Source organism: Topomyia yanbarensis, chromosome 3, assembly GCF_030247195.1.
Source record: "Topomyia yanbarensis strain Yona2022 chromosome 3, ASM3024719v1, whole genome shotgun sequence".
NCBI classification, from domain to species: domain Eukaryota; kingdom Metazoa; phylum Arthropoda; class Insecta; order Diptera; family Culicidae; genus Topomyia; species Topomyia yanbarensis.
In genome coordinates this window covers 395,847,597-395,911,540 of record NC_080672.1, presented here as the reverse complement: position 1 = coordinate 395,911,540, position 63,944 = coordinate 395,847,597, and the positions used below count along the sequence as shown (strand labels likewise).

General features: G+C 36.9%; 1 protein-coding gene across 4 annotated transcripts; it reads left to right on the top strand.

The window, feature by feature from the left end:
* Positions 1-7,819: 7,819 nt before the first annotated feature.
* LOC131689591 (dnaJ homolog subfamily C member 5 homolog) lies at positions 7,820-62,597 on the top strand. Of its 4 annotated transcripts, XM_058974790.1 has the most exons (8): positions 7,829-8,217; positions 15,508-15,646; positions 15,713-15,865; positions 15,946-16,077; positions 42,100-42,165; positions 59,768-59,969; positions 60,156-60,210; positions 60,380-62,415. In XM_058974790.1, the coding sequence occupies exons 1-7, from the start codon at positions 8,198-8,200 to the stop codon at positions 60,161-60,163; spliced, it is 720 nt and encodes a 239-aa protein (XP_058830773.1). In that variant the 5' UTR covers positions 7,829-8,197; the 3' UTR covers positions 60,164-60,210; positions 60,380-62,415. The 4 variants fall into 4 exon arrangements, with proteins under 4 accessions (XP_058830771.1, XP_058830772.1, XP_058830773.1 ...); XM_058974788.1 differs by lacking the exons at positions 60,156-60,210; positions 60,380-62,415 and adding an exon at positions 62,499-62,597 and having other exon boundaries at positions 7,820-8,217; XM_058974789.1 differs by lacking the exon at positions 60,156-60,210 and having other exon boundaries at positions 7,825-8,217.
* The last annotated feature ends 1,347 nt before the right edge of the window (positions 62,598-63,944 follow it).

Sequence of the window (63,944 nt, the reverse complement as noted above, 5' to 3'; positions counted from 1 at the left end):
CTTACAAATCTAACAGAAGATTCCTGATCATATTTCTGAATCATTAGTGCGAACATTGTGTAATTTGGTTAAGTACAATGAAAGTTACAAACTTTCCAAACTCGGCCTTCTGTTCATTCAGAAATATTGAAATGGGGTGTCGTGGTCACAATAAAAAAAGATGGGTGGGTAATGTCTGTCACATAACCGGAGCGTCGTGATTTCAATTCGAGACGTTAATTTAAATCTAATAATATTCAACAGAATCACGTTTGAATGGGAAATTTTCAAATAATTCTCTATGGTAATAATGGTGGTTCTGAAAAGAACCTTTGGTATCGGCGTTGGTGTTGATGGTGATGCGCTGGATCGTTGGATATTTTTGGCATGATAGTTACGTGCCTGGCGAACTGTTTTGTAGCCTCGAACAAAACGACAAGACTGGCTTCTTCGGGTACCATTACGGCTGAACTTTATAAGCTTAGCTCGACTTTGAAATCCTGCACAATCTCACGAATCAGACACTGGTAGGGCCATTTTGTTTGCTACTAGCACGGAGCTGCACAAAAAATCATTTAAGGTTCAAGTTACCTTTTTTAAGCATGTGTTAGAATTGAACGCTTGGTAGTGTGCGTAGGAAAATTTGTGTTCAGCTTTGCCACCGGATTATCCATTTAAACCTTTTTAAAACTCTAAAAGAAGAATATCAGTCGATTTTTTAGATCACCATGATTCAAATCATGCAAAATACCTGCTGGAAAAACCATTGGCTTAACTGGATGGTGCTTTTGAAAAAGTGGCTGTGGTTTTTTCATTGCGCAGTTGTGCTGCGTACCCAAGCTCGGTGTGGTAGTGTGACAAAAAATCACAGCCACTTTTTCAAAAGCACCATCCAGCTAAGCGAATGGTTTTTCCAGCAGGTATTTTACATGATTTGAATCGTGATGATCTAATAAATCGACTGATATTCTTCTTTTAGAGTTTTGAAAAGGTTTAAATGGATAATCTGGTGGCAAAGCTGAACACATTTTTTTCTTACGCATACTACCAAGCCTTGAGGTAACTTGAGCCTTAATGCAGTTAGTTCACGGGGGCTGCCAAAAAGCTTGAAAAGAAGCATGCGACTTCAACGTTTCTCTTAAACACATGCAACAACACATTCGTTTTGGTAATACTGATAATAACAGTAGAAAGGAATGGAAAAGCAGTGCACGAAACGAGCGAGAGGATAATTTAAATTTTTGTTCCGTGTGCAAGCTACTTCTTTCCACCCAACGTATTATGTTGCTTGTTGAAAATTTGCTACACACCTTAAAATAAAAGTTTCAGTTTAACTCTCACTAGAACACAATTGATTGGTCCTGAAAAGAACCGTTGCTTTTATTGTAATTTACGCCCACTCCCACAAACCGACCAAGTAGGCATCAGTGGCTTCATTACGGCTGAGTTTTGTAAGCGTAGCTCGACTTTGAAGTAATACACAACCTTACGAACCAGACGCTGGAATGTTAGCCAGCGGATTAGTTGCTCCGTTGCCCTTTAGTTGGGGCGAAATACTAGCATGGCGACAGTTCCTGATCGGTAGTTGGTTGCGATGGGCCACCAGTAGCTGGGGCACTTTTGCGGACCGTCATCATCGCCAACTGCTTTCCTCCGGTGGACTGGCTGCTTGCTAGTGCTTGAACGAATACGAATGATGAGAAAAACCGACCGACCAATATTCATATATGAAAACACGAGAAAGCACTACTATCGCTCTCCCGCTCGTTTTTGTGCCATTCCTGTGCCTTTCCTTTCCGTTCGGCTACCAATACTAGCATAACCAAAACGAATATTCTGTCTTTTCATCGCCTTCAATCTAGTGGCCAGTGCTAGCAAACTTGCATGTTCAGTTTTTCAATAACAACATTCCAACAATATTTTCAAAGAATGTTGCAGATTTGAAAAGAAGGAAGGAGAAGATTTTCACAAATTTAAATTCTTTTGTTTTATTTGTTAGCGCTGATAAAGGCTATTTAGTTTGCTACTAGCAAGGAGCTGCACAAACAAATCGATTTATGCAGTTAATCAACGGAGGCTGCCAAAAAGTTCGAATAAAAGCATGCGACTAGTGTACTTTGCATGTTCTATATTTTATCAATACTAGAGAGGATCAATAAAATAATTCAAATTGTTATAGCGACATGCAATTGTGGCAACACTGGCCATGAGATGGTGGGGGAACACGCACATTCGTTTTAGTTATGATGGTAGTAGCAGCAGAAAGGAATGGAAAAGCAGTGCACGAAAACGAGCGAGAGAAGATAATTTAAATTCTCTTTCTTTCTTTCCACACATCGTATCTCTTATATTGCTTTCTGAAAATTATTTGTTATACACCATAAAATGTAAATTTCAGTTTAACTCTTATTAGAACACAATTAATTGGTCCTGTAAAGAACCGTTTATTGTTTTATTGCGGGAGCATAATTCAGACGCACTCCCCGCGGACACGGTGAGCTAGAAAGCACTATTTTGCATTCTCGAACAAACCGACCAAGTAGGCATCGTTGGCTTCTCGGGGCATCATTACGACTGAGCTTTGTAAGCGTAGCTCGACTTTGCAGTCCTGCACAATCTCACGACCCAGACGCTGGAACGATAGCCTACTCTGTTGCCCTTTAGTTGGGGCGAAATTCTTGCAGGGCGACAGTTCCTGATCGGGTTGCGATGAGTCACCAGTAGCTGGGGCACTTTTTCCGCCGTCGTCATCGCCGACTGCTTTTCTTCGGTGGACTGGCTGCTTGCTAGTGCTTGAACGAATACGAATGATGAGAAAAACCGACCGACAGATATTTATATAATCGCGCTAATATGCACTACTATCGCTTTCTCGCTCGTTCTCGTGCCGTGCATGAGCCTTTCCTTTCCGTCCGGCTTCTAATGGCCTAACCAAAGGAATATGCCGTCTTTCCCCCACCAAGTGCTCTCGTCAAGCAACCCAATGCGAATAACCATACGAACAAACATGTAATGGACCTATATATAAACTTTTCATTATTTTATTGTTCGGTTGGTCTACCATAACGACGGCTCTGTGCGGGATGGGCTGAAAATTTTCACTTTTCCGAGTCGTTTTCGAAAGATTTTTCAAAACACATTTTTTTTGTTATTAGTACATGTTATACATACTTCAAATTTTAATACAGCATAGAGGAACATATTTGCAACAAATTGGTCTAAAAATCAAATAATTCTGTTAAGTATGATAAAAGTTATTAACGTTCAAAATCTGACGCGGCGCCGCAGCCGATATTTTGAAACGGGACCCCTATATTGAAACCTTAAATGTATTCTACATTAAAATCGATTTTTTTAATATTAAGATACATAACCACCCCTCTTTTTTACTGTAAAAGTCAATTTTACATTGAAATTTACTGTCGATACGTTAGAGTTTATTGTTTTTGTATTGTAGCATAACACTAGAATTAACTGTAAATTATTGTAAAATTACTGTACTGTCACTGTGAGAATTATGGTTTTGTTACTGTACATTTCTATTCGGTTGCCCCTCGCCATGAAATACCCAGTCAGATTAGCGTCGTGAGATTTTGCACAACTTCGTTTTTGGGTCTTTTGTCTATTAATGTCTCGGCCACTATATATTTTTTCCTCTCCCTGGTATAATGTTTCACTGTTGTCTGAAAACTATGGAACCTTTGCATATTGTTTCAAAATATTTTGAAAAACAAAAATTGTTCAGAATTCATCAACCTTTACTGAGGGATGGTTCTGGGAAAGTTGACTGACAATCGTCTGTGGAGCGGGCGACTGGCAATTGGAAACCGTTAGTTTCATAAAAAGCATTGTTAGTTCCATAAAAAGCAGTTTTACAATTAACTTCTTTACGCTCCGTAAACAACAAGCAGGAAAAACTAAAACACGTAGCAAAGAAAAGCAAAGCATCCTCGATGATCAACGCGTTTTCTGTTTGACACTTCGAGGGACCGTCTAGTACTACCTGAGTTAGTACCTCTTCAGCCAAGGGAAACTCGTGAGTCCGCCGTCTAAATTAGTCTCCGGCCGTATTATTGGAAGACGAGGATTTTTGACCATGTTAAACTACAGATTTTTGGAGTAGCGTAAACAGATATACGAATAACAAAGACCACCCAGAGAAATATTAACCTCTAGCACAAAAGTACAATGTAGTACAGCGCAAATTCGTTAGTTGGGTCACGACTGCGCCCCAACTAGCGAATCGTATCCGTTAATTGGGGAAACTGACAGCTGACAAAAAAATACCCAAGGGAAACGCTGATTTTTTGTTTTCTTTCATAAATAATAAACAGAAATATTTTACAATTCACAAAAGTTGGCTTTTTCCTTCCAGTTTAAAGTTGTTTTTTTTGTGACAAAGTATGTCATTAGTATTCTTTTTGCCATCAATTATTTTTTGATAAATTCAGGAAATGGATACACCGTCGGGAAAAAGCCGATAAAGCACAAACATACTACGTTGTTACTAGCTAAAAAAGATTGGATAATGTGATTGAATACATCAGAGATGACCTTCAAACTAATTGATGTTGAATGGAAGAAGTGAAATATTTAACACATTTATTTCACTAAAATCATTCCGAAATATGAATTCAAAAAATAAAATTCCATTGAATTTCAAAGTATGATTTTTTCTGGATCGCCACAGAAATCATCCAATGAACCCCTTGAAATCAATGACATTCAAACGTCAATCAGTTTTTGACTTTCAGTTTTGACATAAGAGTGTCTTTTAGTTGGGGCATGCTCCAACTAGCGAACACCCAACTAACGAACAGCCCAACTAGCGAACACCCAACTAACGAATTTGCCCTGTATACAAAATTTAATCTCCAATAATCTCCAATATAGTATACATGGAAAGTATTGGAAACGAGTGTCTGCCCTAGGGGCAGATCACTCTAGAAATGTATAACAAATTTGCATCAAATTAAAAAAAAATGCATTTAATTTCTATTTTTGCATCAACTTTGCACTCCCTCGCAGAAAAGTTTGTTCAACAAACTAGAGATGGGCCATTCGTTCGCGAACGGTTCAAGTGAACTGGTTCTTCGAAGAGAATGAGCGAACGGAAGTTCTTTTTAAAAGAACGGTAGTTCACAATTCTCTTCAAAGCGAATGAACTGAACCTGACCCAAAGCCGTTTGGCGAATTTCTCGGACCGATTTTTAGGTGAACGAATGAAAATGAACCGACTTGCCGTCCCACAAACCGCTCTCTGTGCTCTCCGAGAATGGAACCGGCGAAGAACGACTCATCACATTCTCTATTTCTCTAGTTATACATCATGAAGAAATCGCTACCCTTGATGAACTTGTTAAGCATACAGGGGTATAATAGTTTGGGCACCATCTGTTTGGTTCCTCTCCAAGAATCGAATGTTTTGAGAGACATTCGCTAGATACAAGTAAAATATCAGCTGAACGGAAGAACGGTTCATCTGAACTAGTTCTTTTTACAGAACTGTTCAGTCGGGAATGGTTCTTCGAAGTGAACTGTTTCGCCCATCTCTACAACAAACGTCCTACGCTGATTCATTTTGTTCCACGTTTTGTTGAATGTAGGGCTAATTTTTTGTAGGGTTTTGACGTCTTACACGCAACGCAAAATACATTGCACGCAACGCAAAATACATTACGAATTTCTATTTTGATGGAAATAAATGCATTTAATTTAGCTGATTTTTAAAAAATGCATCACAAGTGATCTGCCCCTAGGGCCTGCCCCAAAGGGAAGAAGAGTGTGTCCGGATAAGAATAAGAAGAGTGGCAGATATGACAAGCGCAAAACAGATTCAAGATAATCTGCATGCATGTGTGTACAATAATATTATTGGTGGCAAACGCCTTGAGAACCTCAAAAAGGCTGAAAGCACTAGTTTCTATATTCAAAACATTGTTTTAATTAATTTCGATTTTAACGATTTAATTTTGTGAATCTGGTTCCAGTTTTAAACTAGCAACTAATCGATCGATTTAATTGGTTGAAATAGACCGATTTGAACAGATTTCTTCGGTCATATTGAATCGGTTGTCGCGTCGGCAGACGCCCATGTTAAACCCCCATAAGAGTCGGTGCATCAATCGACCGATTAATTGGTGGCATCGACCGATTAATTGGTGGCACATACAACCTGGCCGACAGGAACGCTCCGCTAGTTTCATTGTCCCCAACCATACACTGAAAAAAATCCAAACGTTAATTCTATTTGCTTCAAACCGCTTAAAATTCATATGAAGAAGAAATGCTACTGTTATCACGCGCACACATACCTTCTATGTGTCAACTGTATAAACTATGTATGCATACACATAAGTTATATGTGCATATTGTTATAGAATGGGGTCTTATGTGCCTAATAGTTATGAAATGTGAATGTAAGATTAATATTTCTTGTAAATACACACATTAGGTTTATGTGCCAGCAAATAGTGTCTATATGCCTCCGTTAATTGCAAAAATCTATGTGTAAAATCAATAGGCATAACCTTTACTTTGAGTGTACGACATCCCATGGCAAAAGTGTGCTAGTGCACGGGGTATCAAGCTGGAATGCACTTCCATTAGCCATCAAACAAGAGCATCGACAGGGCGCGTTTAAACATGCTATAATTAGGCTAAACTAAGCTTATTCTACATTGTAACTCAAATTTTATCTGCTCTAATCAAGTAACTTGTATCCAAAGCATTTTTCCTTGTCCTGATACTAGGTGTAAACCAACAGAATACCGTATGCAATAAAATTACAATTACAATTACAATAGTCTGCCGATTGTTCCGAAGCAAGCCGATTTAGTCGGTGGAAAAATCGCGAGAATTTTCTATGGGGATATTTTCGTGTGACAAAATTATTTTGGGGCCGTGCATAAATGACGTAGCATTTTGGGGGGTAGGGAGGGTATACCAAATTTGTGACGAAGTGTGACGAGGGGGAGGGTAGGGTCTGAAGTTGTGCGACGTAGCATTAAGTTTAAAACCCATTGTTTAGAGAAAACAATTTAATGATCCTCCATTCCCAAGAGAAATAAATTTAAATTCAAACATACTTTTGATGCGGTTTTTCATGTTGTAAATTTTACGTTTCGCGGAATTACAAGTTCGTAAAAATAAGAAAATATTTTGTATGCGGATTTAACTTGCTACATTAGTTAGCTAATGTTGCTAACTAGTAGACTTAGTTTGGAAGCTGAATTAAATTTTCGCTTCGGATTCAGCCAAACAAAATTTAGTAATTTAGATGAACGTATGCTTCTTAGAATCATTGGCAGCTGTAGGATTGTGATCTGAGAGAACTTCCCTTCATGCTCCCCTTGACATATAAAATTCAAAACAAAACTATCAACACTATATTTGTCATGAAATGGGCTTATTTTGCACGCAATTTTCTGGTATAATGAAAATGTTGATAAAAGTCGTCAAACATTTCGAAAGGATACAGGATACAAAATAATTGAAAAACATATGTATTTTTTTCATCGCCCGGCCGCTTTGCATGGTACGAGGGGGGTGGGGGGTAGGTAAATGCTACGTTATTTTCGAAGGGGAGGTTAGAATTTTGTGACCAAATGCTACGAGGGGGGAGGGAGGGGTCAAAAATCGCCGAAAAAAAGCTACGTCATTTGTGTACTGCCCCTTTGCTGTGAGTCTATCTAGGGGTAAAATTTGCAACACATACCGTGAAAATTTTATCTCCCCTCAAGTTAATTCACTATACGAGAAGCCCTTTTTGAAAACAGTTTCTTTAATCCATCTGGCAACTCTGCATGGTTTTCAGCCGTGACGTTGACAGCTGCTGCCGTAAAACAGGAGGAGAAAATTTGCTTCGCCCTCTTCTTAGCACCAGACCAGTAGCCCAGTACAGTTGCAGATTAGTGTAAGCGTGTAGCAGATGTGAAAACGCGAAAATCGCAGTAAATTGAGGAAAATTTGCCAGCATCTTGCTGAAAAGCCCCGTCTGGAAGCGTCGAACAGTCTACAAGTGAAAAGGTGAACTGAATATCCGTACGGGGTAAGAAAGTTCTTCCCTGTGAACCCCCGGCTGGATTTTCAAACTTTTCTACGAAGAAGCAGCCAAAAGGACAACGAAGACGGATATTTTCTGCTTCACACACACCCGAACCGTTTCTCATATCGTAGCAATAAGAAATTTATACCTGGCCGCAACTAACAAACCATCATGGATAAAAGGAAATTGTCGTAAGTATTCGAAATGGGCTCTGAAGAGGTGGATTGAGCGGAAGAAAAGCTCAAGCTGAAGTTTTGATAGCTGTTCTAATGAATTTGTTCAATGAGCTGCGGAGGGAGGTGAAAAATCGATTTCCCACAGTACTACGAGAGGGCTGGGAAATGAAGTCGAAAAATGTCGAATGATTCATTCACCGCTTGACATGTTTGTTGTGGTTTATTTAGCTGCGTCAGCAAAATTACAGTAGAATTTTCGATAATATTGATAGAAGGTTCCTAGGAGTGGCAGTAGTTTTGAAGCCTTGAGACATTAAACATGACTCGGTTTGAACTACAAAACCGTTCCAAGTCCTTCGAGATTTATCGAGAGAGAAACAGGAAACAAGAGAGGAGTGCGTCCTTGCCTTTAATAAGCGTTTATGTTGTGATACGGAAATCAATCATGTCCTAAAACTAGTTTGTTCTTTGAAGCTGGGAATTTATTATATCAAAATAATTAAGGTACTCTAGATAACGTTTCTAATGATTACCTATTCATTCATGATGAACTGTGCGTAAAGAGAGCACGATACCTTCACGCTCTCTCTGTACTCATCCAGTGTTTAGCGTAAATTTAACGCTAGCGTATTTTAATCCTTTTCTTCGAGTTCTCGTGACCTATAAAGCTATGTCACAAGTGGTCAACAACAGCTGCAGCAGCAGTGTGGCAGGAAGGTTGATTAATTTCTCTTACGCCGCTGCTGGCTGTAATTTTCAACTGACTGGTATCGATCGGTATTGAGCATGAAATTCGGCACCAACGAACGACCTTCAAACTGATAAGAGGCTAACGGGAGAATTTGGTACCTATATACTTACTACGTACTTTATTACACTTTCGCGCTCTTATCTCGTTCTACTTCGTGTGACGAAATGTTTCAAACTTGATTATGTTGCTTGGACTTATTTTCCCGATAAGCACGATCAAGTGACTATAAATCTCATCTCAGCTCAGCTCTCATTTTAATGCTTAAAACTACAGGTCGGACTCGATTATCCGGGGATTCGATTATCCGGGGATTCGATCATCCGTGATTCGATTATCCGGGGAAAATGATTCGATTATCCGGGTGTTTTGAAAAAAATCAAATTTCAACTATAATGTCTAATTATAGTGCTAATTCCATCATTGCCGTCAATAGAACGTTTTTTTCGGGCAATTGGGGGGTCTAGGGTTAACCTCCTCTCAAATTTTAACCTACCTCAAAAATAGCTTATATATGGGTTATTCCGCGCAAAGTGACCTAAAAAAACAAAACTTGGAATCATGGATTGGAACCAGTTTGGAAGAAATTGTTCATTTAGAGATAATATATAATAACCTAAATTGTTGTGTCGTTTAAACAGCCCCTCAGTCCATGGGAACACTCTTAACTGTTATGTGTCCGACGCGGTACCCGGATACCTTTTTAGGTTACAAATAATGAAATTCCGATGTTTTATCCTTAGCTGGAAATTGAAACTTTGTGACATCTTAGAATTTCACTAAGTCAAGCTTTTGGGATATTAATGTTTTTGATATAGTAAGAAGGGAGTGAGGAGGGTCTCCTGAATGTTTTACTATGTCACAGGCCGACGTGGATACCCGGGTATCCCCAAAACTGAAATGCCAATGACTAAGGTAATTTCCAACCGATTTTGATGATTTTGGGTGTTTTGGATTCAAGAACTCATCCACTTTTAAACTTGGTAAAAATGAATCGAGTTATTCCAACCGGTTCCCAGAAATCCGGATTTCCGGAAGCATGTTCCAGTGCTTGGATACTATTTGTGAATTTCAATGGAATACTAGCAATATGGGTATCAAAATTCTTGGCATAGCATCAATAGGCTGTACCTCGTGGTATTGGAACCATTTGGTGATTTCACCCCGAAACAGACATTCCGGAGCAGGCTCCCGTAGGGCCGTGAATGGCCATTCCATTCCAATTCCATTTTTCAAACTACCATAGGATCCCGCAACAATAAATAACAGACTTCCGAGACAATTTGAAGAGTTTTGATACTCATTTTGCTAGGGCATTATTTAAATTTACAAATCATACCCTAGTACTGGAACATTACTCCGGAAAATCCGGATTACCAAGAACCAGATCCATTCATTGGGTTCAATGTTACAGAATCCAAAAGTGGACGAGTTCCTGAATCTAAAACATCAAGTGTCAAAATCGGTTAAAGGAAGCCATAGTTATGAGCATTTTAATTTGTGGGTACCCTGGTACCCTCGTTGGCCTGTTATAGGTGTTTTTTTTTGTTGGACACATAACAGTTAATTTCAACAAATTGTTTAAAAAAATGTTTTTTCTTCGGATTATATCTTTGGTACTGTTTGCACTAGAATCAATCAGCGAGATATTTTTTTTAAGATTTGCTTAGGGATTTCAAAAAAAATGAAAAGTTTTTAATGCCAATATTGCCAAATATGCAACTTTTTTCTGGCTATCTCTTGGGATTATGATGACATGCTTCTCAGGATTCTGTTTGGGATACTTTTCAAGATTCTGATCGAAGTTTTCTTAGCATCCCAATGGAATCTATTTCACAACTTCGATTCAATATTTATCCGTATTTCTACGGTTTTTTCTCTAAATTTTGATGCAGGGTTCTAGAGAAAAACTTCTTAAATGTCTAGTGGAATCTTTCTCAAGATAGAATTCCGCTGAAGATTTTGCTTTATTCCAGATACTGATAGAATCATGGTCCTATTATCATTGGAATCCGGTGTAATGTCCTGATGAATATCCTGCTTTGAGTTCCAGTCGACTTTGACACAAACAATATTGCTCTTCTCCCATTATCCCCTTCAATAAGTGATTTCTGCTCAGAATTCCAATAGAATCTTTAACCCGTTCGTGCCCTTCTGGTTGATGAACAACCATGTTTCTATATGACTATAACTTTTGGTTTACACAACGTCAAGTAAGGCTAATAACTGCGACTAAGATCTTTCATTTGAGCACTAAAAGTTATAAATATTAGCATTAGAACAGAAGTTATTACAATTAATCTGATTGGGTTCCGCTGAAGCAGTGCTGCCAGGGATAGTTTCTGTTAATGGCGAAATGAAATTTTGGAATATTTTCTTAGCCTGGGAATATTATTGAAAACTGCTGAAACTTTCTAATTTAGATTGCCCTCAATTACCTTTTTTATGCAATTGCACTAGATCGGAAGGTAAATATTGAGCAGCTGCAAAAGAAGCACCTATCTTTCTTAAACCAGGTTTTTCGTGTTTCTTGACGCCAACAGTTTTAATGAAAAATAGTTTTGGGACCCTATTGGCGGTAGAAAAAAGTTGGTCAAGAAACGGTTAACGAGATTCTGAAAAGAGACCCGGCCGTCACTGGAGGTGATTTCAATTCTAGGGTAGCTCAAGCAAAGATGGATGATAGGCTATGTAAAGAGGGCGCAGGAGTACTTCTCGCTGAGGCGCCCGGGAACCTGGTAGTCCTTCGCTAGTGACAAGTATGAGTGGGACAGTTTGCGAAGACTACACGCGTAGTTATTACCTGACAATCCAGTATTGGTCAACTAAATGATGCTACAAGGACAAGGACAAGGATCTCTTCGTGGGTGCGCAACACGCACTCTTCTAATTAGACTTACTAGACATGTTAGCTGTGCTATGTGACACTCCACGTAAATTAAACTGGAGTCGAGAAACAGACGACCCCCAGTTTACTTACTAACTTTATTTTTTTCTGGTATTAGAGTAATCGAATCAGTTACCACGGAAAATCTAAGCCCTGGGTAATCGAGTTTGACTTGTATTGCAAAAGACACACCTTATTAAAAAGTTTATCTTAGAATTCTTGTACAAATAGCTATAAACAACTGATACATATCGTTAACTCGTTACCAATATGAATAATAAATGAAAACCAACTGAAAATGCGATTGTATAACATTCCCTCGAAAACCATTCCCCAGAAGAAAAAATACCGAAGCTTTTTCCCTAGAAACACATATTCCAGAAAGTACTAATTCCCAGAAAACTAATCCCCAGAAAGTACCAAAGCCCAGAAAACTTTCACCCAGAAAGAACCATAACCCAGAAAACTGTTCCGCAGAAAGTACCAAAACCCAGAAAATTATTTTACCGAAATTTTTTCTTCTATTTTCTCAAGAAACAATTCGTTACATTTAGATCATGTGTACTTAAATACTTGTTATAAGTTTGCTATTCACATTTTTTCTAATATTTACGCATCGCGCTTAAATTTAAACGCATTAAAAAAGATGGAATGGGTGATGATTATATGTTAAATGAAAGCTTTCGATTCCTATTTGATAGAAAAAATATAATTGGTTTTGAACCAATTTTTGCATTTAAAACCGCTTGCTCCGCATGTAGCAATAGTGGCCCAATTGCTAATTCCGGTTCCTATAGATGCAAAACCCATTGATTACTTTTGAAGCATGCAACTCTAGGTACATTTGGCCCACTATAGCTGCATAGGAGCTCAAAAATCAAGGAAAACTCATTATTTCAGTTGTTTTTTGAGCAAACTTCTATGATAAAACTTGTGTTGCCATGCGAGTTTAGTGCAAACCACAAAGCAAGAAATAATTAACGGCGTTTGGCATTTTAATCAAGTGTTTAGCCTATTACTGCGACTAGTAGTACACCGCGGCTATTGGAGCACCCACCCTATTGTTTGTTAAATATTCAACAATCGTCGATTTTCAATATTTGCGGCATCGTGCCGCGGAAATATCCCAAAACTCTATAATACATTTGAGTTGCAAAGACATGTAATATTACCTGAAGATTTAGAAACATAAAAAGAGCTCCATTAGGCTAAATACCTAGTAGGACACCTCAAATCTCTATCGCTTTGCGTGCTATTGACGGTTAATGATTGAGCACAAAGCTTTGGTTGCCTAGAGCCAAACTAAATTTTTTTCTCGATTTCTTGGTACAATAGCAAGCAACGTAGGATTTTGTGAAATCGTGCACTTGTTAATGAAAAAGCGCTGTAAACGTCATTAAAATCGACGCAAATTTGCATACGGACAGTTTTTAGAAGAAATGAAACATTTTTATGGTAATGGCTTTCGAATTTCACTTTTGAAGACGAGAACCCCATTAGCCGAAACTTTACTTAAGCGGGGCCCATGTAATTTAAACATCAATGTCACAAATGACGTTTCAAGGGTGCAGAGATGTTTGTTTTTGTCGTTTAAAGTTAAATTGAAAAGCCGAAACAAAATAAAAATAAAAAAATCAAGATCCATTCAGTAGATCTTTCGCAAATTATTCCCAAAAAAATTCAATTTAGGCCTCGAGAGTAGAGGAACCCCTTGAAATTTCGATGGTACGTGGTGCAACAAACATCGAAGAATGTTATAAAAATCTTTAATGTGATAGTTCGAATATGTTTTTCCTATTTTAGCCAACTTTTTGCTCCAGCTATTCCATAGTGTGCTGGAAAGAATGAATCAATCCTATGTTTGAGAAAACCGGTCAGACGAGTAGATAACAAGTTTCATTCCGAGGGCCATTTGGCATACATATTCAAAGAATTGCTCATGTTTAAAAGAAGGAGTCAACTCCTATGTTTGAATAAACCGAGCATACGAGTTGATCACAGGTCATGTCCTTATTGATTCATCTGCTACATAAATTGACATCCGCGGGTCAATCGGAACATTGAGCATTGAACGAACGTTCCTACCCTTAGTACACATGCTCCTTCCAGATAAATCAGAATCCAACTACAAAAAAGCTCTAGAACTAATGAAAACCATAGCAGCCAACAACAATATTGTAATTAATCCGTCGATTGCATTAACAGATTTCGAAACAGCTGAGATAAACGCTATCGCAAGGATTATTCCCAATTCTGTGCGATATGGTTGCTTTTTCCACCTAACGAAAAATTGGTGGAAACGGATCCAAAAATTGGGATTATCTGGAATTTATTTGAAAGGCGTGCAAATGCAGATCTCTTTCAGACAAACCCAGGCCTTGGACTTTTTGAAGCCTCAAGATGTGCCTGAAGGCTTGGGTATTGGGGAAGCGAAGGGTTGGAAAACACTGCGCACAGGCACAGGCCAGATTTTCCCCTGAATTTCACATGCGATGCAACACCATGGACCATGCGATACAACACCCTCAATGACATACCTCAAACGCAATAGAAGGGTATCACAACCAATTAAATGCACTCTTAAAAGGTACCAGTGCCCTTAAACTTTATGCGGTTGTGAAAGCATTCAAAGAGGAAGAGCAGTCCACGTCGGCGGAATATATGCGATATCTGCAAGGAGATATGATAAACCGGCGTCGCTGTAAAAAACATGCAGGAGACAAAAAATAAAAATAAGTTTTAATTGCCGACCAGGACGATGGTACAACATTAAAAGATACCATTTTATCAATAGCTCTTATAATACAAAACCAAACCAGAATATTAATACTAATAAAAAATAAGTCATCTTCAGTTAAAATACCTCAATTTCTGGGAAATGGGTTTTTCTGGGGTATGAACTTCTGGGTATTTGTTCATTCTGGGTAACGGTTTTCTGGGCAAAAATACTTTCTGGGAAAAGGTTTTCTGGTAATTGGTACTTTCGACGGAATGGTTTTCTGGAGAATGGTTCTTTCTGGGGAAAAAACTTCGGTGTTTTAGTTTCTGGGGAATGGTTTTCGGGGGAAAGTCGTACAACCGAAAATGCAAATCACACCCTGAAAGTCTGAAAAATCGACTAGGGCCAAAATAGGTACATTTACCATAATAGGAAAATTTGCCCTGGTCATTTTATTTCCAATTTCTCCACGAATGAAGCTTAAATTCATGAAATAACGCAAAAAAAAAGTTTGATTCGATTATCCGGGTGATTCGATTATCCGGGGTGAGATTTTTTTCAAACCCCCGGATAATCGAGTCCGACCTGTATTGGGTTATTGTTAGGAATGGGTCCTATTCTCACAGTTGTGTCACTTATCATGGCATATTCGTTTTTGACTGTGCACTACATCGGTGTAGTCGGTACTACACTCATTCAAACTTGGGTGTAATCAGTCTATCTCTTTCTTTGCACTACACCGGTGTAGCACCAAGGAAAAACGAAAACGCCATTATAGTGACTAGAATGATATTTTTTCAGGTTACTAGGTGACAACTGTGAAAATACTTCCCCAATTATTCATCGGTGTTGAACATAATTTTTTCCATCTAGAGAATTGAGGCTTCCTTATGTATAGAAACATATTCCATAATTTTTATGCAAATGTAATTAACACTGAATTCTTTATAGAACATCGGGTGACACGCTTTACGTAACCCTTGGAATACCAAAGACAGCTACAGCAGATGAAATCAAGAAGACATACCGGAAGTTGGCTCTCAAATATCATCCGGATAAGAACCCAAACAATCCAGAAGCATCGGAAAAGGTACCCAACAGCGCTCCCACATAATATCGCATCATTGGTCTACTAATTTTGTCCCAACAATTACAGTTCAAAGAGGTGAACCGAGCGCATTCCATCCTCAGTGACCTGACCAAACGGAACATCTACGACAACTACGGTTCACTTGGGCTGTATATCGCAGAACAGTTTGGTGAGGAGAATGTTAACGCGTACTTCATGGTGACGTCTCCGACCTGCAAGGTAATAAATGTTTAAAAATCTATCGTTACTGTATGGGAAACCGTTTCTCAATAATCCTTCTAATTCTAATCCCCTTGCAGGCCATCTTCCTCATTTGTGGCATCATATCGGGCTGCTATTGCTGCTGCTGTTGTTGCTGTTGCTGTAATTTCTGCTGCGGCAAGTACAAACCTCCATCGAACGACGCCACTGGAGACTACCACCATTTGCACGTGAGTATGCAAGCTTTTGTTTGTTTATAGTATAGGTGTCAAATGATGGTGCTGAGCTGAAGGAAAGGGCAATTTAATCGCTTGTTTCGACGTTGGATATGGCGTGGCTTAGGCTTAAGCGCTCTCGTATTGCCTATCAGAAACTATAGACTTCCCGGCTACGGTTTCGTTAGTTAAAATAAATGCTTCGATTGCTTTCTTTTCCTCTGTGAAGTGCTGCCCAGCCCTTTGTTCTCGCTGATGCAACTTAGGCGACTCAGGCTATGTTTATAAAGCGTGTTTTTTGTTTTCATCTGGCTGTTTGTGTGTGGTTTCTGATTCGATATGGTTTAAGGGAAAACAAGATGTAAACAAACATATTGTCGAGGTCAGATTTCGGTTCAATTCAAAATTTGTGATTAGGGAATCTGGTGCCGGAAACATAGGGAGAAAGCGATAAGTTAGCTATTTTATTATTTCAGTTATTTTTATTATTGTGTCCTGGGGAAACATGTTCTTGAGCGGTGTTTGCAGGTTCTTGTTTCTTTTGAATTTGCGATTCCGAAGAAATTATCAGGGAAACCGTAAACTCAGACTTGGGTCGGATTTAAAACCAAAATAATCAGACTAATGAAAGTTGCGGATGCGTGTCCTCAATTTTAATTCCTGCTGGAAACTGTGTTTGATTCAATGCAATGTTGTCCTAAATTGTTGGTTTCGATCGTTCCTGTTATTTTTAATATTTGTTTTGTGGAGGTTTTAATCATTGTGTTTCGCACTAATTAGTGCGGAATTATTTCCTTACCGTTGAAAAGTGGTATTTCATAGTGTTTTATTGTAGTTTTTGAGTTGTAAAAAAATAACGCAAGACGCAATTCAACGCATATACCTGATGGCAGCGCCATCTATATCTGGATTGTGGCATTCTCAGACTTGCATGTACCATTTGCAAGTGTATTGCTCTGCCGAAACCGTTAATATGTGGTGCGGGAATCATCTATATATGGGAGGAGGATTTGTAAACCCAAAGAATTAGATCTGTTAATCCAAAGGGTGTAATTTTGTTCAACCGTTTATTGACCCGACACTTCTTTTCGTGCATGATTTGTAGGTAGATTTCAATGTGATTTTTTGGACAATTTGTTTTAACTGACTCGATACTGTTTTGCTTATAGCTAATGCTTAGTTATGGCAATTCATTACAATGTAGTTCGGCAAAAATCCATCCCCAGATGTATATTTGCCATTCGGAAGCTAGTAGTGAGAATCGCATACTAATGGCATTCAAAAGGCCAGAAATGGGAACGGCTTAAAATTAAGTAGGTGCATTCCATTGAACGTAAATATGGTTGCTCCAATAATTGCTTGCATCGTACAGTGGCCCGGGTTGGAACAATTGGTGGACTAGTCAAAACTTTGTTGCATCGGTTCAAATAAGATGTTTTGATGTTATTATCGGTACGCCAAAAATAATATTAAAAATAAAAATTTACTATTCCTTAGGGTGGCTCAAAAGTATGCGTCTGGGTACTTTGGCATAAGATCACTTAGTATAACGGTTATTTGGCTTAATAGTCATTTGGCATAATTTTTGGAAAAAAATCAAGGTCATTTGGCATAACGGACATTTGGCAAAATTTATTTTATCTCCAGGATAACGGTCATTTGGCGTAATTTCTAATTTTGCGTAAAGTGAGAGTCATTTGGCATAACGGACGTTTGGCATAGTGGACGTTAAGCAGGATTTTGATACTTGATATCATTTGTTATTTTTTATCTACAGGGAACACATAATTTTAGACTGTGCTACAAGTATTTAGCATAATTTTGAGCCGTGCTACTGCTGAAGGCCCAAAATAATGTAGTTCATTCTTCTTTACAAATTAATAAATAACATTTACTGTTATTAAAAAACATTTACGCTATACCACAACAGTTCAGGTCGCGTGCTGTCCGACATCGCTGTCGCTTCGTCGGACTTAAACTAACTCATAGCCACTATTGCTTGGTAGGTGTTCGGATGGGTGTCCAAAAAAGCTAATTTATGTAGCAGCTTGGTTTAATTTCAGCTCAAACTAGAAGACGGATATGACATTATATTCATGCTAAGGTATTGGATATATTCTGCACCTTTTTTATTCAATTCGTTTATTTGATAGGCCCAAATGCATTAGCTTGGCAGTGCCGAATCCTGTTGTTTTTGCATTTGCAATTCTTAAAACTAGGGGCTTACAATGTTCAGATAAGAGGAACCTATCTTAAGACTAGAAATACAATTCGATATATAAGATTTTTCATGAAAATTTTTAAAGCAAGGAATCCAGTTTGATATACAATAATTTTTGCGAAATATTTTACAGTTATCTTAAAACTAAAAATGTAGTTTGGCATACAAAAGGGGGGAAAAGTTTTCATGAGAAATTTTACAGCTATCTTAAAACTAGGGATACAATTCTATTCACAAGACGGGGTGCAAAAGTTTTAATAAAGAATAAAAGTTGCAGCTATTTTAGAACTAAAATACAGAATACAAATTTGTTTTTTTAACGGGGACTTATGCTTGGTTAAGGTATTCAGAGGGGGGCTTAATTCAAATATCAGTCTAGCAGCAGTTGTATCAAGGACAGGGGAGAGAAAGCGTGTAAGATGACAGATAAAGAAGAGCAAAACTTGCAACTTTCGGGCAAACGGGAGAGCAGCGACACAAATTAACACCTCAGTCTAGTAGGTCGTCGAGTACCGGGTTGGTGGATGGTATTCTTCGGACCCGCGGGGAATCCCTCAAGAGTCATCGGATCTCGAGTCGCTCTCGCTTCAGTTTCCTTCTATGCAGGAATATTGGCACTGGTCGGGTCTACAAGGTAGGACAGGACGCCTCTAGAAACGAGAAATAAAAGAGAGGGGCTAAATTTTGATATTTATCGTTTTTATAAAGATGTCAATAAGGGACATATATGGGAGTTCGCGATTTGTCAGAATATCACGAACTGGAACATTGGGTGGTCTACTTCGGACCCAAAGGGAATCCTTTAACTGAGACCTGGCGTCACATTACTCGCCGCACACCCAGACAACGTGCTCGATGTCGTGATAGCCATCGTCACAAGCGCACAGACTACTCCCTGCAAACCCAATACGACGCAAATGCGCATCCAATGTGCAAGGGTTAGACATAAGCCGGGGCATTACACGTATGAAATCCCGATCCACATCCATCCCCCTGAACCAAGGTTTCGTCGATACCTTAAGGACTATCGAATATAGCTACCCTCCCAGTTCCCCATTGCTCCATGAAGTTTGCCAACCTTCGAGGGTTCTCTGATGAGTAATACCGAAAAATTCGTTGGAGCAAATTGATCTTTCATAAATGTCACCTTCTAATGCGCCCACCTTTGCTAAGGAGTCGGCCTTTTCATTGCCCGGAATAGAGCAATGAGAGGGGACCCAAACAAAGGTAATCTGCATCTTCCCCAGAAAATACGGGAATTGCTTTTTAGGCTTCACCGCACGAAGAGCCTCGATAGCGCTGAGGTTGTCCGAGATGATGAAGTAGTGATCTGTGGGCAGAGTCTCGATGATGCCAAGTGTGTACTGAATAGCAGTTAATTCTGCGGGATCATGATCATGAGCTTGAAGGAAGCGGTGATAGTATTATTGAAGATACCGAAGCCAGTGGACCCATCGAGATTTGATCCGTCAGTGTAAAATTTTTTGTCGCAGTCGACTTCTCGGAATTTGTTATAAAATATATTAAGGATCACTTGCGGGCGTATATGATCCGGGATTCCATAAATCTCTTCCTTCATGGACGTATCGAAAAACATAGTAGAATCAGAAGTATCTATGAAACGGACACGGATGGGATTATACGAAGAAAGATTGATTCTTTGTACCATGTAGTCGAAGTACAAGGACATAAATCGGATTTGAGAATTAAGCTCGACAAGCTTCTCGAAGTTTTAATCGATTTTTTAGCGGGAGAACGCACGCCAGCGAGACTCATCGTGTGGATCGAGTACATGCAACCCAAGGCAATGAGCAAGCAACTATACTGATTTCTCTCCAGTTTGATGAAGTGTATGTTCGCAGCGGAGCGGAAACAGAAACACCCGTACTCCATCACCGACAATATCGTTTTTTGGTATAACCTGATCAGGTCTCCTGGGTGGGCACCACATCATGTTCCAGTTATTGATCCTTTGTTGGCATTTTTGTTTCAGATACTTAAAGGGCGAACACGAAATTATTGCGACACCGAAAATGTCATGCCAATTTTCTTATAATGTTTAAAATCAAACCAAAATTTTAGGGTAGTTTTATACATATATTTACTTCAAAAATCAAAAGAAAAGTTAATCGACGGAGCCTTGAGTATAAAATTGAACGCATTTTCGCTTGATGCCCTCCATCAAAGTCTTTATAGTGTCATCCGGTACCAGTTTCTCAATTTTTTTCCATTTTCTTAACATGTCCTTCTCGTCTTTGACTGTCTTCTTGCTCTTCCGAAGTTCCCGCTTCATCATTGCCCAGTACTGCTCCACCGGGCGCAGCTCCGGACAGTTTGGCGGATTCATGTCCTTTGGAACAAAATGGACAGAATTGGCCTCATACCACTCCAGAACACTTTTAGAATAGTGGCATGATGCCAAATCTGGCCAAAATAGCGGAGCTTCGTCGTGCTGTTGCAAGAACGGCAAAAGGCGCTTCTCGAGGCCCTCAGATTTGTAGATCTCGCCATTTACTGTGCCCTTTGTCACGAAAGGCTCACTCCTCAGTCCGCAAGAGCAGATGGCCTGCCAAATGAGATATTTGGAGGTGAGCTTCGACATTTTTTTCTTCTTAAATTTGTCGTCCACATAGAACTTGCTGTTGCCGGTGAAAAATTCCAACCCCAGAATTTGCTTAAAATCGGCTTTTATATACGTTTCGTTGTCCATCACACAGCAGCCATATTTTGTCAGCATCTTCTCGTAGAGCTTCCGTGCCCGAAATTTAGCCGTCGATTGTTGCCGCTCATCGCGGTTTGGGAAGTTCTGTTCCTTGTATGTATGTAGTCCAGCTCTCTTCTTTGCATTCTGGACGTAGCTCTTGGACATGCCGATCTTTTTAGCCAAATTACGGCTTGAGACGTTGGGATTTGCTTTAATCATCCGCTTCACCTTTCCTTACGTCTTTCTGTTCTCCGGTCCCGGTTTTCTTCCAGCTCCTTTGTCGTGATCCAACGTCAACCGCTCCTGGAACCGCTTCAACACTCTGGAAACGATTGAATGGTGTGCGGTGCGACAGGTCAGGAAATTCCAGGTGTTTGGAAAGAATTTGATCTCTCGACTCGCTTTGGTTCACCTCCATTTTCGTTGAATCGAAAAACACAACTTCGAGTTTGACAGCATGTAAACAATACACATCAATGAGAAAGTGTGCAAAAGTTGGTTGATTTTTACCCAATGATAAAAAAGTTATGCCCTGTTGAATGTGTCGCAATAATTTCGTGTTCGCCCTTTAATGTGACATCCCCAGGTACCTTTAGAGTCAAACCACACCCCGAGATATTCAAATGTGAAGACCTGATTGGTCGTTACACCCCTTAATAGGAGCTAGAGTTGCGCCGGCTCACGCTTCTTTGAAAAGGCGACCAGCTCAGTTTTCTCCATGGAGGTACCCAGCTGAAGAGCCCAAGTAGTCAAATTGTTCAAAGTATCCTTCCAAATCGGCTGCATTGGATCCTGTAACAGAGACCATCCTGTCGTCTGCAAGTTACCTTAGCGTGCATGAATTGGCAAGACAATCGTCAATGTCATTCACGTGAAAATTGTAGAGGACATAGACATGAGCCCTGGGAAAGATCCATGTAGCTAAATCGCGATGTTGTTAAATTGCCATGCGAAAAGTGCAGACAACAGTTTTAGCAAAAAGTTATTTGAAATTGGTGAAAGACCATGCTGGTGCAGATTCTCTGACAGAATATTGATAGAAACTGATATTGATAGAACAGCTCCCGAATACAGGACAGCATTGCAATCGGTCGATACGAGTTGTGCTCGGTGGCTGGTTTTCCTGGTTTTTGGATGGCGATGACACTCACTTGTCTCCAGTCATAAGGGACAATATTACTCTCAAGAAATTTGTTAAACAAGTTCAACAAGCGCCTTTTTGCAGTGTCAGGCGGATTCTTTAGCAAGTTGAATTTGATTCTGTCTAACCCTGGGGCGTTATCATTGCATAATAAGAGAACAAGTGAGAACTCCACCATCGAAAACGGTGTTTCGTTCACGGTATCGTGAAGAGACGCGGCGCGGTATGTTTGTATGTACTGGGACAGAGTCCGGACAAATCTTCTTGGCGAAAGCGAATATCCAGCGGTTTGAATATTTCACGTTCTCGTTGGTACTGTTACTGTTTGTTTTTTGGCTTTCATTAGACTCTTCATTCGCCTTTCTAACGACGCTAGCGGGTAACCCGTCTTCCCGGAAGTTCTTATATGCAGTGGACTTCTCCGCGTACAGCTCTGAGCACTCTTTATCCCACCACGGGGTGGGAGACCGTCCATGGGTATTCGCGCTGGGTACTGGTTTAGTCTGAGCTTGAGCGCTGTCTAGAATCAAGCCAGCCAAAAACCTGTACTCTTCCTCCGGGGGAAGTTCTTGAGTGGATTCGATTTTAACGCATATCACGGTCGCGTAACTCTTTCAATCAATGTTCCGTGTGAGGGCATACGAGACATTGATTGTTTTTGATGGTCTTGAATTGTTAGAAATTGAAATTATGATAGGTAAATGATCACCTTCCACATGCAATCTAACTGTAGCGATGTATTGTGTACCTACAATTTATAGTTTTGCACCTGCACCAAGCCTCGACGTATGCGAAACCTGTGTAATCTTAATCTTATTCGCACTACCTCTCTTCTATCGATATACTGTCAAATTGTGCAAGGTTTTATTGACACGCTCGGTTCGCCAGCATATTTGTCGGAGTCCAGTGTTGCCAGCACGTATGTTTTGAGTAATCTGGGCAAACGTGTGGATCACGGTTTCACTTGCAAGGGGCGCCGCGCATCGCCCGGTGGATCCTCAGCGGTTTCCTGCCGTTTCGGATCCTTAGCTTCGATTATGCGGCAAAGCGGCATTACACTGTCTTCGCTTCAAAGGCTAGAACATTGTAACAACCGATGATTCAATATATGTAAATTCATTCAATAAATCATCGTTTGGAAAACTTGGCGGTAGCCAGAAATGATAAAGTTAACTATTGTCTGGATCGAACGGTATATATGCAATAGAAAAGAACAGCACAGGAACATGATGTAAAGAAGATGAATATGGATAATTTTAATTATTGAAAAGCTGTAGGGAAAGCTAAAACTCACTGGCGATTATAGTAATGATAACTAAAACAGAACATACGTCTGAAGGATCGCAGTTCTAGTTCGCTGCATCTACAAATAACTAAAAAAAAACTAAACAATACTACAACGTTAGTCATAGACAAACAATCCATAATTGCGAAAATGTACAAACACAAGTATTTCGAAAATGAAACTCAAAAAACTGCTCATATTTAACAGAAGGCAAAATCAGTTATCAAATGTATTTACTCGAAATATAATCAACATCAGGTAATGGAATACAACACATTATTGCGTTGTGCAGTTTTAACTTCATGAGCCGATAAACTACACATTCGTCTGTTATGCAAATGGCCTTCAGTGAGATCCGTTGGCAAAATTATGCGAAATGTCCGTTATGCCAAATCTCCATTAGACCAAATGTCCGTTATGCTAAATGGCCGATTTTCAACAGTTAGAAATATTTATGCCAAATAACCTGCAGAATGATCGCTTCTCAAAACAATAACAAACGCCCGTTATGCTAATCGTCCATTATGCCAAATGATCCGCTCCCCAATTGTATATTAATTTTAGTACACTATATCGCTTTTGATATTAACACTTATTAGAAAAAAAATTATTGCTCATTAGGATGGCTCAAAAATAGTTGATTTGTCGTAACGGTTATTAATGTTGTTAGAAATTTTTGCGCGCTGAATTCCACTTTACTGTTTAGTAGGGTTGGTCAAAATTAAGTATTTTGTCTCTACGATTCAAATGAACCAATAGTAATAATGGCATCCAAAATTAATTTTCAATGTTAAAACGAATTGATTTAGATCGCATTAAGGTGCTTCAAAAATAATTGTTTGGTTTTAATGGGTCAAATAAGATGTGTTCGAATAATGTTAGAGTTTTTAATTTTTTTGATTACGTGATATGTAAAAACCTGTTTTAGTCCACCTAGTGGTGCAATTGTGCCTTTCTCAATTCTCCAAATTATGATTCCATGGCTGGTTATGTTCAATATAATTGTGGAAATGTTTATTATATGAGGGCCATCAATCATTCAAAATTTGGAAGATGGTCATGGTTTTTCTGAGGAATAGGTGTAAAATTAACTCCGAACATTAGCAAGTTCTCCGGGACATCGAGACCGTTCTAGGTGGCCACTGTGATTAAAGCGATTACGGGCAAGGTTTTGCATCATCTTCAATATCATGGTGGTGCCAGTTTATATGGGGATCAACTGTATGACCGCACTTCTCAAGCAGTAACTCCGGAACCTGATGTCGGATCAGAATTAAATTCAATAGCAACCACGGTGTGTCAAAAAACCGTTATTAACAGAAAATTTGACCATAAATTTGGCATGCGGCATTCGAAAGATATAGTATCCCAGTACCTTCTCAGCGAATTTCAAAATAATTTATCTAGAGAATTGAAAAATATTGGGGTGTAAAGTTTTATACTAATTTTCATAAGGTTACAAGCATTCACCCAGAGGTTTGGTCTAACCTTCATAAACAAAAATATTTGCCCCTTGAATTCGAAAGATTTAGTATGCAGGGTATAGCATAATTGGTAAATCGATTGCTTTGCACACAGCTCACCTGGGTTCGATTCCCAACCACGCACATAGGGTTAGAGATTTTTCCAAAAAAAATCCTCTAACTCGAAAAGAGGCTAATGACCCTATTCTATTCTATTCTAACCCTTACACAGCCAGTATTGAAAAGCACCCCGGAAAACACTGCAGATATTTTTTAGTGTTTTTCTTGTCAATATTAATATTTGAAGCATATTATGTGTAATATGGCGCAAATATTAAAACGGCCAGGCCTACTGTGCAGAGTTTGGTTTAAAGATGTTTCAAAATTATATGGCAATTAAATTATTCATTAAATGAATAATCTAACTAACAAATCATTTTGAATATTGAAGGAGGAAGAAACGAGGACAACCGTACCGACCGTTTCAGTGTAAAGGTGATATGATAAATCGTTGGGAGTGACTAGGCTAAGAAGGTTAATGTCACTCCTTTGATCCTTTGGGCAAGGTGTAAATAACTTTGTCGCATCCCAAAGGATCGAAAAGAGGCTAATGACCCTAAGGTTAAAACTTCTACAATCAAAAATAAAGATGGGTTTCCTACCAGCCTTCAAGTATTAATTCATGTTTGTCCAATGATTATTTAGTACGGTTTAATTACTTATTTATAATGTACAAACGGTAATCCTAAAATTCTACGCTATGGAAAAACTCCTAAAATCCTAAATACGTCGCTTGTTACTGCCATAAGAAATCAGAAAAACTAAAGTTTTCGGCTCTAGGTCAAAAATAACGGGGAACAGTTTTCTGGTCGTAGATCTCTTCCAAAAAACGCGCATGGGGAAAAATGCTACACAGCCACCATCTTGTGGTAAAATTATTTTATTTTTGATTCATTGCTAATGTTACAAATCCCATTTAACAAGATCGTAATTCATCTCTTTATTGAGATGAATTACGATCCAAGAAAAATTCCCGAAATATGCTCTTTTTATTGGTGTAACCACTTAATAAAAATGCGGTTACAACAGTAAAAAATGACTCAAGTTGTCGTTAATACAAAAAATGGAAAAAAAGGATTGACAATAGCTCAGTGGTTTTATAACCGATTCTTATTATTTTTTTTTTCAATATTGAACAAATAAACACTTGATCAAAATTTTTTCTGAATAAGAATATAGAATAGTGACTCATATCTCAAATTATAGACAACATAATTATTCTGAAATATCAGTATTATCGTTATTTAGTTAATATCTTACTATTCAAAGCGTTGATCTATGCATTTTTATGCACGAGTTGATTGAAACAAAACGACAAATCTTAGAAAAATACAATCTTAAGTTCAGTACGAATTCTCAAAAAAAAAGAAATATTTGCAGATTAAGTCCAATTTATGTCATGGTAGGACTTAGTTGAAATATTATACAGTCCTGGTTACCTTTTTGGGTCATCATCTCTGTTCAGAAGCCGAACGGAAAGGAAAGATACATGACACAAAACGAGCGAGAGAGCGATAGTAGTGCGCATTTGCGCGACTATACATAAATATCGGTCGGTCAGTTTTTCTAATCATTCGTTTGACCGTCATTGTACTACCAGCATCAGCAGTAGCGGAGCAGCATTTTACGAGCCATGGCCCATAGCAAACTGTCGCCCTGCCAGAAATTCGCCACAATTAAAAGTCAACGGAGCAACTAATTCGCAGGCTGCCCTTGCAGCTTCTGGTTCGTTAGATTGCACAGGACTACAAAATCGATATACGCTTACAGAGCTTATTCGCAACGGTACCCCAAGACGGTCTCCTATGCCGCAATCTGATAATCCCAAGAATCTAAGCCGCAATTAGGGCTGAAACGACACTAAAATCCGGTCTTTTCAAGGTGACTATGTTCCTCGCATTGAGTTAATTTAATTTTTTCCCTTTTCTAATCAACGTACATTTTGAGTATTTGACAAGCCCTTTTTTGTAATGCCGCCCTAAATACTAAAAAGTCTCGCGTCTAATGGTTTGCCACCGCACAGGATCGTCAATGAAATTAATTCTTTCTAAAATTCAATTGGTTGGTCCTGAAAACCTAATAGGTAGACCTCGCTGGCTTCGTGGTGGGCCATTAAGGCTGAGCTCTCGAAGCGTAGATCGGTTTTGAAATCCTGCGTAATTGCACGGACCACACGCTGGAAGGGCTACTTGTGGATTAGAAGCTCTGTCGACTTCTGATAGCGAGGAATTTCGACCTGGTCCTGGTCGGTTTCTTAATGCCACCCGTGGCTGGGGCACTTTTACGAGCGGTTGCCAACTGCTTGCGGGGAGCCTTTTCTCCAGTGGACTTAAACAACTTTTAGCGCTGATAAGAGAAAGTTTACTTCACGCTCGTATAATATACTTTGCGAACAAAAACCTAATTTTGAGTTAATACCTAATCAATTTTGATAAAAGTAGAATAATCTCATAGAATGAGTAACATGCAGGATGAAAAATTGTATTGACTTTTATCGAATGTCCCGACCGATGATCAAACATTGGCCAGGAATCACCACGATTATTCTGGTTTTCACTCCTCAGTCTGAGTAACTACAGTTTTTGTTCGCTGAGTTATATTATACGAGCGTGTTGGTAAACAAAAATATCAATGTACTCGGGTACAAATCTGTGCATCATATCATGAATACATTTGTTTGTAACGCAATAAAAGCGTTACTCTTGTTTTGTCGAAGAGTATAATTTCAGGCGTTTTAATGACGACGATTCTGATTCCAGATAACATGAACTAATTTTCTGAAAATTGTCAACTTATTTTATGAATGGAAAATAAGCTATGTATCAAGGAATCATCCATAAATAACGTAGCATTATATGGAGGAGGTGGGAGTATTGTATTTTGTGATGATGCGTGACGACAGGGGGGAAGTCTTTATTTTTTTTTAAATTTTCCGAGACAAGGGGGAGGGGGGGGGGGAGAATTACCGTCAAGCTACGTAATTACCAGGGGGTATTTAGAGGTTTGTGACGAAATGCTACAATGGGGAGGGGGGGTGTTAAAAAACACTCAAGAAATGCTACGTCATTTATGGAATGTCCCTAATCAACCCAATCATAATTTATTTACTAAAAATTATTGGTTAAATTAAAAACGTCTCTCAATCACCATTATTAAAATGTCGGGGTTTTCATTTACCGGCATTTCTAGCTCAAAAACCGAATTAGTAGTGGGGAGATTTCAGATTTGAAGTTAAAAATGATTGAGCTGCAATATTTATACTTTGTATGATTGAGTAATGCAACAAATAACTGCAATTTGAGCATATTAGAGCATGATTTGAGATTTGTTCATATTTAAGCAAACCCGTCACTGTTAAGGGAATGTGAGTGTGCTTATTAACTACCCTGCGGAAACGAAAAGCAACTATCGACTATTGATCTTGATTTTCAAGTTAAATAGCATATCATCGAAGACTACATATTAAGAAAACTGATATCTCTTTCCTCCCCCATACAAACGAGAAGCGACAGAGGTTACAGCGCCTTTATTGGAGGAAGGTAGGAAGCTTAATGTAAAAATGTATATGTGTGTGTGCATCACTATGGGAAGTACCATCTTTACCCGCAAGTGGCGTTGCTGTTACTGTCTCCACATTCTGGACAGAGTTGCCAGCCTTCTTGATATGCAGTCTTCGATATCATCCATTATTGACCATGTCATTGCCAGATTTTGCAACCGAATTCTAACACACAACAGGACAACTATAATGTAGGGAGGAGCTTACTGGCAATATTCCCCCAAAGAACGACTTTTGATATCAACACTTCAACTCCTGAACTGCCAGAATAGTATAGACGATCCGAATACTGTTGCCCTTTTTTGTTCCGTTGACTGGTTCAGGAACTCATGACTTATCTGTTTCCTATTTGGTATGCGAACAAATTTATACGGCTAATTATAACAAAACACCATGAGAAGTTTCGTAATTTTAAAAATGGCGAGATTTTTCCATAAATTTCTGCTCAAAATTCACGATACTTTGCCTATCGCCAAAACCAGAGATGCCACATAGAAATCATTGTTTCGGTTAAAAAAATCTTTTTACGGTCTGTGATGACAAAAAATGAAAAAAAATTTGTTAAATTTCAAAAAAAAATCTGAAAAATCACAAAGATTCCAAACACTTGTAAAAATTTGTGAAATTTTCACCAAAATGCCAAAATGTCATATTTGAAAATGAATCTATGATCAAAAATTGTGAAAAAAATCTGATACATTACAGAAAAATGTTGTAATAATGATCGTCATAGTCTAAGAACTGTTTGTTAAACCCAACTTAGTAGTCTGGAGCAGACGCCAATAGATAGTTCCAATTACATTCGCTTCGATTTGGATCTAGAAATCAATTATAGTTATAAGGCTCACACTGAATTTGTTCAATTTGGCTCATTCAATATGATGTCTCGACGGAAACAATTGAACGATGTCAAAAATTGCTGGTACACATGTAGTGGTCGTGATCAGTAATTATGGGAATGCTTGTTATAGTTCATGATTTTCGTCCTTTTCATGATGATATGATGAACTATTATCATGATATTTAAGAATGACAAAATTTTTAGTTTCATTATTTTTTAATCATGAAAACGATAAAGAATTTGTTTCCGTGTAAAAAAGAAGATATATTTCGTACATTTCATATCTTGAGCCAAGCCTTCAGTTGATTGATCTGGTGGTGTAATTTGAAATACATCAATACACAATACACGGTGAAATTATAACCGGTTGACGACCTACATCTACACCAATCATGTCGTAGTGACAGAAATCAGAAGCATCCAACGATCTTTGAATTTAGCATTATCATTAAAGGATAATTACCATGAAGAGTGGCAGCACTGTCGAATCGCTTGGAAGTGACTTTGTGTCCGTCCAATATTTTTCAAAGTTTTGCATGTGAAAAATAGTACACTAGGATTCCGTTTTTGGCAACAAATTTTTTTTCAGTTGCCAAAACTGGAACCGTGCCAAAAATGGAACCTTACCTTAAAAGCTTTTATTTTCAATTTGTGACATCACAAATGTCACAAGAACATCAATTATATAAGAATATGTGAAATGGAATGAAATAATAGAAAAAAATCAACAAATTTAACTTTATTCGCTATGCCCGCCTCCATAAAATATAGTGAGTACGACTCCTATGTTTGAAAATAAAGTCAAAAGCGATATCCATTATTACAACAAAATGATTATTGAGCATTTTTCAAAAGATTTACCATGAACAAAAATAATGTTGCCAAAAACGGAACTTCTTTGTTGCCAAAAATGGAGCATGCCAAAAACGGAACGTGCCAAAAACGGAATCTTATATTTAACAGGAAATCGTAGTAAATCGCTCAGTAGGTCGTTTCTCCTGTTTGGTTATGTGTTAGTAGGAAAAAATCGCGAGAGTAGTGTGATTTGACGTAGTGATTTTATCGTCACATTTTGATTTCTTTGCCATGCGTGAGCATGAATCAAACCACCAAAAATACGCTTAGCATCCACAGCGCCATCTGAACTGGACTAGATTTCACTGATTGTGGAGGGAGTAGAATCCCTCACAGGAATGTCATCAATTAACGAATTCAGTGCAACACGCTGGTGAGATCGTTTTGTGTTGTTCTTCAATGTTTATATATTTTACCTTATTGTAAACACGTGCCAGAATCCAAAATATTATTTTTCATTCTGGAAGTGCGAATATATTGCACATATCCAATTGATATGCGGATGTATTCGCGCGGAGCTTATTGTATACACTACCAGTCAAAAGTTAAACATATAAAATATGGAGTCTTTTTTCACTTTTCAATAAGGAGATGATAATCTTCGAATAAGGTCAATTTGATTAGAGATTTTTTTCGACAGTTACGATTTTCCATATAAAAATAAAATTTTCGATATAAAAATATGATTTTTGAAGCGAGCTCACGCAGCACTAAGTTGTTACACGCATTATGTACTCGACGCATCTAAAGAATATAACCTGTCATAACAAGTTTGTTTTGATCTACGCGTCACCCAAAGGCATCAAACCCCCTCCTACACTCTGACCAGTAGCGTGTAGCAACATAATATAGTCAAGACGCACGTGCTTGACAAAGTCTACTGAGAAACCCACTCAATTATGTAAAATTCAAAAAAAAAAAGCAAGCGAACTTAAACTTTTTACTGGTAGTGTATGATGGCGACTAAACATGTGGATAATATAAAATTTATCAATAAATAGATGCAGATAAGTTTCTTCCATAAAAGCACTCTCGGTCAGTGGTAGAGATGGTCGGGTTCGGGACCCGAAACCCGAACCTTACGGGTTCGGGTTCTGTAAATTTAAACGTCCGGGGTTCGGATCGGGTTCCAGGTTTTCAAATTTGAAATACTCGGGTTCGGGTCGGGTCTGGGTTTTTGAAATTTTAACGGACCACTTCATAATAAACTGTGAATATTTACTTACTGCATATAACGATTTTTCTCACCGTACATACGGCGCTGACGGCATTCAAATCACTTCAATACCTAAAATAGAGCACAAAAAATGTTTTAGAACGAATACAAAATTAATTCATTCTTCAAAAAGATATCCTGTCCAGAAAGCTAAAGGCCTAGTATAGATTGCAATGCCATAGTATTACCTGACGCAGCAATTTTCTGGGCAGTTTATCTAAGCCTCTACCAAATAGATTGTACTCAACTCACCTTGATCCCTTTGTGACACCCAAAGAAAGCTCTTCAAGTCAGCAGAATCCATAAAAAAGGCCCTTGAATCGTAATTTCCTGTCCGAAAGTTTTATGAAAGTAACCTTTTGTTTACATTCATATCGGCAACACTATGGAATTTGTCAAAGTTAGCGCGGACTGTGTGCATTTTGGTCAGTATTAGTTTAGTTGTAATGTGGTCAGAATTCAATATTGAATCCCTTGAGACATAAATTTCGAAACATTATTAACTTTATACATGGACCAATGCATCGACAGTACATTTTGTCATGAAAAAAACAATTTTGATGCGCATTTTTTTCGATTTACGTTCAACTAATGAATAAAACATGCCGACATATTTGACCATTCATGGTTGTTCGTTTGTTACAGTGTGAAAACACGTTTCATAAAAATTATATCCCATGGCCATCTACCCATAGTTTCGCTTATTTGGTGACACACTTTCATCGCTGTCAAACGGTTGATCTAGTGAGCTAATGGAAAAGGGATTATATCAAATTTATGGAACCGATGTGGCAAAAAATGAACAAATGCATTTGTCGGTATTTCTGGTTCTAGTAAAACTATATTCAATAGCGAATAAAGATACTAAAAGTAGTATATAATCGAAACTTATGCATGAGGCAGACATCATTTGTCTCTAAAGAACATTTGCAATGTAGCCAATTGTTTTTTTTTGGAGTGCCTAAATTTATAATACTATCCAAGAAAGTTTTTTTTTTACATTCGGTCTAATAACTGATTGCAACCGTCGTAAGGTAATAATAAATTTCGGACTGAGAAGAAATATATAAAGTAATTTATAATTTTTTTTTATTCAAATGCCTTTAGTTTTCCAAATTGTAGTTCAGTCATAAGGCAGTGATTATTCTCTGCAAGAATTGTTTCGTAAGAACGATTTGAATTAATCCACTTCCGCTGAATTTTTTAATACTTACAACAGCTTTGCTTACTTTTTACATTTCTTACAAAAGAAATGTATAGGATTCGCTCAAACTTTGACAACTTTTTCCGAGGCCCGGAGGGCCGAGTGTCATATACCAATCGACTCAGCTTGACAAATTGAGACAATGTCTGTATGTGTGTGTGTATGTGTGTATGTATGTATGTACAAAATATCATGTAATTATCTCAGCAATGGCTGATCTTAATGAAATTAGTTTCAAATGAAAGGCCTATCGTTGCCATTTGACACTATTATTTTTGATTTTCGATATGTTGTTTACTTTCTGAGATATGGGCGATTTTGTCAAAACACAGCAGGTTTTTTGCAAATAACTTTCGAACAATACAATATTGTCCCACAAACTGTCCCACATAAATAGAAAGCTTGTAAAAATACCTTTCTAACAAGCTATAGATTGTCTAAATCCGTGCACGAGCGGCGGAGATATTAGACATTTTGTATTTTTAGTCCTCGCTTACCAATTTCCACTAATTAAAAATGAGATTGTTTCATACAGAGTATTGCTTTACTGGTGTTTTAGGGGCAAAACTAAACCGATTTTGAATACCGGGGTACGAAAACACATCTACGTGATTCAAAGAATTCGATGTTGAGAACATTTTGTGAATTACCTTTATAATAAATGAACTATTTCTCAAAAATCAATATACAAGTTCACTTCAAAGACAAAATAATAGAAATACTAGAAACAGTGAGTTCTAGTATTCATCCCTTGGATTAGGCATTGCGTTCAATCATGAGGTAAATGTTGGATGCTATATCAATACACAGATCAACAAGTAATTCACCTAGTAGTGAGATAAAAGATTTCTCAGATAATTATACTCGTGACGTCACCGAAAGCAACTGTATGTTTGAAGCCCAAAAATCTAGCAAAAATTTAGCTCTTTTGCAAGATTTAGGTTATATTGGTTATGGCGCAAAAATTACTACTTACATTATTTATGATAAGAATGTAAGAATCCATATATCATAATAATATACCTATAAAAATAATATCACTGCATTAACCATCATTTGCCATTCCTCACACGCCCCCCCCCCCATCTCTCTCTATTTCTCTCTCTGCCTCTCTTCTATCGCATCTATCTAGCTATTTCTGTATGCATTTCTAAGTTGTGTGATAAGATCTTCTGCCAATCTGAAATATTTATTAATTGTAATTGCGAAGGTTTGAGAAAACAAAACTATTTTTTGTCTGCTGCTACGTCAACTTAATTTTAATTCAAAGCCTGTATCTACACTATAATTAACCCTTAAAGGCGCAAACCAATTTTTTTCGAATTTTCTGAAAATTGTCTCACAGCTTTAATACGTGACTATGATAATTTTAAGATGATTTTCGCAATGTTGTTTTAAAACAACATTGCGCCTTTAAGGGTTAAGGAAATTCATGGCTATATCAGAAAAATATTTGGCTTAACTGGGTAATATGAAAGTTTGACGATGGAAATTTTCAAAAGAGACATGCCACGTGCGATATTTAAACTATTCGTATCTCTATTGAATTTTGAATGAAATATATGCTCAAAGACTGAAAGCTGAAGCCAGGATTTCGAAGACAAAATACATGAGAGGAAGAGGTTCTAGAGACGACAATGTGAACCTCCCACCCGATTTCGGATTGACGGTGACGAAATCGAGATGGTCGACGAATTCATGTATTTGGGCTCACTGGTAACCGACGACAATGATAACAGCAGAGAAATTCAGAAGCGGATCATAGCGGGAAATCGTGCCTACTTTGGACTCCAGAGGACGCTCCGGTCGAACAAAATTCGCCGCCGCACGAAGTTGATTATCTTCAAGACGCTGATTAGACCGGTGGTCCTCTACGGCCACGAGACCTGGACTATGCTCGTGAAGGACCAACGCGCCCTTGGAGTTTTCGAACGAAAAGTGTTGCGTACCATCTATGGTGGCGTGCAGATGGAAGACGGAACGTTGCGCAGGCGATTGAATCATGAGTTGTATCAGCTGCACATTCGTTGTATTGGTACGAACTTTCATGAAAAATAACGGATCACAGACCAAAAATATCCACAAATTAGATCCAGGAAAAGAAGTCCCCAAAGTACCCACTCTCGATGGGGGATGCAACTACAATGTGTCTTCTAACTTATCGTCCTCCATATTTGGATATACTGAGTAGTTTGAACCATTTCTTTTTCACAATATTGGTCTGTATAGGACTTATTTATCCATATTTCCTGCACGAGAATTCCGAACGAAACAATATGAAAGCTATAAGGATGAATGGAAAGAGATTGCATTACAATCAACTGAATGCACGGCTTTTATGCTATCGACATAGCCTAGACATTTCACACTATTTACTTCAATGCAAATAAAAACTTTGAAATATCTATCTGTCTCATTCACGAATCGCATTCTCCCTCTGTCGTTCTCTGTTCAAGGGGCTTGAAAGCACATGTAACCTTGTCTCACTTTACTATATTCAGCTGCGCGTTAAAATACTGGACCAGTAAATTCTGGTCTGCATATAAATCTTTTTTCGGGAATATGTGACCAAAAAGTAAACTTTGAATTCGTCAAGTAAAGAAGCATGAAAACAAAAAGAATAAAACCAAAAAAGATGGAAGCCTTAGAAAGTCCATTGCATATTTATTAGCCTTTTCTCAGAAGATGGGATTTTCAAAAACATTTCAAAACTTTCTGATGCAATGGTTTTCAAATTCGTACAATCCGGTTTATTCATTTTCTTTATTCAAAAATGTGTTTGGCTTCAAATATATGACCATTTCATTTTAATTAATTATTTCATTCCGCATCTTTTTATTCGTTTTGTTCATCTGCGTTCATTTTACTTATTTTATTCGTTTCATTCTTTGGATTCACTCTGATCAGTTTATTCTTTTTGTGCATTTTACTCATATCGTTCATTGTTTTCATTGTATGCATTTTATTAATTTTTTCCAGTTTATTCATTTTGTTCAGTTTCTTCATTTTAATAATCTGACTACTTTTTCAGTTTTAATCATTTCATCCAAATAATTTATTTGATTCAATTTATTTCTTTATATTAATTTATTACCTTTTACTGTTGTTCAATTTTTCATTTTAATCAATGCATTTAATTCTGCTCATTTTCTTCTTTTTATTCATTTTATCACTTCAGCTTATTTTGTTTATTTGATTCGTTTGTTTCATTTATGCAGTTCATTTATTTTTTACTTTATTCATTTTGTTCATCCATTCTTTTTATTCATTTGATCCATTTCATTAATTTGATTCATTTGATTCATTTGATTCATTTGATTCATTTGATTCATTTGATTCATTTGATTCATTTGATTCATTTAATTCGTTTGATTGATTTGATTGATTTGATTGATTTGATTGATTTGATTGTTTTGATTCATTTGATTCATTTGATTCATTTGATTCATTTGATTCATTTAATTGATTTAATTCATTTGATTCATTTGATTGATTTGATTCTTTTGATTGATTTAATTCATTTGATTCATTTGATTGATTTAATTCATTTGATTCATTTGATTGATTTAATTAATTTGATTCATTTGATTCATTTGATTCATTTGATTCATTTGATTCATTTGATTCATTTGATTCATTTGATTCATTTGATTCATTTGATTCATTTGATTCATTTGATTCATTTGATTCATTTGATTCATTTGATTCATTTGATTCATTTGATTCATTTGATTCATTTGATTCATTTGATTCATTTGATTTATTTGATTTATTTGATTTATGTGATTGATTTAATTCATTTGATTCATTTGATTGATTTAATTCATTTGATTCATTTGATTGATTTAATTCATTTGATTCATTTGATTGATTTAATTAATTTGATTCATTTGATTCATTTGATTCATTTGATTCATTTGATTCATTTGATTCATTTGATTCATTTGATTCATTTGATTCATTTGATTCATTTGATTCATTTGATGCATTTGATTCATTTGATTCATTTGATTCATTTGATGCATTTGATTCATTTGATTCATTTGATTCATTTGATTCATTTGATTCATTTGATGCATTTGATTCATTTGATTCATTTGATTCATTTGATTCATTTGATTCATTTGATGCATATGATTCATTTGATTTATCTGATTCATTTTATTCATATCTTTAATTTTATGCATTTCATGTTGAGTCATTCGTTTTATTTCATTCAATTTGTTAGTATGAGTCAATTTATTCTATTAATCTTATTACTATTTCTAAATATAATCTTAATTTTTGTGTAATAACCTAATCTAATTTGATTCGTGTATTTGGATCAAAATTATAATGAATTCCATTGATTTTTCTACTCATTTTATGAATTTAAAAACCTATTGTTTCATTTTTTGCTTTCCTTTTTTATTTCGGTCGTTTTGCTGATTTCTATAATTTAATCAGTTTACTCGAGATTTTATTCGTGCAAGACTAGAATCTGTTTTCATCCCACCTCTAATTGGGTGCCTACTTCTCGTGAGTTCTGCAAACTAATCCAATAGTGAAATGTGTAAGAAATGTCTCATCTCACTGCTAGGTGGATTAAATCGGTTTTTCTTTCAGCATCACTTTCAAGATTCCACTTTTTTCTCAATCTGCTTTGATACATGTAAATACCTTTTACTCCAACATTCGATGTTATGCTCGTTAAACATTTCAAAGATAGTTTTCATGTTTTTTGCGGAACATTTCGTACATTTGACAATTTAACCACGATAAACCAAATCAATGCAACGGACAAATCATGACAAACTGACAGAATTAGCACCTTACATGCTCGTTAGAAAGTTTTATAAAATGAGTTTTACTTACGCAAATTCACACGTTTCTTCTACTGCTAATAAATCAGCAACTCGTTTTAGAATATATGAACTTGTTCTTATTATTGTTTTTTGTCTTATACTTTTTTTTTATTTCGCATGGCCTTAAACTAGCTCTTAACGTCTACCAAGATTAGAGTTTCAAAAAAAAATTCAGCTGCAGGCGCCCATTGAGTAATGATTGCGGAATTCGAAAACTGGCTATTTATCGTAGAAATACATCGTTTTCACCTAACCTCAAGGTCTGTAGATAAAAAGCCCCACTTGCCCCACTTTTTTCTCTTCGTGATTATAAAGTTAAAGGTCTCTACTAGTCACAAACGAAATTCCAGCTGCCGCTATCTGCCGCTTCGTGGGTTATTACAAATTTTGTGGAACTTATTTTTGTAATATCTATGATGAAAACACCCTTTAAATGTCATAATAACATTTATCACTCTTTGAAACTTGTTTTATTATTGTATATTCTCGAAGATTTAGGAATAAAACATTTTAATCCAATAATTTTTTGATAAAAAAATGCAAAAATTCATTTTCTCGAGCACTTTTTTTAAATGCCACGTAGCGCCATCTACATAGGTTATAGAGTATAAGTATCTTTGGTATATATGCTAAACATATTAAAACAAACAAGTTTGCCGAAGAAATTTTTTTGATTGAACGCGTCTGTGAAAAGATAGAACTGATCTAGATCAGTTTCTACTTATCTAGATCAAAACCAAAGTTGTCAAAATAATTCTCATTTCTATCCAAGATACTTTGCTGAAGACATTCCCAGGATACATACCCAGGGCGCTAGAGGTTTTGAGCGTCGAAAGTAGCATTCTGCCCCACTGTGCAGCGGCTATACAGGCAACCTACACATTCAAGTGAGAGCCGGTATAAAATTTTATCGATGTAAGAAGGGGTACCTCGAGAAAAAAAATTCGATGTGCGAGGTAAGATTTGCAAAAAATTTACGGGACTATTTTCAGCACAAAAAAGAAAAGTTCTGCGGGATCAGATAGGATTAGGATGAGAAATCGGTTATCAAATTAAACAAAGACAACTGCCAGCGGTTGTCATAGAATGGGCAATCAAATAGAGAATTAAAACACAGAAAAAGGATTGATGATGAAAAACAGTTTATGAATCTACCCTCGCTAGAAGAAGTTGAAAATATTGCGATAACATGTTTGACAATAAAATGATATCAGTTTTTATAAAGTGTCAAATGAGTAGAACGTAGAGATAAGCATTGCGTTACAAAAGAAACGAAATCACATCTGATCATAAGCCAATTTTCAACTAGATTGCTAGTTTGATTAGGGTCGTTATTATAGTTTTACAAATATCTTTTATAACAATAAATGGTTACAATTTTTTTTTGAATTAGTAGATATATGACGGTGAAAAAAAGTTTATAAAAATTGCGTAGCTAAATGATAATTTGACTGCAACAGAGGCTGTGTAAAACTTACCTCCTCTCTACAGCAAAGAGTGTTTCATCAGAATATTTTTATTATACACTCGATGGCAAATTCTACAAAAAATCCTTAACGACGGACTAAAATCACCAGACCATTTATATTTTAGATATTTCCTCTTCCTCAAAAGAAACTTTGCTGTCGGTTGCAATATTCTAGTCAAAGCACTGGCTGGACATTGTAAACTCAATTATCACATGTTTCCTACTCAGCGTGCTGAGTATTATTTGTGTGATATTTGTGGATTCGATTACGGAACTTCAAATCTTTTGATATGTAATTGCTCTACAGTAATGCAATTACTGTATCGATTTTGTTGGCTATTTTCAGCAAATTTGAGACTAAGAGAAACGCCGGCGGTAAAACATGATGATCAGTTATGTTCTACCATAGACCATGCGGTAGACTTGGGTGCAACGCCCAACTCCTACTCTGCAGAAGGCAAAGAATTCTTCACATTTCCTTTCGATCATGCCCATATGAGCCTGCCTAGTTCTAGTTATCCGTTCTAAGTTTATAACTGATTCGCTCTAGAATACCTATCCGTCTTTCAATTTCATTGCTTTCGTTTCTCTTAATCTCAAATTTGCCGAAAATAGCCAACAAAATCGATACAGTAGAACCTTGCGGCAATTAAAACATAGTAACAGTAATGCAATTGCGTAATCGGATTTTTGGTTCTATATACATAGACGAACTTTTGTACAGGAAGCTAGGAGAAATATGCTATAGTTCCTAACCCAGTGTGGCAAAGAGCTATAGGCTTTGTCAGTAGGGTTAATTATTCCTCCGGGAATGAAGAATTCAGGCTGTTTACTGTTTTGTGTTGATTGTATGGTGTTGTTATTTTCCATTCCCCTTCCTTTTGTCTCCCTTTCCCTTCTTATTGGGAACGTTATAAGGGGACATGGTTGGGCACAAATCTTCGAATAACATGGGATGCGTGCCAATCGAGTCAATATATACTGATTCAAATTTTCCGAGCAGTTATAAAATAAAGATTGTATCATCCAGAAGGGCAAAGTGCTACTGTTTCTTTGCGTGTACCTGTCGAACCACCTATTCTGTGTACCGTTACCTTGCCTTGTATAAAGCCGAAAAATCTAATATAAAACTAATGGCACTATCATAATAAATGAGCCACAAGATGCTTTGACCAGTTCCAGTTACGCAGTAATCAAATTATAGGATATAATCTTATTTTTGCACACCGAGTTTGTTGTTGAGCATGTTGTGAACATTAGTGAAAAACGACTTTTTCAAATGAAACGCTAGATTTTTGTTTGGCATGTCTTGTCAAAGCAATCAAAGTAACCAACAGTGTTCCTAGAATATTTTCAATTTCAACACATTATTTTCCATTGAAGTGGTCCCTTAAACTTTCGGGTTCGGGTTTTTCGAATTTGAAATTTTTTGGAGGGATTGTGGTACCAGGGGTTGAATGCACTGACGGCGTTCATAACATACATTACAATACATGCTTTTTACCTGAAACTTCTACAACTCCGCTAATGGCTTAAACAGAACACACAGTATTTTTGCGATCAATTCCTTAAGATCGTGAAAATTCATGTATTTTCATAAAGGAATCCGGATCATGCAACGGCCCAGCCCTGCAGCAATCTGACAGAAAGTGCTTGTTACACATTTGTACAACTGATTTGATAATGGCGCTAGTATACCATCACCATATGAGTGTCATGAACAACGATGGCATACAAATGGTGATAGTATGCTAGCGCCTCTATCAAATCAGTTGTACAAATATTTAACAAGCACTTTTTGTCAGATTGCTCCAGGGCTGGGCCGCTGCATGATCCGGTTTTGTTCATGAAAATACACGAATTTTCACGATCTTAACGAATTGATCGCAAAAATCTATTCAAGTCATTAGCGGATTTGTAGAAGTTTAGAGACACTCCGAGAACTCCATCGGAGATGTCGAAGCATCTCTAGTGGCGCGCATGCCGTACTATCTAAAGCATAAAAGAAATTATATACCCCATCGTAGACGATCGTCCTAACGCTTGATTGACACCCTTCGACACAAATTGGACCGTACCAACCAGTAACGCGGGTGACGTCGTGTAAACTGTCGAATAGGAATTGCCAATTGCCATTAGCTTAATTTAATAAGTTATACAAAACTACGCTTGCAGGAATGGTTTTCGATAAAAATTTAGAAATTTTGGTTAAGTACGACGGGCAAGGTCGTTTGAAACTGTCATCATTAAGCTTTTTGTTTCCCCATGAGTTATCCACCGATTTATCCTACTTTTCAGTTAACATATCGAAGATTTATAAGTTTCTAAGAATATTCGACGCTCAATAATAGTAAATATAAATGCGAATTCCACTCACCAGTAATTCGTTTTGCCATAGGCAGATATTACTGGACGCGTATGGTGCTACTTCAGGTTCGAGTGATTCTATAATTCTTAGATGAGCTTAGGATCCAGTTCAGGTGCCTAAAATTAAAAATCTTCGGGATTATTGGTTGATTCTCCTTATTAAAAAGTCGATTTCGGATCAGGTTTCTCAAATTTTAAATTTTCTGGTTCGGGTTTTCAAATTTTGAAATTAGGGGTCAAAATTCATTTTGATGGGTCATTTTGGGCAAATAGTTATAGACCGAGCACTCAACGAAAGAAAAAAAAAACTTTTCTATTTTATTTACTCTGAACAGCTGTGATTTGCAAGTGTATCTTCTCAAAGTGATTTTGACAATTGAAGCAACAAACAATTTTGTTGATTCAACTATGCAAAGTATGTACGTGTGGAATAGTTAAAAAGGATAATATGCCTGTGGGCAACTTCTTAATTTAAAGTTAATTTACTAAACTAAGAATTAATGCATTAGAACTGATCAAATGTTGTTAACAGAAACTGCCATAATACCACTTACGAACATGTTTCCCCGTCTCATCACTCATAGCACTTTTAGTTGTCATATCGCTGCATTACAACTAGACAATCGTCGCCCGAAACTGTTGAATTAATATTATCGGTTGACCGTCCGTACCCTATCATGCCATGGTCCTCAATCACCCCCGCACTGCACAATACCCCCTCAACCGAAGCTACCAAACTAAAACATTTCCATTGCTCTGTTTCTATCACTTGTTTTTTCTGCATTTTTTTCTTACATGTATTTATTTAGAGAGATGCTGCCAGTAGTAGCAACGCAGGTGAAGGACCAACAGTTACAGAACAGCCCACGCGAAGAGTATGTATTGGTTTTTATTTCTTTTACTTTCCTCTGACTTTCCTATTATTATTTGAACCAACGTTTCGTCTCCTACACGACGTCCATCTTCCTTCACTAATGCATTTATCCATTTTCCCGTCACATCATCCACGATTGAACTTTTACATTAGACCTGTGATAGACAAATATTCCCATGCATACCATACCGATATCATTCAGTCGGAGATTTCACATCTTTCACTATTTACGTAAATTGTTTTTCATTAGTTTTGGAGGCTGTTTGAACAATTACAATTACGGTTTTGTTTTAGTTTTGTTTTGCACGTTCCATATATTTTCCAATGACTGTGACACAAAACGCGAACTTTAACCAATTCAAATAACAGTTGTACCTTTATTGTTGAAACAGCAGATTCGGCCCATTACACTGATCATTTGTCCACAGATAGCAGATTGCCATATTCGAACAAACAAGAATATAATACTTGTGTCCACATTTGAACGAATGCCCGGTAAAACACTAGTGCCGCCATTCCAGTGCTTCCCAAACTAACTATGACGACCATTTTGAAATCTCTACGTGGTTAGCTGTCAAGTCAGTCAAACTCAATAGAATATTTAAATTTACCATTTAATTGTACACATCACTCGAGATGGACGTCTGTTCTCTGTGGTTTATTCATTTCTATCATTTATCTCGTTCATTTCATTCAGTTTTAATTGGCTAACTCGTTATTATTTTCTTTTTTTTTCTTTTTTCTTAGACCGAAACGGTTTGATTATAACACAAGTATTAGACAGAACCAAAATAACCAAACGAAAGCAAAAGTTTATATTTTCGATCCATTTGCTGGGAATACAATAAAGAAGACACAGAAAAAAATATACCTATGAAACTATTTGAATATAACCATCCGATATAGTGTGGCGTAGGTGATAACGGTTATGCGGGAGTAGTAAGAACGAACTAACCTTAATAAAACAAAGCATTAGTGTCTCTTTTCGAAATTCTCAGCCTGAAAGTATACTTATAAACTAGACCTACGATTCAAACCCCCCTCTGATTGATTCCGCGTAAGGCAAATGTATTTCGAAGCGAGAATAAAGCAAAAATCATTATTCCTTATTGTTTAACTAGTTACTAATTAGTTAGTGTCAGTAGGACCTAATATCGGTAGTAAACTATGTATACTTTCTTGACTTTATACTTTAGTGACCACACTATTATAGATATTTAATAAATTTGCTACTGGGACAGACATTGTGTGCTTTTTGTTAAGTGATTCAATGTTCCTCTTGGGGCGATTTAGTTCCGTGGAGGTAACAAACTGACAGTTGCAAGGCGATGACCCAACAAATTCAACGGATGCCGGTACGATTAATTTTCAGTTGCTTGAATATTTATGTTTTGGGATTGTGATTTTGCTAAAAAGGTGTACATTGAGATGCTTACTTTTCTATTGTTGTGTTTTGTGTTGACTTTTAACAGCTTTTAAGGGATGGCATTTGGTAGTGTCTAGAGAGTCTGGTGCTAATTTGGTTTTGGTTGAACCGTTGATACTGAGAAGCTGTGTACTTTTGAAACAACGAATTAACCCTCTCAGATTTTAATGGGACTTTCTGAACATGTGAACTTTGTCACAAAAATCCACTTTGCCTACACAAAATGATCAAGACTGTCCGTTGGGAAATCGGATTCTAAGATGATTATGACTTTCATTGGTTTAGTTTACGATAAAAATTCACTGGAAAAAAAACACAGGACAAGGCAAAGTTTTTTTCAAATAACTTTTTTCCTTGAGGGCACTTTCACTTAAATTTTTGACGATAGGTAGGGAACATAATTACCCTATCTTGGAACAAAAATTCTTCCAAGTCAAAGATGGTTTTTTTGTAAATCGACTTAAATTTTTAAAATAGATTTTTCAGTGTAGGAGTCGATGCATTTTTTTCAATATTTTTTTTTAAAAATTTGACTAATTTTGTGAAAATGTTGTAAAAAAAAGTTTGACGCTTTTCAAAAGACAGTCTAGATAATTTTTGGAAAAACAAAGTATAGTGCCTCAATGTTATTCCTGCTAATGAGGTGAATGCGTTGAATAAAGATGGCAGTGTTTTTTGCCGAAATCATGCCATACATTATTAATTTCAAAACTTTTATATGTATGGATTTGAGTAGGTAATGAACGTTTCAGTCTGTTTCAGTTTTTATGCTGTTTATTTAATGATTAAACCCTTTAGAAGTGAGACATTTTCTTAAGCTTTTATTCTAGCAAATATAGTGGGATGATGTCTTCAACATAGTTGTAGAACATATTTTTGCTGTCAACTTAATCGAAGACAAAATGTCTATCGTTGTTCTATTAATATGACTTATATAAAGAAACATACAAAACTTTATTTATGTTTCTTTTTAGTGTTTTTGTGGCTATTTAAGGTGTATATGTGAGTACTGATTTAAAAAAGCGGAGTTAGATTGTTTATGCAAATCCTCGTTATGCACTTTTGAATTTTGATGCCTTAATATCTTAGACAAAGTTTTTCAGTTTAAAACAGCTCATATTTTGATACAATAATTTTGGTGATAAATCCTCCTAGTAGTAATGATGGAGAATTAACTTTTCAAACAGCTTCAGTTAAAGACTTGGTGTATTCAACAAATTTATTGAGCATGCTATTACATAGAATTTTGTGGCGGGAATCAATCCTCTATCCATTCAAGGAGATATATTAGGCTATTTGCGTATAAACCCTTTAAAGAAGTTTTTTTTTTAATAATACTGTTTAACTTGTTTAGAATAATGCAAACACATTTTGTCCATGCACAGTGGCACGACTTAGAACAAAAGGTGGACTAAAGTCCAAACTTTGCCGTATCGGTTCAAACAGGACGATTTTATGAAATTTTGGTACGCTGAATTCGTTTTTGATATTAAAACATTTCGAAAATAAGCGTTTACTAATCATTAGGGTGTCTCAAAAATATTTTTTTTCGAAATCGTTCTTAAAATTTGTGTATATTAATTGTCGTGTGCTAAATAGTTTTTGATATTAACACATGCAAAAAAAATTCATTCTACGTTAGGGTGGCTCAAAAAATTATTTTGTTGTGAAGGTTCAAATATTTGTTTAAAGAAGTTTTTGTGTAAAAATAGAAATTTTATTACTTATTAGAGTGGCTCAAAAGTAAATATTTTGTCTTTAATAATGATTTTTTTCAATAGTTATGTTGGAATTTATTTTCCATATTGAAACGAATTAATGGACATCTCATTATGGGGCTTCAGAAATGACTATTTTGTTTTTACGGATCAAATAAGATGTGTTCGATTAATTTTGGAACATTTAATTCATTGGTGGGTTACTTGATATGAGAGCTACATTTTGCATCATTTTCAAAACAAACATTTTGAGCGTCTTAGTGGAATGTTTTATTGCGTTCACTAATCAACAAGATGGTCAACGATTTTTTTTCGTATGTGTGTTTTAAGTTACTTAGATTGCTTATTTCATATCTTAAATGAAAATAAATCCAAAATCCTTTTTTCGTGTACAAGGTTCGTTTGAAAATGGTGATATTTTATTTGGATGCCATACCATTCGCATACCCTTAAGCTATATCAGTGCTATACAAATTCGGATCAAAATACTCTTACCAAACGACTAGAGCTCAACTGTATTCACTCTATTTGACAGTTATTGCGCAAGTTAGCAAGAAATAGTTCCAGAAACATTTTATAACCTATTTCAGATGGTTGAAAATTTTTACTGATTTTCAAACATTCTTAATGCTTCTACCATTTAAGAAACATACTTCCCACTCGGCTCATTACTCTTGATCACTAGTAGAACCCTTGTTAATCATGCTCTCAATACTATTTGACAGTTGTGCATGTATTCGTGTCATTATGCTAGCTATAAAGTGATTATTCAAATTCAATATCAGTAATAACCATGCGTCTCCATCCACAGTTTGTTAAAATTTTGAATGCTTATCGCAAGTTTTCGCAAAACTAGCATATACTCATTTTAAAGAGAAAATTAAAAGCTTTCGAATGAGTATAGTGTGATCGCGGGCATTCACGGGCGTCGTTGTTGTTATCGCATTAGAAGTTCGAATTCAATAAAAATTTATGACAAACAGTTATCTAAACACTAACTAAACCAACTAGTGACTTATTTTTGGCTATTTTATGATGTAATTTTATCACACGGATAATTTTGGTGAAGTAATGCAATGCATAAAATCAACCATTTCTTTGAAAAACGAAAATAATTGGATGTAGTTCCTATGGTCAAATTATGCAAAAAACATCTGAAATATACCCTTAAAAAAGCTGCCAAAAATTCATTTTACGTTCAAATCACTTAAAATCTCGCAAAAATGTCTCTGATGGCTCAGCTGATAGGAGAAAAATACTAGCGAGAATATCGCATAACATTCATATATGGACTTAAGTCCGGGCTCGTCCCACTGTGCCATGGTGTGATACTCTGAAGCTTACAATAAAAAGGTTACTTTGAAACCAAATTGATTAATGAAAAGTTCGTAAATATCATTTTATATCTCAATGTACAGAACAAAAAAGGCCCAATGTTTTTACGTCTTCAAAGTTCTTTGCAAATATGCTAACGATGCCAAGAATCTAACTAAAATTATTTGAAGAATCAATTGGCCCTAATTATTTCTTTGTGGATTAATCACCAGAATTATTTTATCAAAACGCTTTCATCGATGCAGGCACGTAGCCAGAGGGGGGGCTAGGGGGCTAAAGCCCCCCCCGAAAATTTTCAAAAATAAATTTAAGAAACAACATGTTTTTCGGTGACTCTTAAAAAAATTGTATCTTGTTTGGTTTCAACAAATTAATGTGAGAATTGTGAGGAAGATTGCTATTTCGAACCACCGAAGACAGCGGTCAGGATATCTACTCAGTATGCTGAGTGTGATAAAACAGTTCCCTTCATATTGTGTGACTCGTCGGAAGACAAACGAAACTGTTACTTTAATTCTTGCTGTGGGGATCTGTCGAATGATTGAGTCGCAGAAGCAAGAAGTAGTGCTCCAGCCAAATACGGAGGCTATTGACTTCAGGTCTTTTCGCATAAGATCGATCTTATGCGAAAAGACCTGAAGTCAATAGCCTCCGTATTTGGCTGGAGCAACATTAATGATGTGAAATATTTGCTGAAGGTGATTATGGAGGTTATGCTTACGAACATCGCCTTTAACGAGTTTAACCATGTCAGGCGTTCAGTGCTGATGCCATTTAACAAATTAGCCCAGGCGAAACCAGTCATTTTGCATAACAACTTGTAACATGTGGTTGATCCTCATATATATGGACGATGAGAAAATCAATGCTCGGCTACAAGATCTGATACCACTTACTTGCACCGTGGCTATTAAAAGATTCCTGTCACATTTGGAAAAAATGGTATTCATTATAAAGGACACATCTAGGAAGTATATTAAATGGTGTTTTTGTGGTGAAAATCTAGGTGAACAGACATATTTCCTCCAACCTGACCCTGCACGTAAAAACTGAATGCGATAGTATTATTTTACACATTATATCTTTGCATATACATAGTCTCCAAAACCATTTCCTGAAAAACAAACATTTGCCAAATTTTGGCTGCTGTTCGGATAATATTGACGGCAAAAACTGCGTCTAGTATCTCAAAATCAACGGTCGGCACCATCATTGAGGAAGTCGACACTCGTGACCCGTCAGAAATTCGCGAACATGGACATTGCAGTAACCACTATGATGATAAGGAAGTGTACGAGATAGAAATGAACACCACCGCGACACTGTTGGTTAGGAAAAATATTTCTCAGCCTAGTAAATAGTTCTCCACATGCAATCGCTAGTTGTTCGCACGAGATCTGTAGGACAACCATTTACGTTTTATCACTTTCATTGTTCACATCATGGAAATATATTGAAGACACAAGGCTTCATTTAGCTAATGCATTGAACCGAATAAAATAAACGAAATATATAATAAAATTGCAGAAGTTTTATAGAAAAGTGAGCTCAAAAACTGTCCCAAAATGAGAACTTTATCGCTAGTGGTTGTGTCTAACAAAACTCAGATATTATGTTATATATTAGCCAGAATAAAGTTAGTTAAAGCATAAGCAGATTGAATTTCTGTAATAGGTTAGTGCACTGTACGCTTAGTAGAAACATCAGGCATCTCACTCAAGCGTGCTAGACCAAAACATTTCCGTTAGTTGATGACAATATAGTCGAGAAGACAGTTTTTGTTTTCGCGTCATTTTAATGCAATAGTATTTCTGTTGACACTCAATTTCATTTTATGCGGAGAATGCGGTCCGTATTTAAACATTATTAGTCCGCAAAGTAGTGATATTTTATACAATCGAACAATAAGCAAGAAAAATGCCAAAAAATAAACAAGCCAAAAAGTGGTAAAACAGCGGTTTTTCTGAGGTGTTCATCAACCCAAGAATTGTATACCGTCGTATATTACTAATGTTGTTCACATACAGAAACGTACATAGTAGCGGTAGGACTATCTGTTGTGATTTTATCCTTACTTTTCAACGGATGTCAATAGATGCTAAACCACATATTAGTCAATCAATCATAATAAACTTAATGTTGTAAGCAGCAGCATTTCCGTCTCTTTCGATGGTTTCCAATTAATGTCCATGTAAGTCTAAAAACGACGTGACGATACAGTGAACAAACATCAGTAGCCTATCACGGAGAGCGACTAAAATGTTGTAACTAGTTGAGTCTACAGTCAATAAATTGGGATTAATGTTTCGATTTCATGTTTTCGTTTTATTTGTGTTAGTTATGGAATAAAATGAGAGAGATGAGTAGAGATCACGAAGAAAAAGAGAGAAAAAATAATAAATAAATTGAAATCGACCCAAGAGCAGCTGTTCTATATTTTCTGGGCACTCAACTACAGAACAACAGAAATCATCAAAGAAAGTTGGCCTTACACCTACGTTACTCTTCGACAGAGGTGAAGTAAGTGCGATGTATACCCGTCCATATGTCGGAATAAAGAGATGCTGAAATTATTGAGCTTGTTCATATTTATAATATTTCTTTTTTTTCAATCTAAAATTTTATTTGAAACGGCTCAATGCGTTAGCACAACTGATCCATGGGTCTTTTAATTTTTTTTACAATAAGTAAAAATAAAAAAAATTCTAAGAATGTCGGTCTGCCAGATCTTGTTGACGCAGTTTGCTGCTGCGTGTTGAGATCTTTTTCCTTGGCGGTGAGGCCGCTTGGTGGTCATTCAGTCTGCCTTCTCTCGCGTTATCGTTCCCGTCCATGTCGTCATCGGTACTGCTTTCTTCCTGTTCACGATCAGAGGTTCTTATTTGTTTCTTGTTCTTATGGGTCGCTGTTGTATATCCGTCTTCATCGGTATTTGCTTCTTTATTGGCGATGCTAGTTGTTGGTTTGGGAGCGGTTGTCGTGGTCGTTGTACCTGCATTATTGGGTAATTGGATCGTTGTTTTAGGTTTATCTGAAGGTATCGGTGGCTGCTTGTTAGAGTTGGCTGTAGTAGATGAGTTTTGACTAGTTGCTTCGGCGCATGTTTTTCCGTAGTAGGCTGTATAGTTACAGAATTGGCATGTTGGGGTCTGCCCGGGATATGTAATTAGCGTTGTTTGCTTATAGGTCACGCCATCCTTCGGTGATTTGCATTCGATAGTCATGTAAGAAGGTATTGGTTTAGTCACTCGCATTCTCACAATACGAACGCCATTGGGAATGCCGGAGAAAAAATTTCTCCAGGTGTCATTCGTAATAGATTCTACTTCTCCATATTGCGACATGATTTGTTTGATGAAATCCTCCTTCGTGCGCGGGGCCAAATCATGGATACGCACGTCCACCATGTCGTTTTCCATATGCACGGGGATCTTGATTCTGGTGTTATTAAATTCGACCTCGTGTTGCATGTTGTTCTTTGCAATAAAGTTTTCGGCCTGTGCTAAGCTTCTAAACGTGATCAAAACACAGTTTTTACGTGATGTAGCTGAATGTAGGTAACTTCAGCGAGATTAAGCTCCATTTTCACTTTAACTAATTGTTCCACTTCCTTAACTGTTCGTGTTATCCCATAGCACAGGCACTTTTGCTTCATTTGGCAAACTCATTTTACTCCGCAGCCGGGGGCAACGATACAATTTGTATGTGCACTGATATAGAACAATAGCTAGCTTGATTCACTGGTGCCTGTAGCCTGCTATAGCGTAGAAATTTTTTTTGCTTCTGCTTTTTGCGACATCAGAAGGTAGACCTTCTAGTTCTTTTGGTAATACATTTAACAAATTTCACGTACCGTCAAGTCGCCAGTTACCGTGCGTTTAGGTGGATTTGACGTGACTTCAAATCCTGTTTTTTTTTATCAAAATGAAAACCGCCCTCATAGTCACCGTAAAAATACCTATCTAAATACGTCACAATTTAGAAATAATATAAAACTATTACCAACAAAACGAGAATAAGTAGTTGAGGACATTTGTTTGCACCACCAGTGCACGTTATATGATCAACTTACGGTGTATTTAAAATTTTGATTCAACTTTAGTTGGAATGTTTCAATAAAACGATGAAACGAAAGGATTTGGGATCTGGATCTCTCCGATGGATTTAGGGAGCTAGTTCTTTAAATTTCGTGATTTTGAAACTGCACGGTGAACGACACATGCACGGCGACTGGCGATTTGAAGGAAAATTAGAAGATATTAGTAATCAGTGTTTTCATTCGATTTGTAGACAATTTTCTTTAATCAATTAAATTGTGGGCAGTTTCCTTCAGTTGATTTAATCATTTAAATTTATATTTTGATCCTATTGATTACCAAAAATCCTTCCTAACTGGGGTTCTAATCTACCCGACCAAGGCTAGTCTTGAAAATAGTTTCATTTAAATAGAATATATCAAAAAATTGTGTTAGCATGATGCCTTGGAACTGGTAATACTCGCAGAACACCAGACAAAGAAAATAGAAGTTGAACCGTCTCTGCGCATCTACAAATCGCTTACTAAATCAGAAGATTTTGTACGAATTTCGACATTCTCTTCGTTCGAACATTTTATGGATATGTTTCTACTTATTTCGGTTTAGCATCTTCTACGCCTTTTAAAGGTGTAGCTTGGAACACCTAGTGTTTTCCAGCACCGTCAAGCATTGTCATATTCGGTTAGCGCATAAATACTGTGAACTCTAGAATATACTTTGTTGTAACGAGAGTAAGTACTATAACCTTTCTTGTGACAATGAACATATTTTTAGGATTGTCTTTGATTTGGAATTGATTTCATTATGAACTTTTCAAAATTTAATTTAGTTTCTAGTGACTATATCAAATTGTCAGAATTAAAAGCTTTATGCAAATTTTTTTAAGCCCCTCCCGAAACAAAATCCTGGCTACGGGCCTGCATCGATGATGCGAATGCCAGTTTCAAACAAATCGTGGGACTCAAATTCTACAAGGTTCCTGCTAACGGTATGGATCTTGGTAGATTCAAGCTCTCACAGATAAGTTCGCAAAACAAAAGAGGGACTATTCCTGTGGCAAGAAAACCACTTTTTTGTGTACAATAAAACTCTGAATTCGAAAGTATACAAATAGGAATGCCTCAACAAACGTAAGCGCCGGAGGATCCTAGGTTCGAATCCACCCAGTGGAGCAGAATTTTTTTCACGGATTTTCATTCCCGGTATTCCACTTGGAGACCATTCATAAATTACGTAACGCTAAAATTGTTCAAATTTGACGCCTTCCTCTACCCATGTGTCACAACATGTTACAATTCGTTACGTTAAAAGCGTTACGTAATTTATGAATAGTTCCTTGTAGAATTTTTCGATCTATTTCCGCGTTACTGCTGCCATAGTAAAATAAGTCTTGGTCCCGAGTAAATTCTCATGGAGTCAGACACCATATAGCCCCTTGTAAAGGCCATAAATATGGCTCGTGCTAAGTTTCAAAACCATCAAAACGCCATAAGATGTTCTCTATAACCCATAAATAAGCCAAAATATAGTTGTTATATGGGATCTACCGGACCATGGTGAAGTTGTTTTCGTGGGTTGATCCCATTTATAATACTTTCAAAACACCACGCAGTGGGGATGAAATTGGACCATGACCATGACCATAGGATTTTCGTTTGCTCGGGTAACTTATCGCCAAATCAAAACATTCTTCTTCTAGTTCTAGTTATTTTCCATCGGCCCACTATCTGGACTAGATATCGACCAATCAACTCATGAACCGGCGACCAACGCACAGAAGAGTACTTGGGGTCGAATCCTGGCCAAAATTATTTGTTGTTGCTTTTGCTATTATTATGCCTTAAAATGAACAAAAAAATAGACAATAACAAGTTTTTGGAATAATTTGGCATCTATCCACCTACCAGTGCAGAGGTCGATTTTCTAAACCCTTTCGAATACTAGTAATTTCGAGGTGATCTTTGTGAATACATTTGTTTTTCCAGTTGCACAATCAGCTTATTAGTGGAAAAGGGGGAAGAAAAGGGACACTTGTGCATATTTTCATAGAGATACATTTTGAAAAACATAGTATTTGGCCCTACAGCATTTCAGTGTACCTCAAATTACTAAAAATTTCAATATTTTCAAATAGCTTGGAATTTGTGGATCGGACAAGATCGGAAGAGTTCTTATGTTTTTCGGATAGCTGGAATCTAGTTTTGTAATGCTGTTTCAGCAACTTTCCCGGATCTCGCCGTATAATGTAACTTTTTTATCATTCAAGTTTGGAAAAAAATGTTAAAAAAATGTATTTCTTAAAGTTGATGTAATGCACAGCAACACTAATACTTTCAGTTAGTTTTAGGTTGAAGTTATACAAATGGTTGTGTTCAACTAATTTTGCCACGATTTTTTTCCATTTCAAAACAAATCTGCAAGTAAGTCATCATTGCTGTAGCTAGGTCGGATGCTCTTGTTTGCATTAGGCGTTTACGGGTTATTATTGTGTATTAGTTTCTTTAGCTCTTTGCTTTGTCGCTTAAGGTGCTGGTTGTTTATTGGGAATTCATGAAACTTTTTACCACTTGGAATTGAGATGCTTATGCAAGGATTGTAACTTTTGGCTTTGGCCTTGAACTCGTACTGTTTGTTGTTTGAGGTTCAACTGAGAAGGTCTCAAAAAGCAGGCATCTTTGAAAACTAAAAAAGCAGTTTTTTGCGACAGTTCACTCAAACTTCAATCAACGTATTCGGGGTGTTATTCGAGTAGATTTTTCGTTTTGAAAGCTTTCACTGTAGAACCTTAAATTTATCATTTATGATTTTTCTGAGATTACCAACTCCAGCACTAAAACTGAGCTCACTTTGGCGAATAACTTCAAATGTTCTTAATTTAGCATCAAACTGTATTTCGTGGAACAAGAAATATACCCAAGTACGTGAACTTTGGTGAATATCGATTAAATTGCGGCTTTCGACCGGGTAAACGGTATTATAAGGTCCTAAAGAAAATTTATTGACTGTATTCTCGTATTTGAGCACAATGAAAACTCGAATAAAGTGCCCCTATTGTTCCGCTACCATTTGACTCAATGCGTTGAACAAAGATGGCAAACACTGCTCTAACCAACAGCTTTAAATGGGTAGGATGATAATAGAAACATGGCGCAAATAGGCTCATCACCCTACATAATGTTTGCACTAATCAGTCAGAAAGATCTTCACGAATTTTCTTATAAATTTGTAAGTATGTATAACTTACACAAATAAAGAAAAATTGATTTTCAGAAATGCATTACACGGTTCTACAGTGATTTTAAACTTTTCAAGAGACCTAGTATTGGTTGTAGAGCGCATCAAATGCAACATAAAAAATTGTTTGGAAAATGTATACCCTCAAAACCTTGATTTATAGCAAAAAAACAATTTTTTGGGATTTTCGGTACCAAAAAATTAGCGTCTCTGTCATTTTTCAGTCGATCTGCGATTTCGTGAAGAAACCTAAAAAAATTGGCAATTTCAAATTACAGATTGTTTCATACGGAACAGCATATATCATACTGTTCGAAAGGTCTATTCTGCTTCTTTGCAGAAATGTCAAAAAATCTAAAATCGAGTGAAAAAGGACAGCACAGCTAATTTTTTACTGTAGAAAGTCCCAAAACTTTATTTGGTATATTAAACTGGCCAAACGTGGTTTTGTGTTGCATTTGAGTAGATCTATAACCTATACTAGGACATTTGAAAAGTTCGTTCAATGTTTGATTGTTCTGTAGCAGCGTGTTCAATGTTGCGGAATTTCAAAATTAGTTACCTAATTCTACTTGCTTCGATCCATGCAGCTTGCATTTCATTTCCTTGTTAGTCCCGCCTTTTTGTGGACTGCAACGATTACAAGACATGGTCTCTTTGAATTTTTCATCATTCGTTTACCCTTTCCCGATAGCAACGGCAGCAGAACAGGAGTAGCATGGATACCGGCCAGAAATCACCAATGTCATGGGGTTTTTAATTCATTCCCACTCTTGCTCTTGCTGTGCTCTCCGGTGCACATTAGTTGAAAAGAATAAGGCAGGACTGAGCTGCTGATCAGCAAGCTTCCCTCTCAGCTGCAGTGGCCCTTCAAGAAACCAGTGAGGTCCCATCCAGAGATACCAGATTTGCAGACAAGTCTGCAAATTCGCTGACTTGATTTAAGCTGCAGATTTTTTCGATGATGCAGATATTTGCAGATTTTTTAGTTTGGTTGCAGATATTTGCAGATTTTTTAGTTTGGTTGCAGATATTTACAGATTTTTGAATATAAAGGCTTTTGGTTACACTAGCTTTCCTGACATTTTTTGTTCTTCCCAGACTTTTAAAATTATTATTGCAGACATTTGAAAAAAGTACCTGGCATCTCTGATACTATCCCATCTGTTTGCAAGATGGGAGAAAGGTGGGAACACAAATGTCAAAACACTTTTGAGTGTATTAGTTTAATACTTGCAAAATTAAGCATGGCGGCCGGGGCCCTTGAAGTGAACGAACGAGCATCCTGATTCTTTGGCGCACGATGAAAAGTGAGAAAAATCCGACCTTCACCTCGGATCTGCCTATTAGAACACTTAGGGACACTTTTTACTTCGAAAAAACCGATTAAATTAACTATGACCGAACCGAAAGAAAACTTATGGCAACAGAAAGGCCCACTACGTCATTTGTTTGTGCTTTTCTTCTTCATATCCTCTTGTTTTTTCGGCTTCATCAAAGAAAAATGACAACCGCACTCACACACAGAAAAAAATGTGCACACCTGTAACCGTCTTGATCTGTTTGGTTATTTGTTTTAATGTCACCGGCAAGATTGACTCATGCCGAAAGACATCCAAGTGGTTTTATGACAAACTGGCCAAAATAGTTACCGTTGTCCCTTCTCATCGGTGTTTGTCGTGACTACGACTAATTTGTTACCGCATGGGGCGACGCACAAAACACTTGCGAAATCATACCCGCAAGTCCAAACAGAAAGTCGCGCAGTTGTCGCTCAGGTCAAAATTGCCGTATTTGAACAGACTAGAGATGGGCGGGTACGACCCGAACCCGTACCCGTAGGAATCGGAAAATCGGTTAATTCGGGTTTTGTTATCACGGGGTACGGGTCGTGTCGGATACATTAAAAAATATTTATCTCGGCTACGGGTCGGGTCGGGTTTTTTTCGAAACATTTCGCATTTAACCGTATAAATGTTTTTGAATGCTCGGATGACTTTTTTCCGCCAATATCAAAAAGATCATTAAAACAAGCATAGGAATATTCCCATTTTGATATACATTCGTCCTATAGGTCAGCGTGTATCGAATGAACGGGACTATCCATAGCTTTTGAACTGCAAGTTCATCATCTAAATTTTGTGTAATATTAAACAGGGAAACATTTTTGTGAAGTTTCTAGAGCATTTTTTGAAGTATTAACACAGACTAACAGACATAACACTATGAAGAAATTCCCTCAAAAAACATCGATTCGACAATTTTCCCAGAACACTAGCTCCACCTTTTATTCACAGTCCCAAACATTCACTGGTGGTCACCCCTCAGGTTTGGGAACAATTTTTCACTAGTGGTCTATCCCCCATATACTTGTTCATATGTCAGTGGCGCCATAATTTCAAATGTGGCCACAGTCCCAACTACAAATGTATTTAAAATTACCGTTAAAGCGGGCGAAGCTTTGTTTTTGAGTGTTATGTCTGTTAGTCTGTGGTATTAATGTTGTAAATTTTTTTCAGCCTCCTGGCAACCCTAAACCAACATATAGTGTTTGACAGCAACCTACATACAGTGGTGGCCCTTTAATTAGCACAAGGACCCGTCTCTTCTAAAATAACCTACAAACGCTCTAATCCCGGTATATATTTAATAAACTTCATACAATTTATGAAATGTAGCGAAAATATCATGGAAGGTAGTAGTTGTTTTATAGTTTTTGATTTATTTTTTGTATTTTTGGTTAATATTTGTTACGGAATGCATTTTTTACTTGGCCGTATAATTAGCACATGTTACATTTAAAAAAGAAAATTAATCAAAAAGTTATCAAAATGAATCAGATACCATCAATACTTAGTAGGGAAACCTTTCTGTGCAAGAACTGCTTCTAATCGCTGGGGTAGACTTTCCACAAGTCGTTGACACCTTTGGATAGGAATACTGTACCATCCTTCTTGGGCAGCATCCCAGTTCCGTCAAATTTTTAGGTTTTTTTGCTTTAATATACTTTTCAACGTCGTTCCACAAATTCTCAATCGGGTTGAGATCAGGACTTTGTGCTGGTCAAGGTAAAACATCAATCTTTTGATCCAAAAGCCATTGCTTCACAAGTCTGGAAGTATGCTTTGGATCGTTGTCGTGCATGAATGTCCATCGCAATGGTAAATTTTCCTCTGCAAAAGGTTCCATATGCTTCACAAGAATGCTTTTGTAGAGATGTTGATCCATCCTACCATCAATCTTTGCAATTGGTCCTACTCCATGCCAAGAAAATGCAGCCCATACCATTATACTGCCACCACCATGCTTCCCAGTTTTAACTGTATATTTAGGGTTGAGCTGTTGCATAGGTGGGCACCACACGTGACACTTTCCGTCGGATCCAAATCTATTAAACTTTGACTCATCACTCCATAATACGTTCCTCCAAAATGTTACCGGCTTGTTTTTGAACGTTTTAGAGAAGTGAAGTCGAGCTTTCAAATTTTTTTAGAGACCAATGGTTTGTGCTGAGCTACACATCCTCGCAACCCGCTCTCATTCAGCCTTTTTCTAATTGTCCGACTGCTAACCTCGATGTCATAATCTTTAGCGATCATTTTCCGAATTTCCGCAGAAGTGACAAATGGATTATCCTTCGCGAGGCGCGAGATTATACGATCTTCCGCCATAGTCGTTTTTCTTGGACAAGGCTTTCTATTTATTTTTGCAACAGTTCGATGTTGCTGACCATGTTGAATCGCGTTGCACACTAGTTTCCTAGAGCGACCGAGAAGATCTGCAATCTCAGTAGGAGATTTCCCTTTATTTTTTAATCGCATGATGATTTCCCTGAGTTCAGGGGTACATGACGCATTTCGGCCCATATTGACTGCCTGTTCTCGAAAAGTGCCAATTTTTAATTGCGAAAACAAAATACAACCTATTCTTAAACGTTTCGAAGAAATTAAGAACATTTACCTCGATTTGGGACTGTGTTTTAGAAGAAACTTTTTGAGTGTGATAATTAGGCGACCACACTATTTAGAGCAAAACTAACAATGGCGTCGATTCTGCAGCTGTCAATCGCTTTCTGAGGGGAAAAACCAATACATATGGACGGCAAAAACGCGTGCATCACGAATGCTATAATAAAGTTGAGTTTTGAGAGGAGGCGTGCGAATGATTAAGGGGATAATACTTTTAAGATGCGGTGTGCTAATTAAAGGGCCACCACTGTATGTGGGGCGTTATAACTATAAATCCCCAAGCAAACAAATTGTTTTCGGCGCTGAGCACAATATTCAAGCATTCCAAAGGACGTTTTGCATTTTGGGGGATAATTAGATACGTATGGTATCCAAAAAATCGATACTTTGTAGTAACCAAATACGGCATTTAATGAATTGATTAAAATTATTGCTTAAATTTTCTTGGCAGTGATGCGACCACTAAACATCAAAAATTGTAGATTTGATGGCTTTATTGACAAAAAAGTTTGGCGTTACTACAAAATTTATTAATTAGTTCAATTAAATGGGAATGTTCTCGAGATTATTCCAATTAATCAAAAATAGGCAGATAAATTGTTCCTTTTTCAATTGCAAGATCACTTGATTAAATAAATTACAAACTAATCGTGACGGACAGAAGTTGAACGTGTTTAGAATAAAATTGATGTTTGTTTAGATGATATTTGTAAGAATCGATCTTATCGAAAATTTACTAAAAGAAGTCTCATATAAGCTCAATTACACCCCCTGATTAGTTTCAGAAAAAGATTCCCTCGCATCTCACTAACTACATTGTGGTTAGTGGCAGTTTCCTGGTCAGGTGTTGTCGCCGAGAGGAAATTGGAACTGTGGTATTTGTGGTTTCGTTCACGTGTAAACATTTATATCGTAAGATAAATTAATAATAGGAGAGCCTGGGCCCTGTTCGCGGAAGGTGTAAGTTGGCGGAGTTACTTTTTCTTCGTTTGTATTTGTCTCTCATTTTTTACCTCAAATTATGTAAAATATGTTTTCATATGTTGAATTTCACTTTATTTTGTCGAATTCATGGGTGACAGTTTGCGAACGTAATAAGCGTATTTCCTTAATTTTGTGGAGTTTGTGTCATTTACAGTGATTTTAAATCTATTGCGTCAATGATTATATTTTCCAATCGTGCACAATCTAATCAAAGAGATAAAAAATGAAAATACCGCCAACTAGCCCCGAACTCCCCTAATTCTTCGAATCAAATAAGTGTTAAATTTATTTATTGAAAATCGGGTACGGGTATTTTGCGTTGGGTGCAATATATTTTGTTGCGTGTAAGACGTCAAAACCCTACAAAAAATTAGCCGTACATTCAAAAGGTCGAACAAAGTGAATCAGCGTAGTACGTTTGTTAAACAAACTTTTCTGCGAAGGAGTGCAAAGTTCATGCAAAAATGAAAATTAAAAGCATTTTTTCTAATTTGATGCAAATTTGTTATACATTACTAGAGTGATCTGCCCCTAGTTGTATCTCCTTTCTACAAAGAACAAAGAATCAAATTCAGCTCTCAAAAATAATGTTTCAGAATAGCGGTTCCACGAATATGTATGATAGTCAGAAAGTCTTGCCATTTTCTGAGAAATCGAGGGGGTCCGAGTTACCCCCACTGTCTTCATAGGCCCGGGTTCCCCTACTTATTATTTGTAGAAAGGATTACCTTATTAAAATTATTGATATGTAGGTACTTATAGTTAAATTTTAATATGTACGACCAATTTCAGTATCGACGGTTTTACCGATTGTCCAAGTGTCCGTCTTTCGAATTAACAATAGACTACCTAAAGCAAACAAGCCACCCAACTAACCGAACTCCATCTACACTGATTTCAGGAGGATTTGGCTGATCTGGAGGACAACGGCGGTGGTACAGGAGGAGCCCCGGTGACATCACAACCAATGGCTGGTCAGGCGCAGGGTGCCGGAATGCCGGTGTACGCGATGCCACCACCATCAGCGAATCCGACCAATCCATTCACGGGGGCCAATGAGAGCACAGGCCTAAACACCGGCAATCAACCGGTGTACACGCCAGGTAATTAAATGTCTACATGGCGCTTGAGATTTATCAACATCCTATGTGTGCGTGTAAGATATCCGGTGGATGATTGGAATTTCTTAGAAAATAAAATTTCAATCTTCCTATTTGTTACTGTTTAATAAAATGCTCCTTTTAAAATTACTACGCAACAATATTCCATACCTGGACGCGTTTGAATAGGCCGCTAAATTCAACCCGGATTTTAATCAGCTTTAGATGCGAAACCAAACCAATGGTAATTGTACTGCTTTCCTCCTAGAGTGTAGTTGTTTTCTATTCAGTTTGATTTTGTGAATTGAATGGTTTTTAAATTGCGTATTATATGTTTCATTGTTTCATTTGCTCGTTCCTATGTTTTTTTTTAAACGAAACCAATAAATTGAGCGCGGTAACTCTTCTTGCAGGTATGCTGTAAGTGTTGACGCCATTATTAAAAAGTATCCTTATCCTTTGAAATCTACCACAAAAAAATCAACAAACCACAATAAGTATAACTGCATCAATCAACAAACGACACATACAACCCGTTACTCGGATTGCGATGCTGACCGCGACAAACTGAAGCAAAACATAACTTTAACTATGTTTAAGCTTAGAGTAATTTTGCAGTCAGATTTGAGAATTTCTTAAAATATAATAACAAGAAAAAAAAACCAACAAGTAACGCAGATACCTATTCAGTGAGATAAGCAGACAGAAATCAAACTGATAAAAACTAATCAAACAGTGATTCCCAGCAGAGTTGTAGGATTCTAATGGCGATTTCGCTTGAACCTGAAACTGAGTCAGGTTCTAACCCCAACCGCTGTCAGTTCATACATTTTGACAGCAGTTGGGGTTAGGAACTGACTCAGTTTCGCCTCAAACGAAAACCACATAACAGAACAGACAAACAAACAAAAAAACAAACGAGACAAACCAATTATAACAAATCAAGCATGATTTTTGAAAACAGCGAAACTCGCACTTGACCCAAACAGAGAAAATGGCGATGACATTTTGGAAATTTTGTTTTAAATGTTATTTAAAAACCATACCGATTTTTACACCAATTATTCATCCAAAATGCTCACTAAAGACGCCTTTCCATTGAATGGAACGAACATTCGCGATCAAGACATTTAAAAGAGCGGATTGAAGAAAAATTAAAGTTACGATGTTATTAGTATCACGCTCACAGTTTCGTCGTTTTACTTTCGTTGGTTTGGTATCTTTGTTGCACTTACGTTATTTCAGTTTCGTCAATTGTAGTGACTAATCTTATCATTTTTTAATCAATTCTATGACTGAACTGTTCCGCCGAGGCAGTATGCCAATGAGGACAACCAACATTTGTAGTTTGTCACTTTTGAGCAGTGTGTTGAAGACAAATAAAGGTTACGTTATTCTGAGCATCACTCTTGCACTTTCGACATTTTTCAATCAGTCGATTTTAGTGTCATTTTTGCTCGCATTGTCACAAGTATTTAGATTTGATCTACTGTAGGATAGATTTAGATAATCAAAAATAAAAATGTGCTGAAAGTGCATTAGTGGTGCTTAGAATAACATTACTTGCATTCTTTTTCTCTAAAATATTGGCTAGAATTAAGGAACTGCGTGCTCTTGTTCCCCTTATAGAAACATTACCTATATTGAGCATTTTAGTAGAAAGATTGTAGTATATTTTAATGATTTAGTTACAAAAACCGATTAAATTAAAATAACGTAAGTGTCACAGCAGTACCAAACCTAACGTAACTAACATGACGAAACTGTATTTATGCACTGTTGACGTATCAGTTGTTTGTTCGTCATTATTTCGATTGCGCATTTTTCAGCTGCATTACCGAATAATGAAACGAATGTTTGTCAGCATGTACATTAAGATGCGAAGAATGCGGGGGAGTGATAATCTCAGTTTGTTTACATTTGTTAGTTACGGTGTTTTCAAAAATCATGCTTGAAATTATTACACTCAATAACTCTCACATAATTATGCATTAAGTCAAAACAACACACACACACTTCGAAGTCAACGCGAGAGTAGCGGTCGCAACAGAGGTATCAAGTATAGCCCCTCATTATATCTACTATGTACGTGTTACTATTTCGATTTGAGCAGAAAGAAAAAAAAAAACAATATTTAAATTCGAGAAACGAAAGTAAATCTGTTATTTTTGTGTAGTATTTTCTTCCTCATCGTGCAAGAAAACATAAAAGAAACCTCTATTGGTACCAGGAAAGGTGTGGTAGGCGGGCGCAGCAGACGACAATTGCATTACACAAACAAGAACATAGAAACAATAAAAAATAACAAAAGATAGCTACGCCAGAAGAGAAGTTGTTCGTGATATGCAACCTGTAATCATGTTCGGATGCTATATTAGTGCGAGGAGAGATGGAACTATACCTATATGATAATAAATTTTTCATTGCGCCAGTTATACTCAACCTGAAATTTCCTGTATGTTTGTGGTTTTACTGTTCAGATATCCGAATGCTTAGCCACTTGGTGCTTACCTTTTCGTTGTTCTTTTTCAGGTGCGTGGAATCGATGAAATTCGGTGGTTGTAATATCATAGAGCAGGAGGGAGAAACGGATCTAATGCATGGAAATCTAAAATATTTTACGAAGGAAAGGTAAGGTGAATGTTATATACTTGGAATAAAATTGATCGAAAAAGGAACTTCTGAAGCCAATGAATTAGACCTAGAAAATGCGCGTCCGCAGCTCACAGAAAGACGCGAAACTACTAGTGGTTTGTTGCAACAGCGAGCGGAAGCGCCAGCTCTGGTAAGTTAAACGATTACTTTATCAATTATTAGGTTATAAAATTACTTTATACCATCGACTACGTGGAGACCTTCGTTCCTATTGCAAGGCTTGCTGCTACTCGCATCTAGGTCCGCACGGTTCTCTCGACTGGCCAGGATACCACTTGTACCGAAAAAATGTAAAGTTGGCATTCCCCCATGGAGGTCGTTTTTGCTGGTAGAAAGCTCGGAACGATCGTAAAAATGTATTAAGTTTGATGATGGGTTGTAACCAGGCATTGTAATTCTCTCACTCACGCGAGAAGATGCTTATCCGATATCGAGCTTTCCCCAGATAAGATAAGTCGCAAAATTGTAACAACTTGTAACCCTATCAAGCCGCCTATGGAAAAGAGTTTTTATGTTTATCGAAACTAAACTGATTATTTTGTAAAGGCGGTGGTTAACTATTTTCGTCCCCGTCCCTTATCATCTATTTTTATTTAATTTATTTAATTAATCAATTTTACTATGGACACTACAGAAAGGAATTCGAGGTTTTTGGTCAAAACATTTTCGATTGTAATTTTGCACATTTATAAAATGTTTGCATCGTATGAATAAAAATGTGTGACAATATGGAGTAGAATGTACCGCAAGCAACTAATTTTCCTCCTATTATATCCTTTCTTACCGCCCCCCTTTCGGTATGACGAACAAAAAGAAAATTTTTAAAATACTGTTTAGAACTGTAATTGAATCCCTTCTAATGCCTTGAATGAATCTTAACGGAATTTTGTTCCAACACGAGAATTATCTTTAGTAAGTCTCGAAAAGAGGCACATTGCCTCATGCTTCACGGCAAGTTTGCTGCTTTTGCTGCCTAGGCTATATTGCATATGTTTGCTTTTGACAGAAACCAGACATGGACATTCTGATAAATATTATTTGTGTGTTATATTAGCACGATCTTTTTGTGCCGATTGCTGAAGCAAACAGAGTCGAAGATTCTGTTCTGTACCCAAAATATTTTTTGATCAAGTGAAACTCTACTTAAAAGTTTTTGTGATGATTTGCTTAGTGTTATAGAAAGAAGTAAATCGATCAAAAAAGTATGCGCATACAATATTTACGATGTGAATTTATTCTATTTTGTGATTCAACATTAAATGGCACCGAAATGTTCGCCATATTTTTTTCAGTTTTCAAAAAGGTTATTAAATTCGGTTGTCG

Excerpts from the sequence above, each read along its gene's own strand:
- LOC131689591 (XM_058974788.1), top strand. The coding sequence starts at position 8,198 with ATGGATAAAAGGAAATTGTC. Across the intron at positions 16,078-42,099 it reads GAGACTACCACCATTTGCAC|AGAGATGCTGCCAGTAGTAG; the intron begins GTGAGTATGCAA and ends GTATTTATTTAG. Across the intron at positions 42,166-59,767 it reads CAGAACAGCCCACGCGAAGA|GAGGATTTGGCTGATCTGGA; the intron begins GTATGTATTGGT and ends CACTGATTTCAG.